The sequence below is a fragment of the Narcine bancroftii genome, chromosome 3 (assembly GCF_036971445.1).
Source record: "Narcine bancroftii isolate sNarBan1 chromosome 3, sNarBan1.hap1, whole genome shotgun sequence".
In the NCBI taxonomy this organism is placed as follows: domain Eukaryota; kingdom Metazoa; phylum Chordata; class Chondrichthyes; order Torpediniformes; family Narcinidae; genus Narcine; species Narcine bancroftii.
The window spans coordinates 166,627,910-166,699,998 of NC_091471.1; the positions used below are offsets into that span (position 1 = coordinate 166,627,910).

At 40.0% G+C, this 72,089-nt stretch overlaps 1 protein-coding gene across 5 annotated transcripts; it reads left to right on the top strand.

Annotated features, from left to right (window-relative positions):
- The first annotated feature begins 19,313 nt into the window (after window positions 1-19,313).
- Window positions 19,314-56,091, top strand: ppm1kb (protein phosphatase, Mg2+/Mn2+ dependent 1Kb). Of its 5 annotated transcripts, none has more exons than XM_069925734.1 (8): window positions 19,314-19,577; window positions 21,116-21,664; window positions 29,583-29,683; window positions 33,087-33,173; window positions 48,054-48,219; window positions 48,344-48,488; window positions 50,973-51,107; window positions 52,254-56,091. In XM_069925734.1, the coding sequence occupies exons 2-8, from the start codon at window positions 21,225-21,227 to the stop codon at window positions 52,383-52,385; spliced, it is 1,206 nt and encodes a 401-aa protein (XP_069781835.1). In that variant the 5' UTR covers window positions 19,314-19,577; window positions 21,116-21,224; the 3' UTR covers window positions 52,386-56,091. The 5 variants fall into 5 exon arrangements, with proteins under 5 accessions (XP_069781835.1, XP_069781837.1, XP_069781834.1 ...); XM_069925736.1 differs by lacking the exon at window positions 19,314-19,577 and adding an exon at window positions 20,197-20,254; XM_069925733.1 differs by lacking the exon at window positions 19,314-19,577 and adding an exon at window positions 20,238-20,323.
- The last annotated feature ends 15,998 nt before the right edge of the window (window positions 56,092-72,089 follow it).

Here is a 72,089-nt window from a genome sequence, read left to right on the forward strand (position 1 = left end):
AGTGTTTCAGGGGGAAATGGATAAGATTGTTAGGATGTATGAGTTACACGGTATATTTCCCTATCTGGATAATGTCACTATCTGTGGGAAAACACAGGCTGAGCATGACAACAATTTAAAGAAATTAAGTTCTGGGCTAGATTGTCCGCAAGCGCGAAATTCGCCCCGACCCGGAAAGAATGGCCCCCCTTAAGAAGTTACCGCCCCCAAACTCAGCAAAAGCCCTTAAAAGGTGAATGGGATTCTTTTCCTACTACTGCAAATGGGTTCGGGACTACGCCATGAAGGCACGCCTTCTATTTGACACTAAATCTTTTCCTCTCTCTCCAATGGCCTTGAAGGCTTTCGAGAGAATTAAAGCTGAGATTGCCAAAGCTGCACTTTCGTCCATTGACAAGGATGGCCCATTCCAAGTGGAAACTGATGCCTCAGATTGTGCCTTGGCAGGAATCCTTAATTAAAAGGGCAGACCTGTGGCATTCTTCTCCCGCACGTTGCGCGGATCTGAAATTAAACATCCTGCCATTGAAAAAGAAACCCAGGCTATTATTGAAGATGTTTGCTACTGGAGACACTTTCTAGCCGGCAGAAAATTTACTCGTCACTGATCAGAAATCTGTAGTCTACATGTTCAGTACTAAAAAAAAAAGTAAAATCAAGAACGATAAGATGACACGTTAGCAAATAGAACTCTCAACTTTTAATTATGAGATCCAGTATAGACCGGGCAGGTTAAATGATCCCTTTGACGCATTGTCACGATCTGCTGCTGGTCCTCAGCTGGAGGGGCTAAAAGACATTCATAGCAGATTGTGCCACCCAGGAGTCATGAGATTCTTCCACTACATAAGGGCTAACAACCTTCCTTACTCTCTGGAAGAAGTCAGGAAACTGACCAAAAACTGTCCTGTTTGCGCAGAATGCAACCTGCAATACTTCAAAGCTCCAGAGGCAACCCTTTTGAGAGGATTAGCTTAGATTTTAAAGGGCCATTACCTTTCAACAACAAAAATGTTCCAGGTTTCCCTTTACGATACCTTGCCCTAATGTCTCATCACCATCTGTCATTAAGTCACTTGACAAAATTTTCAGCATTTTTGGTTTTCCCAATTACATTCATACCGATAGAGGCTCAGCATTCATGAGCGCTGAACTGTGGCGAGCCCTGCTACGAAAAGGGATTGCCACCAGCTGTACCATGAGCTACAACCCGCAGGGCAATGGGAAGGTTGAAAGGCCTAATGCTACAGTCTGGAAGACTGTTAATCTTGCTTTAAAAACACATGGTTACCCTGTTACCCAGTGGCAGGAGGTGCTGCCTGAGGCACCACATTCTATTCGGTCTTTATTGTGTACTGCAACAAATCAAACACCTCATGAACGTATGTTTGCCTTTCCTAGGAAATCAGGAACTGTGATGGACTGGCCAGCCTGTTTATCTGAGCCTGGAACCGTGCTGCTGAAGAGCCATGCTTGGGCGCGTAAAACAGACCCCCTAGTCCAACCAGTTCAGCTACTGCAAACTAACCCCAACTACGCTCATGTTAAATTCCCAGACGGGAGTACTGACACTGTACCCCTAAGAGATCTGGCCTTGCCTGGTTCGCCCCTTCCTCGCACTCCTACTCAGAGTGAGTCTGAGAGGTTGGACTCACCCCCCACAGCCTGTGACCCCTAGTCAGCTTTCAGATGGCCATGCTGAGGCTCCACTGACTCACGCTGGCGATTCTGGAGCGGGTCCAGAAGTCAGTCCTTCCCACACTACTGACCCAGGACCTCTACCAGTTCCCCAGGTTGCAAAGGAGCCACCTGTTTTGAGACGAAGCACCAGAATTCGTAAACAACCTGATAGGCTGACATATTCATAAAACATCTCATTATATTTCAATTGTTTGCTAGATACTGGTGTATTTTGGCTGTTAGAGTATCTCAAGGCCAAACATTGTATCAGTCTTGCTTCAGTCTTTCCTAGCAGTTGTCCTTTTGATTTTAACCCTTCTTCTGCTGGGCGGAGACTGTGATGAATGTCTGCCAAGCTGCCTGTCTCTGCCCTCTGGCAAGCCTTGCTGTACTAACATTGTCTGTGCATTATCTCTACTGTTAAGGACACTCCCCTTGGATATAACTGTATATGCATCTATTGTCTTTCATTATTGTACTGAGTTAATGCTAATAAAAGCAATGATTATTGTTTGACCACATTGTCTTTGTCCACTTCATCAACTGGCACTTCAAGTATCAGCTGCATACTTGTATTACGAGCCCAAAGGACCCCAAAACCCAGCAGCAATAGATATTTACCAAGACAAATGGTTACTTAAACAAAAGTTGTTTTAATTATCTTTAAACACGAAAACAGATTCAAACTTTAACTTATCACTATTGACTTAACTACCCCCTTCTAATTCTAAGTGCACATGTATGTAATGTGTATGTAAATTTAAGAAAAGTTCTTTGGTTCACAGTTCAATCTCACTTCTCAATCTTCAAAGTTCACTGGTTGCAGGCAATTCTTATACTGTGTTCAGAATTTAGCATGTATAAAGTTCACCAGGCTTTGGTGCTCGAAAAGTAAATGTTTACCACTCAGGAAGGTTCTTGTAGGTTGCAGAGAGTAATGTGTTGTTCCAGGATTTCCACAACTGAGGTACCACCATTAGTCGCCTCAATGTCTTGCTGATGAAACTTGCCCCATCAGGGTTCTCCAGATGATAACCTCTTTCTTTCAGGCTACGACAGAGTTAATTTCTGTTCCACTTATTCCAAGAGAAACATCAGACAGATAGCACTTCCAGCTATCCGCCACTCTGGAGACTCTGTTTCAGTTCCAACCAGCTTCTCCTGGCTTGTTTCAGCTGTGTGTCTCTCTCTCCATCTGAGATTCCAACCTGCCAGCCACATGTCCTTCTCTCTCTCACTTGAAAACTCTCCCCCCCACCCCATCTTCTTCAGCAAACAATAGAAGTTAGTCTTCTTCTTTGGCTTGGCTTCGCGGACGAAGATTTATGGAGGGGGTAAATGTCCACGTCAGCTGCAGGCTCGTTTGTGGCTGACAAGTCCGATGCGGGACAGGCAGACACGGTTGCAGTGGTTGCAGGGGAAAATTGGTTAGTTGGGGTTGGGTGTTGGGTTTTTCCTCCTTTGCCTTTTGTCAGTGAGGTGGGCTCTGCGGTCTTCTTCAAAGGAGGTTGCTGCCCGCCGAACTGTGAGGCGCCAAGATACACGGTTTGAGGCGATATCAGCCCACTGGCGGTGGTCAATGTGGCAGGCACCAAGAGATTTCTTTACGCAGTCCTTGTACCTTTTCTTTGGTGCACCTCTGTCACGGTGGCCAGTGGAGAGCTCGCCATATAACACGATCTTGGGAAGGCGACGGACCTCCATTCTGGAGACGTGACCCACCCAGCGCAGCTGGATCTTCAGTCCATCTGTTTTCTTAGGTAAACAAACCTCTCAATGACCTCTGAGTAAGCACTTTGCAGAGAGGTCAAAAGCCTTGCAAAAAGGTCCAACACAGACAACCTGGCTCTTCCAAGAGCCAATGTGCATTCTCCATTATTTCTGTAAAAAAATCACTGAATATGAATTCTTCATTTCAAATAAGATCTGTGTATGCATGTAACCTCACAAAGATAAGCGTATACAGAGCCGTTGTCATACCCACACTCCTGTTCGGCTCCGAATCATGGGTCCTCTACCGGCATCACCTACGGCTCCTAGAACGCTTCCACCAGCGTTGTCTCCGCTCTATCCTCAACATTCATTGGAGCGTTTTCATCCCTAACATCGAAGTACTCGAGATGGCAGAGGTCGACAGCATCGAGTCCACACTGCTGAAGATCCAGCTGCGCTGGGTGGGTCACGTCTCCAGAATGGAGGACCATCGCCTTCCCAAGATCGTGTTATATGGCGAGCTCTCCACTGGCCACCGTGACAGAGGTGCACCAAAGAAAAGGTACAAGGACTGCCTAAAGAAATCTCTTGGTGCCTGCCACATTGACCACCGCCAGTGGGCTGATATCGCCTCAAACCGTGCATCTTGGCGCCTCACAGTTCGGCGGGCAGCAACCTCCTTTGAAGAAGACTGCAGAGCCAACCTCACTGACAAAAGGCAAAGGAGGAAAAACCCAACACCCAACCCCAACCCACCAATTTTCCCCTGCAACCGCTGCAACCGTGTCTGCCTGTCCCGCATCGGACTTGTCAGCCACAAACGAGCCTGCAGCTGACGTGGACATTTACCCCCTCCATAAATCTTCATCCGCGAAGCCAAGCCAAAGAAAGACTGTGAGAAACAGAAGTACCTTCACAGAAATTGCTCGAGACAAAAATTGAGAACAAAGAACATTTATTATACAACAATGCAAAGTTGGGTGCTTCCCCTTACCCTGGGAATACACACAGATACTGGGGCTGACCCAACTTTTATACATTTCATTTCAGTACAGAGATACCTTCCCCCCAACATTCTTCTGCCTCCTGGATTGGTTTAGCATTAGGTAATTCTGCCCACGTGGATTCTAACTTCTTATCAGTTTATGTGTCTTCCTGCAAACTTGTTAGCCAGAGAAGTATCATGTCTTTGTTCTTCACTCATTAATCAATCCCTAAGACTTGCTAAAGCTATCTACTTGTTATCCTGTTTTGAAGATCCTTAGTTTATTACACTTTTACAACCCTTCCTCTCATTCCAGTATCCCTTCACCCTGATTTAACCCATAATACTTCATCTCTAATGAGCACTTGCTTGACTCTTCACATTCCAGTATCCCTTCACCTTAAGTTAACCCATAATACTTTATTCTTAATTGGCACTTGCTTCCAGTATCTCTGGACTCCTAACATTCCAGTATCCCTCACACTACTCTATCTCCCAAAAACATATCCAAATATTCCATCACAACTAATCTAACATCCAGATCATTAATATATATGACAAACAACAATGAACCCAGTACCAATCCCTGAGGCACATCACTAGACAACAGCCTCCAAGTTGACAAACAGTTTTCCACCACTACTCTCTGGCATCTCCCATCCAACCATTGTTGTATCCATTTCACTACTTCAACATTAATACCTAATGACTGATCCTTCCTAACTAACCTTGTCAACAGCCTTACTAAAGTCCATGCAGACAGCATCATGTTATTGGCCTCACCAAGGCCCTATACAACTGCAGTAAGACTTCCTGCTTTTATATTCAAGACCTCTTGTCATAAAACCCAGCATGCTATTTGTTTTCTTCACTACTTCATTGACTAATAACTCATGACACTCAGATAATAAAATTGCCTATTATTTTCACCAAAGTGGATAACTTCACATTTGTCTACATAATGCTGCACCTGCCATGTATTTCCACACTTTCCTCATGTCTGCCACCCTGCAACCTCTTGGAATCTTCCTCACAGCTCACACTGCCGCCCAGCCCAGTGTCATCTCCAAGCTTAGTTATGACATTCAATTCCTTTGTCTAGAGCAGACATTCTCACTGGAGGCCATAAATACACCCTCCCTCCCCCCCCCCCCCACCCCCACCAACCACTTGAGTGCTACAGCACATTTAAGGGGCTCATGGAATGAAATTGTAAAATTTATTTTGTTTTTTATGTAGTCAGTAGGAAACAAGTACAGAATAAACCAACTAAACTTGACCGCTTCACAGGGAAGGGGGCCCATTATCTTTGAGCAGAGTCCTAAAGGGACCACAGTCAAAAAAGCATTGAGAATGGCTGGTCTAGATCATTAATATACATGGGAGATAGCTGGGGTCACATCACTAGATGGTACTGTGATAGTACAGATTCTATCACCAATGTGTATATGTACAGATTGTAGTGTAGGATGACTGTGATTGGCTGAGAGCGTAGCCACACCTTCTGGCAGGTCTTAAAGGATTGCTCTTAGCCAGACCAGGTCATTCTGGACTGGTCGACCTTCTTGTGATATGCTCTAGTCTTTTAGTTAATAAAAGTCTTGGTTTGGACCAACAAGTCTTTGGTTCTTTTGACGCGCTCTACAGGTATATCACTAGAAACCATTTACAATAGAATCTGTTATCGGAATTCAAGTAATCAGGATCGTCAAGCAAACAACAAAAAAAGTTGAGGAAATAAATTTTTTAATTTTAAATAAATAAGAACAAAATAATACATAAAAATACATAATTTTAAAAGTAAATGTTTTCTGAAATAACACATAAATCTTGGGTGAAGTTGGGAGCAAATATTCAGCCAGCAGAGTGCCTTTGCCATGATTTGCTCATAGCAACAATTTGAATAAAGTTTGAATAAAGTTGTGTTTGAATAAAATGGCATCTCCCAGGATGAAGAGCTGATTAATACCATTTGCTGTTGGGGTGACTCCTTATCGATGCTTCCCTGCTTAGTAAATATCTCCTTATCTCTGCTTGGAAAGAGTTGTCCAGATCAGAGGCTTTATCTGTAAACTTGGGTAAAGGTGGGAGGGGGGGGGGGAGTTTAATTATCTATAATGCTATTGTCCATCTTTCGAGCTGCTCCTTGTAGGGGAGGAACCTGGAGATGCAGCAACTGTTAAATGTTTTCAGAGAATGTGACTGAAAATAAGATAAAATTCTCTATCTTCTTCTATTGTTCAGTGTAAGTACAATATAGTTTTTTTTTGTCTTTTAAATTGTTTATTCTTAATGCAGGTGTATTAGTTGGCATTGTACAAGCAAGTCTCAAGCAATTGGAAAATTCACTTAACTGGCATCTACTAATCCCCATAGATGCCAGTTACCACTTTCTGCCTGCTATTCATGTCAATATATTAGATCCAATACTATGTTCTCCAATCTCTGCCACATCAAAAATCTTTTAAAAGTCCTTGTAATCCCTATCAACTGATTTACTATTGTCCACTCTAAGGGTTATATCCTCAAAAATACAAGATTTATCAACCATAATATACCTTTCATAAATCTATGATGATTTCAGATCAGATACTATATAGTGTCATGTAACAAAACAGAAATGTAACATTACATAAAATTGTTTGTCATCTGCCATGAGACAGACAAAGATTTTTTGCATTGCCCAGCACCCCTTACAGTCAGGGAAAGAGAACCAAAAGAGAGTCCCCCCAGAGACACTGAGTGTTGGTGGATTTTCCTCCAGTTCTCCCGCAGCCTCTGCAGCCCAGCCACACAAAATTCCAGTTCAGTTCAAACCATCGGCCAGCCATGCCCAGATCTAAATCTCTGACATGATGAGGGAGCCTTCACTGAAAGGTCCCTTCGGAGTCTTTCTTGCCCTCAGCATCCTCCGGAATCCCAATTCCAATGCCTAGTTATCATGAGCCAGTCTCCACCAGCCAGCATAATGGTGTGAGTTCCTTGACCTCAAGTCACCAGCAGCCCGTAGCCTCTGGGGGCTCCTCGCTGGCAAGTCACCAATAGCTCACTGCTGTGTGTGTCCTTCAGCCACAGAGCCCATCACTGAATGCCACCATGGTCACTGTCCTTGGGATCATCTCCTCTGCTTCTCCTTCTCAATGGGGGGGAGGGGGGTGTTCTCCACATAAATGGTGCCCTGTGCCAGTCTGCTGCTCCCTTGGAGTCTGCAACTGCTTTACTATACTAAGACTGGCTGGTCGAGCACAGTTCCAACTCCATCTGTAAATTTTCAGATGACACCCTCATCATAGGCAGGATCTCTAACAGTAATGCCCAGTAAATAACTCGAGATGCTGAGACTGAGTCACTGATTTACAGGCTTTTATTCACAATGGACAAGGTCCTCATCCTGTGCTGTGACCCAGGCTTTCTGGGGAAGGGACAAGGTATTAGAGGCTTTGTACAAGGTCAAAAGAAGGAGGGGCTACAGGTACAGTCACAAGACAGGGTGGAACCAGGTAATCAGGAATACAGCAGTTCACCACATATAGAATAGAGAAATGTCTTGGAAAAGCAGCCAACATAAGAAAAGACTTACCTTGGCCACACTCTCTTCAGGAAGTGAGATGAACAACTGTGAGATCATACATCACCTGATTCAAGGATGGTTTCTTTTCCACTGTTATCAGACTTCTGAATGAATTCCAAAATAGTTCATTTATGTTGCCTGTAGTCTGTATCATCTAATTCTCTCTGTGCAACTCTGTACCTTTGTACTGTGTCTTAGATGTTGTACCATGTTTGAAATATCTACTGGTCTACCTGCAAAACAACTGTGTTTAAAATATGTGACAATAAACAAATCTGAAAGGTTCTTTTTCTTTGGCATTCCCTTTCGACTGAAGGTGAGTAACTTCGACGCAGGTTTTGTGATCAATGGGAGCAATGTGGGAACTGCAGACTCTTCCATAGATGGGGCTGGATGGCTGACAGAACATGCCAGTGGGTAGTTTATGAAATGATGGGGCTAGTGTCCAGATTGTTGTTTTTGTTGTGTTTAAGCCTTTTTTACTTATACGTTTCAAGACTCCTTTATTGTAATGAAATAAATACGCAAAATTTCATAACTTTTTCTGGTTGCAAAGAGGCACCACCAGCCTAGCCCATCACCCCCCCCACCAAGAGAAGGAAGCACAAGAGAGTCCCTTCAGAGACATCGAGAGTCCATGAATTTGCCTCCTGCATTCTTGCAACTTCTGCAGTTGCACGGTTTCCATGTCCATCAGCAAACCTGAGCTCCCAATTCTGAACCTCCAATACCATCAAGAAGATATCAGTGCCCAACATTCCCACCAACCCCCCACCCCACACACTCCAGATTATAGAACATAGGCCCTTCAGTCCACGTCTGTATCAAACATGATGCCCAAATTAAATTAAAACTCAACTGCTTGCACAGTGCAATTCCCCGCATATTCATATGTCTATTTTGAAGCCTCGAAAATGCAACTATTGTATCTGCTTCCACCATGACTCCTAGCAGGTTCCAGGCACTCTTTATGCAAAAAGTATTGCCCCATACATCTTTTAAATTCCCCCCCATAAACAAACTCATCAGACACCTTAATTGCATGTCGTCTAGCATGTGATATTTTTGCTCTGGGAAAAAACATATTTTGATTGTCCACCCTATTAATGCCTCTTTTAATTTTATAAACTACATCAGGTCATCCTTCAGCTTTTGGTGCACAGAGAGAACATCCCAAGTTTGTCCAACTTCCTATAGCTCATACCCTCTAATATGGGCCAACTGCCTGGTAAATCTTTTCTACACCCTTTCCAAAGCTTCCACATCCTGTAATGGGGGACCAGAATACTTTGTGCTGCCTAGCTACTGTAATTTTTAAATAGCTGCTAGTGACTTCCTCACTCAATGCCCTGCCTAATGAAGGCAAGAATACCAGATACCTCCTTTACAACCCTACCTATTTTCATAGCCACTTTCAATAAGCTATGGTTCGGAACACCCAGATCCCTCTGCACATCAATGTTTTTGCCTGCCATTAATTGTAGACTTTCCCCTTACTTCACAAAGTGCAACACCTCACACTTGTCCAGATTAAAGCCCATTTGCCATTTCTCTGCCTATAACTGTAACTTATATCAATATCATTTGTATTATTTGATAACCCTCTACAATGTCTACACCTCCACAAAATCTTAATATCATCTGTAAATTTTCTAACTCACTCACTTTTTTTTCATCCAAGTAATTTATACAAATATGTCACAGGCCATAGGATTCCCAACATCAATATCTGCAGAACAACCCTGGTCACAGGCCTCCAGACAGAATAACACCATTACCCTTCAATGGGGCAACCATTTCAGAATCCAAATGATCAATTCACTGTGGATCACATCTATTTGTACTTGATGGATCACCCTACCATGAGGAACTTTTCAAATGTCTTACTAGAGTCCATGTAGATAATATTCACTAGAATCAGAATCAGAATCTATTGTCATGAACATGTCACAAAATTGGTTATTATGTGATAGCATCATAGTGCAAACATTTCTATGAACCACGTTTTAAAATAAATAAAAATAACACAAGAAAAATTAAAAGTCAAAGTGAGGCAATGTCTGTGGTTCATTGTTCATTCAGAAATCTTATAGCAGAGGGGAAGAAGCTACCATACCCTCAATGACCTACTTTGTTATTGTAATGCACGTCGTAAGAACCAAAGACTTGATGATCCAAACCAAGGCTTTTATTAATTAAAAGACTGGAGCATATCACAAATAGGTCGACCAGTCCAGAATGACCTGGTCTGGCTAGGAGCAATCCTTTAAGACCTGCCAGTAGGTGTGGCTACACTCTCAGCCAATCACAGTCATCCTACACTACCATCTGTACATATGTACAGACATTGTACACATTGGTGATAGAATCTGTACTATCACAGTTCCTTTGGCTTGGCTTCGCGTACGAAGATTAATGGAGGGGTAATGTCCACGTCAGCTGCAGGCTCGTTTGTGGCTGACAAGTCTGATGCGGGACAGGCAGACACGGTTGCAGCGGTTGCAAGGGAAAATTGGTTGGTTGGGGTTGGGTGCTGGGTTTTTCCTCCTTTTGTCTTTTGTCAGTGAGGTGGGCTCTGCGGTCTTCTTCAAAGGAGGTTGCTGCCCGCAGAACTGTGAGGCACCAAGATGCATGGTTTGAGGCGATATCAGCCCACTGGCGGTGGTCAATGTGGCAGGCACCAAGAGATTTCTTTAGGCAGTCCTTGTACCTCTTCTTTGGTGCACCTCTGTCTCGGTGGCCAGTGGAGAGCTCGCCATATAACACGATCTTGGGAAGGCGATGGTCCTTCATTCTGGAGACATGACCTACCCAGCGCAGTTGGGTCTTCAGCAGCGTGGATTCGATGCTGTCGGCCTCTGCCGTCTCGAGTACTTCGATGTTGGTGATGAAGTCGCTCCAATGAATGTTGAGGATGGAGCTGAGACAACGCTGGTGGAAGCGTTCTAGGAGCCGTAGGTGATGCCAGTAGAGGACCCATGATTCGGAGCCGAACAGGAGTGTGGGTATGACAACGGCTCTGTATACGCTAATCTTTGTCAGGTTTTTCAGTTGGTTGTTTGTTTTTCCAGACTCTTTTGTGTAGTCTTCCAAAGGCGCTATTTGCCTTGGCGAGTCTATCACAGTTACATCCTCAAAAAACTCACAAATCTATAATTTATGTAATAATTATCCTTTTTTGGTTAAAGTTTGGAGGCTGTATGGGTTTGAATTTGTAATCGTTTTTTTTTCCCACGGTTGTTGGGGTTGCAATAAACCATGGCAAATAGTTGATGGTTGTTATGTAAGTTCCTCTCCTCTTCAATTTTCTTTCTTTCTTTTGGGGTAGATTAGAGGGGGGGGGGGTTGGAAGGAGTGGGTGTTTTAGGGTTGGGGGTGGGGGATTATATGGGATAAATATTATGTATTTTCTTGTTTTTTTGATTGTATGATTTACTTTGATTAATAAATAAAATTGGAAAAAAAACTCACAAAGGTGTGCGACTCTATCACTCATCTATACACTTGGGGCAATTTACACTGGCCAATTACCCAGCAACCTGCTCATCTTTGGAATGTGGGGGAAACCCCACACCATCACAGGAAGAATGTGATAACTCCAGGCAGCAACAGAGATTAGGATTGAACCTGAATCGCTCGAGCTGAGGCAGCAGCTCCACTAATGTGCTGTCATCAGGTGACTTATTGCCTTGTTGCTGAGAGTTATAACATCTGGACAATGTGTAGAGCAGCCACCTGGGGCTGGTTCACTGAGGAGAGGGATGACAACACATTACTTGATTATTTGCATTGAAAAATCACATTTTTGCACTGAGTGATGGGGGCACTGGGCAATGGTTTAAAATTCACGCTAAATTCCAATCTGATAATCTATTCTTAATTCAAGTCAAATCTATTGTCATCTGATTATACTGTTACAGAGTCCAGAGGACCCCAAAAACCAGCAGCAATAGATATGCACCACAACACAACAAGGGTCACTTAAACAAAAGTTGTTTTTAATTATATTTGAACAAGAAAACAGAATTTAACTTATTACTTAACCTACCTAACTACTTAATTCCCCTCTAATACTAAGCACCGGTGTGTGTAATGTATATTTAAGATTAGAAAAGTTATTTGGATCACAATCCAATCTCACTGGTTGCAGGTAATTCTTGTACTATACACAGAAGTTAGCATTAACAAAATTCACCAGTCTTTTGTGCTCAACAGGCAAATGGTTACCACTCAGGAGGGTTCTTGCTGGTTTTCAGAGAAAGATTCCTTTTCTTTTTTTTTTTTTTTTTTAAAATTTTTTTATTTTTCACACCATAAATCACATTAGCCATGATATACACTATTTCTTTTCACACATATACAGTGACTTTTTCTCCCCCCCCCTTTCCTCCCAAACCACCCCCCCACCCCCCCCTCTCATCCATTTTAGGTATACAATCTAGGTTGCATTAATCCAGTCAGACAATGTTGTCATTCAACAAAATTACACCAGAAATTCTACTGAGTCCATTCTTTTCTTTCCTTCTCCTTCCATCAACTTAGGTAATGTTTGTCCCCGGTAGGTTTTCGCTATTGTATTTAATGTAAGGCTCCTATACTTGTTCGAATATTTCAATATTATTTCTTAACCAATATGTTATTTTTTTCTAATGGAATACATTTATTCATTTAAATTTGGTAGTTTCTTCCTTTTAATTTGGTTATGTATTCCATTAATATTTAAAGACATATAGTTCAGCGTAGCCCTTTTATATTTTGTTTATCTTCTCTTTCCGTTTTTCCATCATTACCTTTCCTCCTTTTCCATTTCTGTTTTCTTATTTTCAACTCTTTATAAGACAACATTCCTACAACATCTAACATTTTCCTTATTCTCCTATTTCTATCTTATTTATCCCCAATCTCCCCTTCACCTCCTGAGTTGTCCTTTATCCCTTGTCGGACAACCACATCTCCCCTCTCCATTTGGATTTGCGAATCCACTCGCAAGCGTCAACTGATTGTGCAGTGACCGCTATTTCCCCCCACCCCGCCTTCCCCAGAAAAGATTTCACTTTTCATATGTCACAAAGGTCCCTCTTTTAATTCCCTCCTTATTCTCTCTATTCCATTACCTTCCCTTATTAATTCTTGTCTATACTATCTATATTTTCCTCTAAGTACAGATACATTCATGTATGCTCATTGTCTCTATTCACTCTTATACCTCTTTACCTGCATACATATCAATCGTGATCATTTTTACTCTCATTACCCGTCTTCATCCCTCAGTCTATTTTTGTCTTTACCCACATACATATCAGTCGTGATCATTTTAACTCTCATTACCCGTCTTCCTCCCTCAGTCTATTTTTGTAATTGTTCTGCAAATTTTCGTGCTTCTTCTGGATCCGAGAATAGTCTGTTTTGCTGTCCTGGAATAAATATTTTCAATACCGCTGGATGCTTTAGTATAAATTTATACCCTTTCTTCCATAAAATCGCCTTTGCTGTATTGAACTCTTTTCTCTTCTTTAGGAGTTCAAAACTTATATCTGGATAAATGAAGATTTTTTGCCCTTTATACTCCAGTGGTTTGTTGCCCTCTCTTACTTTTTCCATTGTCTTCTCCAGTACCTTTTCTCTTGTAGTATATCTTAGGAATTTTACTACAATAGATCTTGGTTTTTGTTGTGGTTGTGGTTTAGAGGCCAATACTCTATGTGCCCTTTCTATTTCCATTTCATGCTGTAGTTCTGGACATCCTAGGGTCTTAGGGATCCACTCTTTTATAAACTCCCTCATATTCTTGCCTTCTTCATCTTCCTTAAGGCCCACTATCTTTATGTTATTTCTTCTGTTATGGTTTTCCATTGTATCTATTTTTTGAGCTAGTAGTTCTTGTGTCTCTTTAGTTTTTTTATTAGATTTCTCCAATTTCTTTTTTAAGTCTTCTACCTCCATTTCTGCTGCTACTGCCCGCTCTTCCATCTTGTCCATTTTTTTTCCCATTTCTGTTAAGGTCATCTCCATTTTAATTATTTTCTCCTCTGTGTTGTTTATTCTTTTTCTTAAATCCTTAAATTCCTGTGTTTGCCATTCTTTAAATGATTCCATGTATCCTCTAATAAGAGCAAGTATATCCTTTACCTTGCCTCTCTTTTCTTCTTCTATTTCACCATACTCTTCCTCTTCTTCTTCCTCTGGGTTGACCATCTGTTGTTTCTTTGTTGCCCTTTCCTCCTCTTCTATCTTGTTTCTATTGTCTTCTGTGGTCTCTTCTTGCTGCAGGTGTTCTGCAGCTGTCGTTGCCGGCTGTGGAGATCGACTCCCCAGCTGGTCCCCCCTCCCGTCGGTGTGTTTTTTTTCATTCGCATCGCGCATGCGCGAAACTTCGCGCACTTTTGTTCGGCTCTGCGAGCCATTTTTGTAGTCCATTATTTACCGACCTGAGGGAGCGGGTTTCTCTCTCCGCAGCGGGCCTCTTCGGACAGGTAAGGCCTTCACCTTTTTCCTCCTTTGTCTTCTCTTCCTCTCTTCTTACCGTTGCTTTCGACTTTTCTTTTTTTGTCGCCATCTTCTTTCCACCTTTATACTCACTTTTCTGTAACTTTTATTTCTGTGCCTTTGTGTTTTCTCTTGTTTTTCCCGACTTTTCTGGAGAGGGCTGGAGTTCACCGTCCGGCCACTACTCCATCACGTGACTCCTCCCAGAAAGATTCCTTTTCCAGGACATCCGCAACTGATTCCTTCTCGATCAGTCTTGTTGTCGAAACTTTCTCCCTTCAGGGTTCTCCAGATGATCCTCTTTCTTTCAGGTCACCTTTCACACCGCCAGTCTTCTCCTTTGACCAGGCAGCCTTCCAAAGTTTGCCAGCTTGTCCGTCTGGAACGGATTTCTATCTCTCTCCTCTCTGTTTCACACCCTCCCTCTCTGAGACCAAAACTCTTCTCCTCTACCTGCAAAGATCACATGCTCTCCCAGGAAAGCTGCTGTCGATACTTTGTTGCCTCCTGCAAAAAGCATTCTGCAAAAGTCCTGCAAATATTCTGTGTTTTAAATTGTGTGTGTGCAAGCCGCTCTAATAATTCCTCCCAAATCACCTCTGTCACAATACCAATACAACTCGATGAAATAGCATTCTCTGGTCCTCAGTGCAAAATGTGCAGACACACAACCAGAAATAACACGCATACAGACAAATGATATATATAACCATATAACAATTAGAGCATGGAAAAAGGCCATCTAGGCCCTTCTAGTCCGCACTGCACTAAGTACTCTCCTCTACTCCCACCTACCTTCACCTTGCTCATTATGCTCCATTCCCATCCCACCCACATACCTATCCAATTTTTCCTTAAATGACAAAATTGACCCCGCCACCACTAATTCTCCCAGCCATCCTTCTCTGAGTAAAGTTCCCCCTCATGTTACTTCTAAACTTTTGCCCCTTAACTCTTAACTCATGACCTCTTGCTTCAATCTCTCCTATTCTCAATGGAAAAAGCCTATCCACATCAACTGTATCTATCCCTCTCATAATCTTAAGTACCTCTATCAAATCCCCTCTCAACCTTCTACACTCCAAAGAATAAAGACCTAATTTGATCAATATTTCTTTGTAATCTAAATTCTGAAACCCAGGTAACATTTTCATAAATCTTCGCTGCACTCCCTCTCTACCTTTTTGATATCCTTCCTATAATTTGGTGACCAGAACTGCACACAGTATTCTAAACTTGGCCTCACCAATGTCTTGAACAGTCTCAATTTATAAAGACCAGCATACTAAAAGCCTTCTTCTCTACCCTATCCACAAGAGATTCTGCCTTCAGGGAACGATGCACCATTATTCCTAGATCTTTCTGCTCCACTGCGTTCCTCAGTCCTCTCTCATTTACTATGTATATTCTGTTTTGATGATTCCTACCAAAATGAAGCACCTCACACTTATCAGCATTAAACTCCATCTGCCATCTTTCAGCCCACTCTTCTAAGCAGTCCAAATCCCTCTGCAATCTTTGAAAACCTTCTTCATTATCCATAATTCCACCTATTTTAGTATCATCCGCAATATTTACTAATTCAATTTACCACCCCATCATCCAGATCATTGATGTAAATGATAAACAAGGGACCCAATACAGAACCCTGAGGCACATTGCTAGTCACCATCCTCCAACCTGACAGTTATCCACTACGACTCTCTGACATCTCCCTTCCAGCCACTGTTGAATCCATTTGACTATCTCAAAATTAATACCTCACGACTGAACCTTCCTAACTAACCTTCCACGCGGAACCTTATCGAAGGCCTTACTGATGTCCATATAGTCAACATCCACTGCTCTACCCTCATCAACATTCCTAGTCACCTCTTCAAAAAATTCAACAAGATTGGTCAAGCATGACCTTCCATGCACAAATCCGTTTTGAGTGTTCCTGATCAGACCTTGTCTCTCCAGATACTTATATATACTATCTTTAAGAACCCTTTCCATTAATTTACCTTCCACAGACGTCAAACCTACAGGCTGATAATTGCTAGGCTTCCTCCTCGAACCCTTTTTAAATAAAGGAACCACATTAGCAACATGCCAATCCTCTGCCACTATACCTATCACTGTCAGAGCCTCTGCTATTTCCTCACTAACTTCTCTCAAGGTCCTGGGGAAAATCCCGTCGGGTCCTGGAGACTTATCCACTTCCTCTTTCTTAATCACTATAGTTTCCATAATTACCTGTTTTGCTTCCTTTACCCTGCATAATTCAACATCCTTCTCCTTAGTGAATACCGAAGAAAAGCAATTGTTCAAGATCTCCCCCATCTCTTTTGGCTCCACACAGTTGTCCACTCTGATTTTCTAATGGACCAATTTTATCCCTCACTCTCCTTTTGCTATTAACATATTTGTAGAAACCTTTTGGATTTATTTTCATCCTCCTTGCTATAGCCACGTCGTACATTCTTTTAGCTTTTCTAATTTCTTTCTTAAGATTCTTTAACATTCAATGTATTCTCCGAACATATTTTTTCCTTGTTTCTTATATTTATTGTAGGTTTCCCTCTTTTTTCAAACCAAGTTTCCAATATCCCTTGAAAACCATGGCTCTCTCAAACTTTTGACTCTGAACCTAACAGGAACATAAAGATTTTGTACTCTCAAAATCTCACCTTTAAAAGACCTCCATTTCTTTACTACATCCTGCCCATAAAACAAATTGTCCTAATCCACTCCTCGTAAATACATTAGCATCTCCTCAAATCTAGCTTTTCCTCACTCAAAAACCTCCACCCTAGTCCCTGATCTATCCCTTTCCATAATTACATTGAAGCTAATGGCACTATGATCACTGGATCCAAAGTGCTCCCCAACACATACCTCCACCATCTGACCTATCTCATTCCCCAATAGTAGATCCAACACTGCCCCTTCTCTAGTTGGTACCTCCATGCATTGCTGTAAAAAGCTATCCTACACACATTTTACAAACTCCAATCCATTCACCCCTTTCACAAAATGGGTTTCCCAATCTAGATTTGGAAAATTAAAATCTCCCACAATCACAACCCTGTGCTTATTACAAATATCTGCTATCACCCTACACACATTTGCTCCTCTAGTTCTTGTTCCCTATTAGGTGGTCTACAATACACCTCTCATTACCCCTTTCCCATTCCTCAATTCCACCCAAATAGCTTCCCTTGATGAGCCTTCTAATCTATCCTGCCTAAGCACCACTGTAATATTTTCTCTGACAAGCAATGCAAAACCGCCCACTCTTGCCCCTCCGATTCTATCATACCTAAAGCAACAAAATCCAGGAATAGTTAGCTGCCAATCACATTCCTCCTGCAACCATGTTTCATTAATCGTTATCATGTCATACTGTCAAGTGTCAATCCATACCCTCAGCTCATCCACCTTCCTTACTATGCTCCTAGCATTAAAATATATGCATTTCAGAGATTTCTTACTCCTTACTCCCTGTTTGCCCCATCTTTACAAGCAACTCTATTATGCTCTTTTTCTATCATCTCCCCTCCATCTTCGTACAGAGTATCTCCCTTCTCTATCACCTGCCTTTCCACCCTCGCACACTATCTACAAGCTTTCTCTTTTTTGCAATCTAAGCTTCTCCTTGCTTCTCTTCCATTGGCTTCCCTCCCCCCCCAACCATTCTAGTTGAAAGTCTCCTGAGTAGCATTACCAAATGTCCCTGCCAGGATCCTGGTTCCCCCTGGGATTCAAGTGCAACCCGTCCTTTCAGTACAGGTCACATCCACCCCAAAAATGATCTGTGATCCAGAATCTTGAATCCCTGCCCCTTGCTCCACACCTTCAGCCACGTATTTATCCTCCACCTCATTCTATTCCTGTTCTCCCTGTCACATGGCACAGGCAGTAATCTCGAGATGACCCCCTTTGCGGTCCTTCTTTTCAACTCCCTACCTAACTCCCTGTACTCACTTTTCAGGACCTCTTCTCTCTTCCTCCCTACGTCATTGGTACCTACATGTACCACGACCTCTGGCTCGTCTCCCTCCCATTTTAGGATATCTTGGACATGAGCAGCAACATTCCTGGACCCTGGCACCAGGGAGGCAAACCACCATCGGGTTCTCCTTACTGCATCCACAGAATCCCCTATTTGTCTAAATTATTGACTCCCCTAAGACTACTGCCCTCGTCTTCCTTTCACTACCCTTCTAAGCCACAGGGCAAGTATTTAATCTGTACAAATAAATATTGCTTCCTGAAAGTTCCTTTGGTCGTTCAGTATTCTCACTGTCTCTCATCCTGGTAGTGCTATTCCTGTTTCATTTATATTTTGTAATTTATAATTAGTTTATATCAAAAATTTAAAATGTTATCAGCAATATTCATGACTAAATGTAGTCAATTATTATTTAAAGTGACCATTCACAACTACATGAGTAGTACATTTTTTTGCGTTAAATCACAGAAAGAGGCAGGACGTATTCAATATCTTCATCAGGTTCAACGGGTTTCTCTTGGAGTTAAAGGAGTAGAAATTAAGTCTGCATTTGGAGAAGGGTCGGGTCTCATGGATTTAATAAGGGCCACAGCAGATGGCAGTCATGGCATGATGCAGCAAATTAGATCATGGCGAATACTGTATTAAGAAATACCCGTCACGACTGTCAGGTGAGGCAAATTGAACGAAGCAATTACATTTGGTGCTTTTAGTTTCAATAGCCTCCAACAACGATTTCAATGCAGCACAATTCTTTGAAAGGTTTTAACGAAAGAGATATCAGAGGGGAATTTTAGTCTTATTGGGGGTAGGGGGAGGGGGGGGGGGAGGAAATGACCTATAAAGCTTGATTTGAAGGTTACTTTTCCTGTTCAAGTCAGTGTAAGGTATCACGATGCATCGTTTGCAAACATGGCCACGTTATTGGTTGCAAAATTGACGAATTGGATTGAGAGCGTCGTCCAACGCCCCGCTGAACGGGAGAAAGACAAGAGAGCAAGTGTCATGCAATCACAACATAGCTTTCGCCGTCGAGCTTGGGTCATGACGTTTCTCTCGATCGGCTGGTCCCAGTCCTTGCCATAAGAAATTAAACCACGTTGCGCAGGAAGCAAAGGTGGGCTCGCCAACAAAGTCCGCACAAGGTGAGTGCAAAATGGAGACGCTTTTTGAACCAAAAGACACACAAAGAGAGAGAGAGACCTGGGGATTATTGTTGGACTTGCAAGGTCCGGCTGCAGTGTATCCGACTGGTGCTGCATGCTAGAAATAGGGCTTCGTACGAAATGCAATGACTTGAACATTATTTTTCCGCCCGTCCCGTCTACTGCAGTGCGCCCCCTCCCCCCCCGTAAGTACAATTCACATTACTAAAGAGTCAGTGCATTCAGTAATTGTCAGCGATCAATAATTACAATCCACTGGAGCGCTCTGTGCGGTGCCCATTTTGCATCATCGTCTTGCTGTCACCACGGCCAACGGCCGGGCCTTCCATTGATCGGGCGAGACGCCCAGCGTCGAGCCGGTTGGCTAGTGTGACCGTCAATCACGTCGGGGATGGACGTCTTTATGAATATCTGGTTTATAAAAACGCGTTGAAAGCATTATTACTTGACCCCATTTTTTTCATTCTGAGGTCCTTAATTTTCACCCGGGTTTCCACTGGGAGGAGGGGGTTGGGGGAGAAAGTCACGCCTACTGCGGGGCCTTATTGGTTGCCGGGGTTTGTCTGACATGTGGATGTGGCCTCCTTATTGGCCAGCGTGGACGTCAGTTCATCGAGCGGCTTGGCTCTCTCTTTTCGGCGCTCTCAACCGAAGCGGTGGGCGGTGCCGCCATCGTGGATGTGAAGCGGCGGTTGGGTTGTGATGGGGAGGGGGACCGGCCGCGGGTGAGAGGGGATGTGAGGCTTGTCTTAACCCCACTCTCCTTAACCTTCTGAACCATTCGCCTCTCCCATGCCCATTTTGGCACCTCGACGTCTTTTCTGTACCCAGCACGGCCTCTCGACATCCTGTGTCGTGTCGTTTCCCCCCGCCCCCTTTCACACCAATTCCTCATCTGGTTCCGTTTTCTCCACGCTTGCCTCTGTCTCTCTGGACTGCTAAGAATTTTTTTTTAGCCGTCTCCATCGTTCCAATTGTTGGCCGCCTTATTTCAGTCCAGGTTCACTTTTGTGTAATGCCACTTCAGAGTCTTTGAATGAATGCAACACTCGTGCAAGCCCCTTGCCAGAAAGGAAGCTCACATCATGGGATAGAATCCCCAGGAGCTTGATGTGACTCAAAATGATATCCCAACTATTGTGGATTGGCTACAACGTTCAGTCAACTGTGTCCAAACAAAATTGAAATGAGAGCAAAATTTTAAAAAAAAGAGAAATTCGTGTCACATCAAGCTCTTGGGTTTGCAAGTTTGCTTCTCCTTTGATGCGTTTTTATTATGTACTCTTCCCATTTGTGAATTCTATTTTTGTGGTGCTTAAAGTGATATAATCTTTGGGAACCTGATGTTGACATTCAGGTACAATTCCTCATTTGGTTCTTGAGTGAGGTGATGACCCCTGTTGTGAATAGACCGTATTTATGCCATAATTGCATTTTCTGAATGAAATAAAGGAATGTAGATTTTGAGAATCGGTTTCCCAACTTCATTGTAATGTTTTGTTTGCTTCCTATTGCAGGAAACTTACTGGATTCTTCTGATATTTGAAATTGGTTATCCACATTGAAAGAGACCTTCATTTTTTTTCCATCTTGAGCTTTATTCTTGGGTGATCTCTGCATTGAGTTATGTCAACAGCTGCACTAATCACCTTGTGTAGATCTGGTGGCTTTCAATTGAGAAGACGAGGATTGTTGACCTTCAAGCTACTTCAGGACAAAAAGCACTTGGTGGTTCTTTACCATACGACAGTCAGTGATCAAAGGTCATCGCGGTTTGATGTCGATGGTGGTGACCGTCTCACACCCTGGGATTCTTTTGGTATCTGGGACAACCGCATCGATGAACCAATTCTGCTTCCACCCAGTATAAAATATGGAAAACCCATTCCAAATGTCAGCTTGGGAAAAGTTGGGTGTGTCACTCAAATAGGCCAACGCAAAGAAAATGAGGATCGTTTCAATATTGGAATGTTGACTGACAATGTGATGTATTTTGCAGTGTATGATGGACATGGTGGAACAGCAGCAGCTGATTTTTGTGACAAGTACATGGCAAAGTATATTGCGTACGTATCCCTTCACAATTTTTCATTTGTGAGTCACTAATTTGGGATTTTTGTGCATCAATTGAATGAAAATATATTCCTAATTTTAAACTAGCATAAAAGAGAACATATTTGCATTTTGTAGTTAAATGCTTATTAATTGAAAGTCAGATGAGGTGTCTTTTTTTTAAAAAAAGTTTGGTTAAGAAGATGATATCTGGTGCCATTTATCCATGTCATCCCAAATCTCCACATAGGGAGGCAAAAGTATCAGTGTGTGCCACTTGCATTGGATTTGGATGTGATGATCTAATTTGATGAGGGAAACTGAGCAGTCATTCTCAACCTTTCTTGGCTATGGCCCTCATAGGACTCAAATTTATGCTCATATTTATGGGCCCCTTTCCTGTGGATCAGTCAAGTTTAGTTGGTTTCTTCTTTCGTACTGACAACATTAACAAAAAACATGAAAAATGTCTGGAGTATGTTGTCAGGGATAGGGTTGGAGGCTCTTACAATTGAGACATTCATATGACTTTGATAGATATAGATGGTTATGGATGTGAAGTAAGGAAAAAGATATTGTTGATAAGGTTTCCGTAGGTCAGCACAATATTGTGTGCTGAAGGGCCTGCACTGTGCTCCAATGTTTAATATAAGAATTGGTGGGTCCAATTTTCAGATTGGATTTAGACCATTCAGAATCATTTAATGTGGGAATGGAACAAAAGCAGATAAATAGAATTGATATTGGATCAACAATGAAATGATATAGAATGGCTTCCACCAGTTCTTAATGGTTTGCTTTGGTCTCCAGTATCTTTGTTTCAAATATCTGATTCTTTTTGGCTTTTTTTTTTGTCTGTATTTTCCTTTGCATTCTGCATTCAGTCATACCATTTTTACTTCCTCACCCTACTAGCTATTTACAAATTATTTTTATTGATTCTCATTGCTTCAATTGTCTTTTTAATAAATGCTTCAGTATTTCTCTGGCAGGCCATTAGTGAAAATTGCTATTTATCTTTTTTAATTTTTAATTTTTCACACTATGAACTGCTATTTATCTTAAAGTAACACAACTTCCTTGTAAAATACAACATTGAGGCAATATTTGCCATTGTTTTATTTTACAGTTCCAATAGTTTTCACTACCACTGGAACTTTTGCTCTTCCTCTCAATAGTTAATTCACTTTTTTTCCCTTACAAATTTTGACCTTTGAGAAATTAATGCTCATCTTCTTCCATAGAGAGTTTTTTTACTCGGTTGATCACTGCCTTTCTCCTTGCATGCTTGACTGAAATGTGCAGATTTTAATTTCTTCTTCAAAGGACTTGATTACTCATGGACTTTTGAACAGCCCTGTTGTCTGTTTATTGTCATCGACTCGTGAGTAGATATATCAGATCTGAGCCTCAGAACACACACTATTGTTCTGAATCAAAAAGCAATGGATTCAATTCTTGTTGCATAACCTTGATTATAAAATCTAGGCTTTGCTTGTTGTTCGCGGTTAACGTGGATAAAACATATTGGACACTATTTTCTTGTTGCCTGCGATAACTGCTGTGGAAGTTGGCTGTTTCTTACATTGCAACGATAACTACTGAATTGCATTATTGACTTCAAATAAATATTTGGAATGTTTACAAGATAATGAAAGATCCTTTATAATTGTAAATCTTAATATTACTTTTTATTTGATTCCTAGCATTCTCAGTTCATGGTTACCTCCAACATGTCTTGGCAGTAGTAGACCTGCTAACTAAAACTATTATCACCAAAATCCATTAGATGATGCTTAATCTTGTATTTATTTAGTATGCATTTTTATGCATTCCTTCAGAGATGTAATAATGGGATGATTTGAGAATGGTGCGGTGGTTGCATTTCAATCAACAATATGCTGCACACAGTATGACTTCTGAGTTTGGGATTATACGTTTATCATCCAATTGTCTAGAGCAGGGGTGTCAAACTCAAATTCACAGAGGGCCAAAATTAAAAACTTGGACTAAGTCGTGGGCCAAACTAAATATTTATTGAAAATTTTCAACAACATCTGCATGTTTTCTCTTCTTTCAACATATGTAATGTTAAACTTTTTCTTATTAAAATAAATGTTTAATAATAGTTTTGGTTAAACTCTTTCCAGAAGAAGCATTAACAAATGAGAAATAAAATATTCAATAAATAATATTTCTCTATAGCCTTTAAGCTCCTTTTAAATGTATTTTTTTTCACAAGCCAACAAGTCAAAAAAAACCAACTTCAATGAAAATCCAATCTTTCAACTATGAACAATCCAAAGTTAACCAAAGAAAATATGAATCCAAGCTTAGCTTGCTACACTGTGATTTACCCTGATGCACCTGGGTCTAAACCAGATACTTGGCATCTCTTTTTAGATGCAAGTTCATCAAAATCTGGGGTCAGAGTTTTCCTCCCACCTGTCTTGAAAGGTCCTGTTTTCTGTCTTTCGTTTGGCCATTTTTCGTAAGGGGTTTATTACATGTGAGTTGGGCGACAGGTCGCAGATGCTAATGGAAGTAAAGAGAGGAGGTGGGGGCGATTAGTGGGCTGATGGGCCGGCGACAACGCATTTGCAAAGCATTCTGGGATTTGTAGTATTAGCTGTGCATGCGCTATACTGGCGCGGCGGCCAGCGGGCCAGCTCTAATACATATTTGATATGATCTTGCGGGCCAAATATAATTATATCACAGGCCAAATTTGGCCCGCGGGCCTGAGTTTGACATGTGTGGTCTAGAGTATGAAATGCATTGACACCATTGATCATAAATGGGCATTTAATATCTTTCCTGATTCCTTGAAAATGTAATGCATTTTTATTTGAAAATGGATATAATATAAAACCCTGCATTGATGTGTGTACTAATTGTTGCTTCAATGTATTCATAAAGTCCAGAAAGGATTTTGAATATAGTGACTTGTCTTCAATGACAACCCAGACATTGCCAGTAAAATATTTTTATATTGTTATTAATGAAATGTGGGATTACAAAATGGCTCCTTTGTATCCTGCAGACATTAGGACCTTGTATGTAAATATTTTTAATGAAATAGAAATGGCCATAATAGGGAAGGTTGGGTTGGTGTGGGGGATGATTGAAGAGAAGGAAAGTTTTTTATCCAATATTTGAATGAATAACAGGCTTCTTTGGAAAAACAAACTTGAAGATGCTGGAATCTGAAACAAAAGGTTTTGAAGGGTCTTTGGCCTGATGCATTAACTGATTTCTCTTTCTGGTTGGCATTTGGTGGTAAACAGGGTGTCTGTCACAGGGGTTGGTGCTGGGCCTGCAACTGTTCACAGTATACTTACACTGCACTCTGTTCCCTCTTACAGATTGTTTATCTAAGTTTTCTGATTAACTAAATTGAGTGGAAAAGCAAATTGTGCAGATTATGTGTAAGAGGCTACAGAGAGATACAGAAAGTTGTCTGGGCAAGGATCTGGCAGATGGAATACAATGTTGGCAAATGTGAGGTTATCTACTTTGGAAAGGAAGATTGAAACATCAGAATATTATTTAAATGGAAAGTGATTGCAGCATGCTGACGTGCACAGGGACTTGGGAGTGCTTGTACATGAATCAAAAGGTTGTATTGCAGGTACAGTAGGCTTTCAAGAATGCATTGGAATGTTGGCCTTCATTGCTAGAGGGGTTGAATTTAAAAGCGGGGAGGTTATGCTGCAACTGAACAGGTACTGGTGAGGCTGTATCTGGAGTACAGCATGCAGTTCTGGTCTCCTAACTTGAGAACAATGTTCTTGCTTTGGCGGTGGTACAAGTTTTGCCAGGGATGAAGCGGTTGGCTGATGAGGAGAGATTGAGTCATCTGGGTATTTGCTGGGATTTAGAAGAATGAGTGAGGATTTCATAGAAACATAAAATTAAGAAAGGTATAAATAGGATTGAGGTAGGTAAGTTGTTTCCATTGTTAAGTGAGACCAGAATTCGGGGGGTATAGCCTCCAGATTCAGTTTAGTAAATTTAGGACTAAGGAAAGGAAGAATTGCCCTAGAACACCTGTATAGCAAAGATGCTCTTTATTGACTACAGTTCGGCATTTAACATCATCATCGCTTTGTGACAGATTGTATTATATTTTGTATTGTATATAGATATGTTTTTGAAAGAGATAGACTGTAGGAGTAGTGTCTTCTTCTTTGGCTTGGCTTCGCGGACGAAGATTTATGGAGGGGGTAAAAAGTCCACGTCAGCTACAGGCTCGTTTGTGGCTGACAAGTCCGATGCGGGACAGGCAGACACGATTGCAGCGGTTGCAAGGGAAAATTGGTTGGTTGGGGTTGGGTGTTGGGTTTTTCCTCCTTTGCCTTTTGTCAGTGAGGTGGGCTCTGCGGTCTTCTTCAAAGGAGGTTGCTGCCCGCCAAACTGTGAGGTGCCAAGATGCACGGTTTGAGGCGTTATCAGCCCACTGGCGGTGGTCAATGTGGCAGGCACCAAGAGATTTCTTTAGGCAGTCCTTGTACCTTTACTTTGGTGCACCTCTGTCACGGTGGCCAGTGGAGAGCTCGCCATATAACACGATCTTGGGAAGGCGATGGTCCTCCATTCTGGAGACGTGACCCATCCAGCGCAGCTGGATCTTCAGCAGCGTGGACTCGATGCTGTCGACCTCTGCCATCTCGAGTACTTCGACGTTAGGGGTGTAAGCGCTCCAATGGATGTTGAGGATGGAGCGGAGACAACGCTGGTGGAAGCGTTCTAGGAGCTGTAGGTGGTGCCGGTAGAGGACCCATGATTCGGAGCCGAACAGGAGTGTGGGTATGACAACGGCTCTGTATACGCTTATCTTTGTGAGGTTTTTCAGTTGGTTGGTTTTCCAGACTCTTTTGTGTAGTCTTCCAAAGGCGCTATTTGCCTTGGCGAGTCTGTTGTCTATCTCATTGTCGATCCTTGCATCTGATGAAATGGTGCAGCCGAGATAGGTAAACTGGTTGACCGTTTTGAGTTTGGTGTGCCCGATGGAGATGTGGGGGGGCTGGTAGTCATGGTGGGGAGCTGGCTGATGGAGGACCTCAGTTTTCTTCAGGCTGACTTCCAGGCCAAACATTTTGGCAGTTTCCGCAAAGCAGGACGTCAAGCGCTGAAGAGCTGGCTCTGAATGGGCAACTAAAGCGGCATCATCTGCAAAGAGTAGTTCACGGACAAGTTTCTCTTGTGTCTTGGTGTGAGCTTGCAGGCGCCTCAGATTGAAGAGACTGCCATCCGTGCGGTACTGGATGTAAACAGCGTCTTCATTGTTGGGGTCTTTCATGGCTTGGTTCAGCATCATGCTGAAGAAGATTAAAAAGAGGGTTGGTGCGAGAACACAGCCTTGCTTCACGCCATTGTTAATGGAGAAGGGTTCAGAGAGCTCATTGCTGTATCTGACCCGACCTTGTTGGTTTCCAAGAAAAGTGCAGAGAACAAAACAAAGGACTCTACATCACCTTTGTTGACCTCACCAAAGCCTTCGACACCGTGAGCAGGAAAGGGCTTTGGCAAATACTAGAGCGCATCGGATGTCCCCCAAAGTTCCTCAACATGATTATCCAACTGCACGAAAACCAACAGGTGTAGTGTAGGTCACAAACAAATACACTTCACAAAACAGATCTCATTTAAAATGCTAGAGCTCTGCTCAAGCCAGAGTCCAGGCTCTGAGTGCCTTTGTAAAAAAAAAACTTGTGAAGTATCTATAGGTATTCTTCAAAGTAGGTGTTAATTGGACATGTAAAGGGTTATTTGTTTTGAAAGCAACAGATGAACTGACTCAGAAGATTGGGTCTGGAGCCACAATCTGTCTGAATGCAGTTTGCTGTTTTAAGATCATAAGGTTTTGCAATTAGAGAGAGAGAGGAGGAGACAATGTGTGTGTGGGAGGGAAACAACTCTGTGGTGACCTGCAGAAGAAGTTATCATTTGGAAAACCCTGGATGGGGAAAGTTTCTTCAGCAAGACACTGAAGTAACTGTTGGAAGTTAATCAGTTTGTGTGTGTCCAACGAGCAATGAATCTCTCTCTCTGAAATCTACTAGAACCTTCCTGAGTGGTAACCATTTCCACTGGAGCCTGGTGAAGATTCATAAATGTTAAATTCTGTGCACAGTATAAGAATTGCCTGATACCAGTGAACTTCGAGGAGCGAGAAGTGAGATTGGACTGTGAATCCAAGAACTTTTCTGAACTTATACACATTACATACACGTGCGCTTAGAATTAGAAGGGGGTTAAGTTAACTTGATAGTAATAAGATAAAGTTTGATTTTTTTTTCATGTTTAAAGAAAATTAAAAGCAACTTTTATTTAAGTAGCCATTTGTCTTGGTGAATTTCTATTGTTGCTAGGTTTTGATTTCCTCTGCACCCGTAACATCTTCAAAACTGATCAACAAACTCCAAGACCTATGAGTTAACACCCCACTGTGTAATTGGATCATGGATTTCTTCACCTTCAGATTACAATTAGTGATGATTGGTAAGAACTTCTCCTCCATAATCTTCATCAGTACCAGAGCACCACAGGGATGTGTTCTTAGCCCCCTGCTCTACCAACTTTACACCTACGACTCCGTAGCTTGGTTTGACAATAACACCATCTACAAATTTGCTGATAATATAAAGGATGGGGATGAGTCAGCACACAGGATGGAGATTAAAACTTGGCTGAATGGTGCACCAACAACCACCTTGCACTCATTGTCGCCAAATCTAATGAGCTGATTGTTAACTTCAAGAAAGTAAAGCCAAAAGGAAACAATCCAGTGATCATTTGGGGATCAGAGGTGAAAAAGGTGAGCAAATTTAAGTTCTTGGGAATCACTACCTAGGAGGATCTTTCCTGGACCCAATACTCTAATAGCATTGTGAAGAAAGGACGTCATTGCATCTACTTAGGAGTTTGTGGAGGTTTAGTATGACATCAGAAACCCTGGCATATTTTAACAGATGTGTGGTTGAAAGTGTGCTGACTGGCTGCATCACAACCTGGCTTGGGGACACCAAACCCAAGTGTAAAGCCCTCAAAAAGGCATTGGACACAGCCCAGGGCATCACTGGCAAATCCATCCCACCCATCAAGAAAATCTGCTGTAGGCGAGTAGCAGCAAACATCAAGAAACCACACCACCCAGTACACCTCTGTTCTCGCTGCTGCCATCAGAAAAGAGGTATAGGTGTCACAAGACTTGCACCATCAGACTCTCCAACCGCAAACTCAATCAGATTCATTTAAGTACTTGTGCACTTTATTGATTTTTTTTGTTCTCTCTATTGTACAGTCAGTTTGCATTCATTATCTGTTAACAGTTTTTTATTTGTTTATATGTTTACACTGTGTACAGTTTATTTTTGGCACTATTAATTACTGGAAAATCTGCTGCATCTGCAGGACAATGAAATCTCTGGGTTGTATGTAATGTCAAGTATGTACTGTACTGTACTCTGATAATTCTGAATAAATCTGCTTTTACCAGAAGGTGATGAATCTGGAATTCACTACCCATTGAAATATTGCAGGCAACCTTAGTAAACCTGGTTTTAAAACCAGGTTGGTGAGATTCCTACATCATAAGGGAATTGAGGGATATGGGAGAAAGGGCAGGGTGGTGGATTTGAGCTATCATCAGATCAGCCATGATCACATTGAATGGAGGAGCAGGCTTGATGGCATACTCCTGTTCCTATTTCATTTGTTTACAGAAATAATGATTGACTGGCTTTTCTGTGGTACCAGGCTTGGGTATTAACCCAAGTGTTGTGCTGTGACATTCTTGATGACATGGACAAGTCTGGCACTCGATCCTTCTGTCTTTGAAGCAAGTGTTTGCACTAAGCTAAGCTACCAATTGATGGATGGCATACCATCTCCAAAGATTTTCACAGAAATTCACTTTTTCTGATTTAGGAAATGCCTTTCGCAGGAGGAGGATCTGGAAATTGTGCTGACCCAAGCATTTTATGAGACAGACCAGGAATTTGCAAGACAAGTTCGTTTATCTAAAAATGGTAGGTATCTTTCTACTGAAAACTTTCCTCTTGCAAGAAAACTGATTGAAGTGAGTTATTGTGGCATAAGTTTTTAGCCATTGATGCATTAATAAAGCATGATTTATTTTTTAAAAAAAGTATTAAAAGTGAAAATTTTGATATCTGTGTTTCCCATGGCAAGAACTACTCTAGACTGCATGTGTATAATTAAATGACAATGTTACTTGAGAGTTTGGGATTAGTATTTGTTATTGATAGCTCATAAGTTCTAATCTTGCTAATGAAGATAAAATTATCATTTAAACTTTTTTTAATCCATTATAACTAACAAAATTAACTAGTTGTGCTGCTGGATTGAAATGTCATTGCCACAATTAAAATCTTGCTTTTGAGTGAATCCCATTTTATAATGATTTTTATGAAATAAATTTTAAAGCCAATTCTCTGGCTAATTATATTTTTTTGTCACATACATTTATTTTGGTTTCTAAATTTCTAATTGCCTAAGTAAGCTAGGATTAGAAATCCATAAATGTTCAAGCATTTAAAGAGGCCCTGTGTTTCATTTAATGTTGACGTGAAGTTTTGCCTTATGGATGGTATTTAAAATGTCTACAAAACTATTTTTTAGGTGTCACCACAGCATTTCCTTTTCTTGGAAAAACAATTTGGTGATCTTCTAATAGACTTGTTCAGAAATCTTTTTACGAAATGTACTAGTTTCTTAATGTTATTTAGAACTGTATAACATTACAGCCTAGAAACAGGTCCTTTGACACCCCCCCCCCCCCATCCCCCTCTGGTAGTCTGTGCTGAACTATTATTCTTCGTTAACCCAATGACCTGCACCCAGATCATAGGAGTCCACCCTGTGTATCCATATTCTTATCCAAATTTTTCTTAAATATCAAAATGGAGCCTGCATTCACCACTTCAGCTCGCAGCTCATTCCACACTACCACTCTGCATGAAAAAGTTCACCCTAATGTTCCTTTTAAATATTTTCCCCTTTCACTTTTAACCCATGTCTTCTGGTTCTTGTCTCCCCTAACCTCAGTGGAGGGGAGGTGGTGGTGGTGGGTGGGGGGGGGGTAAACTTGCTTGCATTTACTTTATGCCCTCATAATTTTATTCAGAATACATTAATATAGTGGCTTAGTTCCTTGTAATTGGGTGTAAATTTCAACACTATACCTGCTGAAATTCTAATTGTATTAATTCACATCTTTTGTACTTGAAGTTGACCCTCACTGCTTAACTTAGAATTTTTTGATGTGCCATGAAATCTGCAGAGAAGTGAAAAGTGGTTCCATGATCAGGAGAGAAGAATGAAAACAAGTTGTAAACTAGTCTGTTCTGCAGTGAGATAAGGTTAACTTCATCCTATCAAACTAATGAAATTGAGGAAAATAATATAATTGGCTGCATTTTCCGACAAATTCATGTCAGGCTGTTGATCCTGCCAAGTCAGTTTGAGCTCTCATAAAAAACTGATTATTGGTTCTAATTTTACTTTATAGCATTATAGTACAATCGATAATGACATATCAAGTTTGTATCTAGGTACAATTAAATTGCAGTAAGACTTTCAACCTTTTACCACCCTTGCATGCTGTTTTCCTGTACCATTAAACTTTGATAAATGTATTTTGCTTCCCTGTGCTCTTTCCCTACCACAATCCATCCATGAATCTGGTAATTTAATTTCTGCCACACTACTGAATTCTCAACTTCATTTTTCTTTTCATTTTGTACTTGTTTCATAATTCATCTTGACTAAATCACTGCTTGTTCCAATAAAAGCTCACCTTTCTTCATAAGTAAATAATTTTGTACTTGGTAATTTCTCATCCAGTATCATCCAAATCCTGTCTAATGATGCACAATATAGTGCTGTGACTAGAACTCTGTACATGAGGAATTGTGGCCTATATTTAATCCAATGCTTATTTAACTTCCATATTGTTGTCTACTAAATCATAATTATATACCTGTAGTGCTACCTTTGCATTTGTAAAAAGAATATCTCTAATTCTTTATACTCCACATTAAAAGATTTACTTGTCTTTATTGTCTGACCAACCTTACAGTAAATAAGAGACTGCAGATACTGGATTCTGGAGCAAAAATTAATCATCTGAAGAAACAGCGGGTCAAGTAGCATAATTGGGAGAAAAAGACTGGTGAATGTTTCAGGTCAAAAACCACTCAAGACTCTGCAAAAATCAGATGATCAACCAACACAGTGAGGTAGAATAAGTGGCAATATGGTATGAGTGAACCAGGGAGGGGTTTAAGATAATGGACAGATGAAAAGGTTGAGGTAGTTTATTAACAGGTGCCAGACAAAGGGGGAGAGAGTGGCAAAGTTTATATTTTTTTAAAAAAGAGGATGGGAGCAGGTGGCGAAGATGAATTATACTGGGTGTGGAGGCAGGGAGGTGATATGGAGACACTACTACAATCTAATGTTTTTTTTTAATGAGGAAAAGAGAAGGACAAATTTGACCTGATAATCTCCTCTCTCTTTCTTCCCTACACAATCTTGTCATCTCTAACTGATTTCATCCTCTTCCATCTATTTTGTCTACAGGATTCCCATTCTTCCAGCTCCCCTCCTCCCTCTTTAGTTCTTGCTTCCAGTTAGAAGATGGCATGTTAGAAGAATGGCTTGTTTGGCAAACTTTCATTTTGACTGCTATCATAATTGGTCACTCACAACATGAGTGCAACTAAAATCTGCCCTTTGTGTTGGCAGATTGCCCCTGCTATGTGGTAATCTAGCTTTGAGGAGTTTTTAAAATAGTGGCAGGAGGCCTTTAGCAGAAGCACCAAGAAGAGACTGGGTCTTTTACTCATTCTAGGATTCCAGCATGGGGAAGAAGTGAATACAAGAATAAGATGTGTTTACATAACCTTTTGCTCAAAATATCTGTCATCCAGCTACGTATTTTGTGTCAAACATGAAATGAAGGCACAATTTAGCCCTGTTTTCTTCAAATTCAATTTTTGAAGATTGACATGGACACCATGGTGACACTAGTAGTGCCACTTTTTGGGGTGTATAGGTATGAAGCTATTGCATACTCCAAAAAAAAACCAGCCAAGTAACCTTGCCCAATGTATCCATGTTGATGATCTGTGAAATAGGTTATCATTAGTGCACACAAGAGTGTGCTCATTCACTGGTTGGTACAGTGTGATGTGCAACTTGCCACATGGTCAGCTATATCTGGTAAATGTGTCCATTCTACATTCTCTTACCTATTTTACACTCGGTGAATGCATTACTTCAAAGCTTTGTTTTGGCCTGATGTGCAGACAGGGATCTAGGTTCTACTGAGCACATGTGCCAATCTTGGTCCAATTGCAATGGGCAACACTTGATGTAGAACTTGAAATTAACAGGATTTTTTTTTAGGAGGGAAAAGTGTCAACAATATAAGAAGTCAAGGATACACAAGAGACTGCAGATGCTGGAACAAAAAAAATCTCCTGGAGGAACTTGGTGGGTCCATCAGTGAGAGGAAAAGTAGTGTAATAAAACTTCGCAGAAAAGATGCATATGCAAAAGAGAAATGTTAACTGAGAAAGAAGTCCAAATAAATTGTACAATATGAATAAGTAATTTGGAAAGTAAGAGTCCTTGTATGAGTCTGAGTTTGTTGTTTAAGAGTCTGGTGGTAGAAGGTGGCAACTATTGCTGAACTTGGTGGTGTGAGAATCGTGGCACCTATAACTCTTTCCAGATGGCACAACAAGAGGATGTTCTGGGTGGTATGTATCCTTGATGATTGCTGCTGCTCTATGAATGCAATGTGCCATGTAGATTTTCTTAATGGTGGGAGGAGTTTTGCCTGTCCTGGGCTATGACCTCTATCTTTTGCAGGGCTTTCACTCAGAGGTATTGGTGTCCCCATATCTAGTTTATAAGCGGATCTTGTAATGGACATATTGTAACATTATGCTGGGGGGCAGTGGGCAGAACCAGCACTAACAGCTCCAATCTCATGATAGCTAGACACAACAGGCTCCTATCTACTGGCAACTAGCCACTACAGCCACAAGGCATAGTGACTCAGCAGCACCCGGAGAAGCCCTGGCCTACTCAACATGAATGTCATGAGATAGTACATACTCCAGGTGTCATGGTGACCACCTGTTGTTTATCTATATTAAGCCTGACAGCACGTCAATAATTTTTTTTGCTCTTCTCTGGTGCGGTCTCATTATTCATCCTATTTCAACATGATGGCATATGTCTATAACTTGCACATGCCACTATGTATATTGGATGTACATTGTGCCTTACTATGCTTTAACTCCAACTTGGGTAAAAGTTGCCTTTCAGCCTGTGCAATTCCAAGCCATATTAGACATGTATATAACATTTTAAAGCTAACAGAGATAATGCAAATGCCTTTTGTTTTAAACTATTCTATATGTTCTAGCTAAATTAATCAACTACACTTGGATTCCTTGGAAATGTATTCATGGTTGAACATTTTTCTTTTAACTATTTCACTTATAATTGCATATGGCTTGTTTGTACATAGCTCATTTGGAATGAATGGTAATATTAGTCTACAAGTGGAATGTAGCAGGGAGTTCATATTTTTGGTCAGCTATTTTTGTCATCAAGTTTTTTGCCTGTGAATATTTTTCCTCATTTGTAAAATGTGCAATGCATTGTGCAATAGTTGCTGTCTTGGCTTTCTGCCCACGTCAGAGCATTAAATTCCAATGTTGATCCTTTCTGTGTTTATCAAAAAAAAAAAAATTGATTCAAAAGTATATTAGAACAATCTTGGAGAGATTGAAAATAAAAGTAGTCACAGATGAAAGAGAAATGTGCAAAAACAAGGGGAAGGAAAATTTTTGTCACTTGTTTTGTTGATTACTGCCATTTTCTGAAGGAATTTCTGTGACATTTAACCATAATTTTTCATACATTTTCCACTATATTCCCTGAACTGAAGGACAGATAAAGGGTTAAACTATAGTGGTGGTTGCACCTAGTCTTGTCAGCACTGCAAATTCACTGATGATACCACGGTAGTGGGTTGTACAAAGAAAGGTGTTGAGTCAGTGTATAGGAGGGAGATTGGAAACTGCTAAATGGTGCACCAACAACAACCTTGGACTAAATGACACCTAAACTAAGGAGCTAACTTGACTTCATAAAGGGAAAACCAGAGGTATACAATCCAATGATCATTTGGGGACCGGACGGAGGGTGAGTAAATTTGTTATTGGGAGTCACTATCTCAGAGGATTTTTCCTGGACCAACACACTAATGGCACCATGAAGAAAACATGTTAGCATCTCTACTTCTTCAGGAATTTGTGGAGGTTTGTTATGGCAACAGAAACCATGGCAAATTTCTACAGATAAGTGGCGGAAAGTATGACTGGCTGCATCATGGTCTGGAATGGGGACACCAATAAACTGCCAGAAGAATATGGACACAGCTCAGTACATCACAAGCAAAACCCTCCCCACTATTGAAAAACATCTACAGGTTATGCTGCCGTCAGGGATCCATACCACCAAGCACATACTCTGTTTTGTATTAAATTTATATTTAGGCATACAGTATGGTAACTCAGTCCGTGCCTCCTATTTAATTCTCACTGCTGCCATCAGGAAAGAGATATAGGCACCACAAGACTTGCACCACCAGGTTCAGAAACAGCTGCTACCCCTCCACCATCAGACTTCTCAATGGCAAACTCAATCAGGGACTCATTTAAGGACTTTGATATTTTTATTCTTTTTGTATTACACAGACTGTTTATGGTTCTTTGTTTGCATGTATATGTTGTGTACAGTTTTTTGCACTATCAATAAGGTAATTCTGCCTCACCCGCAGAAAAAAAGAATCTTGGGGTTGTATGTGATGTCATGCATGTACTCTGACAATAAGTCTGAAATCTGGTAACAGGCTCTTTTGGTCCACAAGCCTGTGCCACCAATTACACCCAATTGACCTACAACCCTGGTACGATTTAAACTGTGGGAGGCACCTGGAGGAAACCCACACAGACCCTGGGAGAAAGTACAAACTCCTTACAGACAGCGTGGGATTTAAGCCCCAGTCCTGATCACTGCTGCTACAGTGTTGCACTAACTGCTATGCTAAATGTGCCACTCTATCTGGACAAAAATCCAGATTCAAGTGATGCTATACATTTATACTTTCAAATAAATGTTTAACTAGCTTGAGTTTAGCCACTTCCCTCAGTATTGAGTTGAATTTTGAGTTTTCCCCCTACCCCCCCAAAATAAATTTCAAAATTTGTCTTTCTGCCAGCTGCATACAATCTAATAATTGGAAACTCTTTTGGAAGAGTTAAATAAATCAGTTTTTAGTCAATAAACAAATATGTACTCCTATATCATCAATACTATCTAATATTTTCTGGAATACAGTGTAGAGTAGTGTATGATCATGTACATTGGTGGAAAGAATAATGGTGTAGACTACTTTTGAAATAATGAATTCAGAAATAAGAGGTGTAGGTCACAACTCTCACATCCACACTGGCCGTGTGCCGATCGGAACTTGTGACACTTAGTCCTGGCCACACACAGGCCAGAGCTCATGATGCCTTCCACAATGTTTCCAACCCGGTCCTTGCTGCCTACCGACCAGAACTTCCGACGCCTCCGATGACGCAGATACCGACCTTAGTTCACAACGATTCCCTCATCAGTTCCCACACTAATCTTTAACTCTGCCTGACATTTAGGTTTCTGAGTGGGGTGCTGAACAAAGTGGCGACTCTTTGTCTGCCTTTACAGTAGAATTTCATGTATGTTATTTAAATGTAATATTATGTGTCAATAATGGAATCTTTACCTTGGTACCTCTGCTGTATCATACAGGCTCATCACCCTCCACTTCCACCTCCCTCACCACCTTGCCCTTTCCTATATCCTCACACCTCTCCCTATTCAATCCTCACCTCCTTCATTGAACTTCCCATTTCTTTCACCCCCTAACTCTCAGGCCCTCTTATCTCCCCCTGACTCTCCAGTGACCCTCCCCAACCTACCACTACACCCTCTGATTTCCGCAACACTCAACCTTCCACCTTTGACTTCCCCAATCCTCCGCTCCCTAACTCCTTCCACCACAGAGTCCTACTCTGACTCCTGCTTGGTCTTTGCCATCCCTCTGACTTTCCCGTCTCAGAGATAGAACACTCTGCCCTCCGTCGTGTCCTTGCTTTCGCCCATACTTTAATGTATTCTGTGCGCGCCATGGTACTGAATTCTTCTTCCATAGTCTCCATGTCCACTTTTTCCACCATGATTTTCTACCCCCCCCACCCCACCACCACTGAAGACTCCTCCTGCCTTAAGCTTTCTTCCATCTTGTCCTGCTCTGGATCTTTATATTTTCAATTGCTGCTGAGATGTCTCAACTTCACTACTCCCCTGTCATTCTAATCTCATCCCCTCTGAATGCTCTGCCTTCCACTCCCTCCACACAAATCCCAACCTCACTGTCAAACCCCACTGTCATGTAATAAAACAAATGTAATAATACACAAAATTGTCTTTCGTCTGCCATAAGGCAGACAAAATTCACCATTAGCATTGCCTGGCACCACTTAAGCCAGAGAAAGAAAAGCAAAAGAAAATCCCATCTCCCCCCACCCCCCACCCAGTCACCAAATGTCCGTGGATTCACATCCAGTACTCCCGTAGCCTCAGCAGTGCTCAAAACTTAAGTTTAAAGCATTGGCAACCCAAGCCCAGATCCGAACCTCCTACATGGTAGGAAGCCTTCAACAACCAGGGTTCTTTGGGAACCCTCCTTGCCATAAGCATCCTTTCTAAACCAATTCCAATACCTGGGTCTTGTGATTCAGTCTCAAACAGCCTGGTGCAAGTCCTTTGGCCTCAAGTCATCTGCAGCCTGTGTGAACTCCTCACTTGCATGTCACTAACAGCTTGTTGCCTGTTTGTGTCTTTCAGATGAAGAGCCCCTCACTCGTCTGCCACTATAGTCACTATCCTTGGGGTAATCTCCTCTGCTTCTCCTTCTCAACAAGGGGTGTTCTCCCTATTACTCGTGCCCTGTGCCAGTCTGCTGCTCCCCTGGAGTCTGCAACCCCTCATGGCCATTGCTGAATACAGGTGCCACCCTCTTGGGCCCAGACCCTGCAGTCTCAGCATTTTAAAATAAAATTCTGTCAGCTCCTTTAGCACGCCATTAAAAGCCTGTACAAAGCCGTTGGCCGTGGGGGAGCGCTGTCTCTCTGCTCCTTGCTCTCCGTGGGTCTGCACCATTAAAATGTTGAATGATCTGGAGAGGATCTTTCCAGTAGTGGGAGAGTCTAGGACAAGAGGGCACAGCTTCAGAACAAAATAGCGTCCCCTTAGAACAGAAATTAGAATTATTTTCAGAATTAGTCGACACATATGGTTGCAATGGCCAAGTCATTGGGTATACTTAAAGTGGTGGTTGATAAGTTCATGATTACTAAGGATGTTGTGGGGAGAAAATAGAAAAATCATGTTTAGAGGAAAAATGTGAACCATGATTGAGTAGAGCAGACTAATGGCCTAATTCTACTCCCACACTTTTATGGTTAGGCTTATGACCATGAGTAGAGGCTTGTATCTATAGTTTTGATCTTTTGCTTTTGTATCCCTTTTATGTGCAGATGCAATGAATGGAAGATCAATTTTCTGTTTATAATGCAGATTATTTCCTTGACACCCAATGAATTTTGCAAAACAAGTACATCATCCACTGTTAGATGTGATTGATGTAATAAGGCATTGGCTAGAAAATCATTGCATAATCTCCAATTAGCTAGTTTTAAATGGGGAAATAACAATGAGTCTTGCCTGAAATAGCAGTTGAGGAAGGAATCCTTATTGAATTTATGCAGTTGGAAAGCAGGCTACACCTATTGATGGAAAATGGAATTAGGCTGACCAGTTTTCCAACTTACAAATATAAAGGGCCTTTTAGCCTTGTTCTTTGCAATACATTTTCTACAATTCTATGAACAATACAGAGATGTCAGGATCAGCCTTTAACTATTTCCTGTGATTAAATCTGTTGAGTCTTCGATCTTGCGTAAGAATGGTGTCTGTAATTGTGTATAAATTCACTTAGGCGATCTTTATTCTAGAAGCATGGTAGCCCATCATGATTTGAATAATAAATGGTGATTAGTTTAAAGTCAACTGTTTACTGATAGGATACAATAAAAAGAGCCCTTGTGCAAGGTATCCCTTTTAAACTTGTGCGTCCAATACTGCTTGACCTGCTAAGTTCTTCTATTGTTTTATTTGTTCCAGATTCCAACATGTGCAGTCTCTTTTTGTCTTCATGGAATATTTTTTGTTATTTATAAACTGCTGTCATAGGTAAAAGCTATAATGCAATTTGGGCAGTCATATTAGGAATACTTTTTGAAATAATTTGAGTTTATCCCCAAATTTCTAACTTTAAATCTTGCATCTTTAAATTTAAAGAAATCAGCAATGAAGGATGTAATATACAGATCTCCAATGAATAAAATTGCCCGTGTAATACAACATTCACATCAATACCAAATAATCTTGCAATGGGTAGTGTGCCAAATTAATTGCTCTATAGATTTTTTAAAAATATATTTTTGAAATAATGCGCATTAAGACAAACCTAACAACATTGAAACTAGTGAAATAATTACAAACATTATTTGATGACTAGTCACTTAGATTAGTGTTTTACTTCAAAATGTTAGTTATAATTGAAAAGAACATTTTAATCCTGCAGCATAGTTTGAAAACTTACGTATATGATCACAACATCCAAATTTGTGTAACTGGTATTAATGTATTGAATACAAAATATTGCATAAATGTAGGTCTTAATTACATCACCTTCATTCACTATTGTATGCAACATTTCTGTGTTTTTAATGCTTCTGAGATGTGTCATTGCCATGCTGAGAACAGGCTACTCCAGAACATGCAATGGGTGGAGGGATCATTTTACTTTCAGTTTTGCAACTGAGATTTCTTCACTGAAGCACTCCATGTGCAAGCCTAAAGTTAGGCTTTCCTTGGGCTATGTCCTCAAATTTGCAGATTTGTGCACCTCTGCAAATTTCCATGATTGTTCATTTTGCATTAGTTGTCCCACACAGGTCACTAATTGATGCTACTTTAATCTCACAAAGACTAAATGTAATGGAAGTATTCATTCATATCAATATGTAGATATCTTAAATTTTCAATATTTTTATCATGTAATAAAGCATCAAATGTAATATTGCACAATTTACTTTCCTCTTGCACTTCACCTTGTCCATGTTAACGATGATGACCATCTACACTAATTCCATTTGCCTGCAATAGGCCCTTGATCCTCCACCTTTCTAAATGCCTCCCTACCACTGATGTAAGGCTTGTCAGCCAGCAGTTTTCAGGCTTATCTCAAATGCATTTTTAAATAACTGGCTGATGAAAATGAGGTGAGGGAGGTGGGGTGGGGGGCAGGGGAAGGGAAGACTCCTCAGCCATCTTTTTCTTCCCTTGGCATTCTAGGATGGATCTGTCCACCTTAATATACTCCCAATTTTTCCAGTATTTCCTCCTTCCAGAAATAGATGTACTCCAGAATATCAGTGGTTGTAATGTACCCTTTCCTTAACTCTCCAGCATCAACATCCTCTTTTATTTGATAAATATTCATTTTGTTCCTACCCCCTGGTCCTGAGCACAGGTCAACCCTCTGGAACTTGTGGGATCAGTTCCTCCTTTGGCTAATCTTGAGTTTCAATATAATTGTAATAACAATTCTAATGTAATTGTAAAAGATTTTTTTTACAATACATCCCAAGGTAATTTCATTTCCCCTTTTTAACTTTGCATTTTCTTTTTAGAATTCACCTCATGACTTGTTTTAACATTTTTTTTATATCTGTCTATAATCTACCACTGTAGATGAGTGGTAAGTGAATCAGGGTGGAGTTGGTGATTACATACAAGAGAATAGTTTATGGGGAATTGGGAATAATAATGAGATGCCCTTGAGTATCCTGAATGCACCTTGAGGCAAGTTTTAATAAGAATAAATAAATTCCATTTGGGGTAATGATGCAAGTTGAGATGGAGCATGCATTACTGGTTCCCAGCTAAGCAATGAATTTTTACTTGCTTTGAGGATTTGTATTTGAAGATGAGAGAATTGGCTTTTTATTTAATCATGCACAAATGAATGAGTCTATGAAAATGAAGGAGCTACTGAGTGATAAACCTAATGTCCATGAATATTAGGTCAAATGCTGTTATGTGTTCAGGGTGATGAGCTTCCTTTTGATCTTTGATCTTGAAGTTGGAGGCTACATTCCCACAGCTGATATCAGATAAAGATGTCAAAAATTCTGTAAGAACACACCAATATTAATTACTGAATTTGGGGTCAAGAATCTGTGGAAATTTGTAAATTACAAGATATTTTGGTTGTTTTGAAAATTATCACTAGATTTGCAGATTAATTACCTAATGCTTCAGCAGCAGAGAATTCAGATCAGTAATTTAAAAGTCCAAAACATTTTAATGTTTAGTTAAATGAATCTGGTCTTTTCTCTTTGAAGTGATGGAAGAAAATAGGTGATCTGTTAGAGGTATATAAGGTGATGAGAGGCATTGATTGTGTGGATAGCTAGAGATTTTTTCACCAGGGCTGAAATGATCAACATGTTTTTCCATACAGTGGCACGTTTTCTAATGCGCTACCCACAATGATGGAGAAGGCACGTACAATAAGATCTTTTAAGAGACTATTAGGCGCATGGAACTGCGAAAAATGGAGGGTTATATAGTAGGGAAATTCTAGGTAGTGTTAGAGGAGATTATTAGGGCAGCCCAATTCTATAGGTTGAAGGGCCTGTACTTTGTTGTAGATTTATTGATTGAATTATGATAATTGGATAGGCATTGCCCATCACTGAGTCTGGCCTGGAATGGGAACAGCTTAATCTGTTCAATGTCATTCCTGGATGAAATAAAATCACAAGGTAACAGGACTCTTGAGAACATTGGAGTACAGAGGGGCCTCCAGATCCAAACCTTTGACATGATCAGAAGCCTTAGCACCCTTTTTGCCCTCTGCATCCTCTCAAATCCCAGCTCTGATACCTGGTTCCCATAAGCCAATATCTGCAGCTTGTGTGGGTCCCACAGCCGCTAAGCTCCTCACTGGTCCTCTGCAGTGGTTGGTGTCCTATTGGCTGGTCTCCCATGCTTCTCAATGGGGGAATTTGAGTGCCCTGCACAGGTCCACTGCTTCCCCAGAGCCTGCAACCCCTCGTGGCTGCTGCCAACATTTGGACCGGCCGGTTGAGGCCTTTAGCAGTGCTATGTCTCCGCTCTCCTGCTTCTGCACCAGTCGCAGCAACTACAGTAATGCTGCCATTTTTTTGGGCCCCACGAATAAGGATGAATATGTTGGCATTGGAGAATGATTCCAGGGATGAGAGGGATAATGTATGAGCATCATTTGATAGTTTATGGCCTGTCTTTTGCTGATTTAGAAGGATGAGGAGAATCTCACTGAAATATCTTTGGCTTGGCTTCGCGGACGAAGATTAATGGAGGGGTATGTCCACGTCAGCTGCAGGCTCGTTGGTGGCTGACAAGTCTGATGCGGGACAGGCAGACATGGTTGCAGCGGTTGCAAGGGAAAATTGGTTGGTTGGGGTTGGGTGTTGGGTTTTTCCTCCTTTTTCTTTTGTCAGTGAGGTGGGCTCTGCGGTTTTGAAAGGAATGGTTACAGTGGACAAGGTGAAGAAGTTTCCAGTAGTGAGGCATATAGGACTAGAGACTACTGCCTCGTAATTAAAGGATTCCCCCTTTAGAACAGAGATGAAGAACTAATTTGTTAGCCTGAGGCTGATGAAACTGTGGAATTTGTTGTAGATAAATGTGAGGTGCTTCATTTTGGGAAGAACCAAAATAGGATGTATGCAATGAAAGGGAGGGCATTGAGGAAGACAGAGGGATCTTGGAATAATGGTTCAGCGTTCCTTGAAGGTGGATTCCCATGTAGATAGGATGGTGAAGAAGGCTTTTGGTATGCTGGCCTTTATAAATCATAGCATAGAATATAGGAGCTGGGAAGTGATGTTGAGACTGTTTAAGGCATTGGTGGCCCAAATTTGGAATATTGTGTGCAGTTCTGGCCTCCAACTCGTAGGAAGGATATAAATAAGGTAGAGAGGGTGAAAAGGTTTACAAAAATGTTGCCTGCATTGCAGTATCTTGTATACGGAGAAAGATTGAATAGAATGGGACTTTATTCTTTGGAGCGTAGAAGGTTGAGAGGGGACTTGATAGAGGTATTTAAAATTATGAAGGGAATAGCTAGAGTAGATGTGAATAGGCTCTTTCCCCTGAGGGTAGGGGAGTTTGGAACAAGGGGTCATGAGTTAAGGGTTAGGGGGCAAAACTTTAGGAGTAATATAGAGGATGCCTCTTCACTCTGAGAGTGGTGGCTGAGTGGAATGATCTTCAGGAAGAGGGTCAATTCTGTCATTTAAGAGGAGGTTAGATGAGTACATGGATGTGAGTGGGTTGGAGGGTTATGGGCAAGGGAGTAGGTAGGTAGAACTAATGGAGTTTCACGTAAATCAGTGCAGTCTAGAAGGGCCAATATGGCCTGTTTCCGTACTGTAAATTGTTATATGATTAAATGGTTTCATGGCTGAGGCAGCCATTATTGGTTATATTTAAAGCGGGTGTGATAGGTTCTTGACTAGTAAGGATGTCAAAGGTTATGGGATGAAAGTCAGAATGGAATTGAAAGGAAAAATGCATCAGCCTTGATTTGAATGATGGAGTTGTTTTGATGGACCGAATGGTCTCATTCTGCTCCTATGTCTTGTGACTTCCTGTAGGGTAAGATAACATTCAAAACCATTCACACTCCTATAGGGAGAGTTACTGAGACATCAAACCAGCTCATTTTATGACAGTAAAACTCTATGAAAACATATTCATATTCTGGTCCACCTATTCTTCTGGTCTACTATTTTAAAAGGGATACCTGGTACCTTTACACGTTGAATAGCTATTTATTGCCCATTATGTTTCTCTGAACAACAGTGTGTTGAAGCATCTGAGTTTCTGTCAATGATCATGGAATATGTACAGATTTACTCTTTGCCTCAAATTGTGCATTCTCCCAATCTTCATATTGAAGAGTGAGGGTTGTCTGTATATAAACTTGATGGAGCATGGTTTTAGTCCAGTGGCAAGATGTTTTCAGTTGTGTGGAATCATGAATGTTAACACACATGGGTATATGTTGGCAAATGTTCTGTGTGAAACATGATAAGTTGAAGATGCTGTAATTGTAGTAAGAACACCGAACTGCTGGAGGAACTCAGCTGGTTTTTTTCAGCATCTTTCGGAGACAAAGACCTATTGCTGACGTTTCGGGCCTGAGCCCTCCTTCAAGGAAAAGACAGAAGTAGAGGATATCTGAAAGTCTTAGAATTGAAACAATGGGATAGGAATCAAGACCAACAAAAGGTGTTAATTGGATATGATTAGGGGCAAGGTAGAATTTATCATATCTTTGCAAAAGGAGAAAGGGAAAGGAGAGACCATGGGGTGGGGGGGTAGTAAATATTACTGTGACTGCGTTATCACAGAATTTACTATCTTCCTCCTTGATCCTTAATCTTCCCTAGCGTCTTTTTCCTTCTGTCTCCCTTTCCTACTCACATCCCCTCATATAACACTTTGATTCTTATCTTGCTCTCATGATTGTCCAAGTGGTATTAGCTTGATACCAGAAACCCCATTCCAAAGTCTCCCTGTTGCTCTCTAGCCCAGAGAATGTTTTCAGATTTACTATATGCACACTTCCCATACACTATTGTTGAGCAATCCCTCAGCAGACTCATTTTATACCTGTGATCTGAGAGGCCTGCATTCTCATGATCTTGAATTGTAAGGGTAATTAAAACTCTATTGATAACAGCCAGTTCACGACTATGTGCAATAAAGATTCATTCTCATTTGTTCAAATCTAATTTTGCTGGTGAATTTGGCAGTAACTTTCAGCACTTTTAAGATTTTTTTTTTTCATTTTATTTTTTGAAATCTGTTTTTCATCTCTGTATTCTGAAAAACTTTGAGGCTTATGCTCATTGAATTATCTTCAATTTTAGAAGATGTGTAATAATGAAGATTGCTTACTGATACACCTCTATTTTGAAATAATGCACAAGTACATTAAAATGTATTCTGTTTATGGGTTTAATTCTGTTCTGGAATAGCCTGTACAAACCTAATGATCAAAATCTGCACTAAACTACATTGCTAAAAATTATTCCGAGTATCTTGTGGAATTATCGACAATGTTAGACCATGCAATTTATAATGTTTCCAATTTTTTAAGGATATTATTCTGGTGTTTTGTATTGTAGCTTAAATCAAAAAATCTTCAGATACTGCAAAGACATTTTGGCATTTTTTTAAACATTTGCCTTTGGTTCTACCATAATTTGTTGTTGCTCTGTAACACTGGGTAATATCTTTAAGAGCTACAGATGAAATTTAGATGAAAAACTTTGCCTTGAGGTGCAAAAATTGGGACATAAAAATCAAAATTTAACATTTGAGTATTAGCACCATTTGTATTATCTTGCACAATGCTTTTCTACATGGCTAGCAAGTACATATCTGATATAAGAGTAATTTTCTTTGCATAATTTCACACTGCAAACAAACTTTCATCCAGCTCCAGTTGTTATATTTCCAGTGTTGCAGCTATTGTTTGGACATCGCTGCGTAAATTTCCTATTTGCCTCTGTGTACATGTTATCTATAGCAGTGTCTGTACCTGGTCTGTTGCGCAGCACCAGCGGCTCTAGAACTGGAGGCCCTGGACACTGTTGGGCTTCAGTGGAAGGAGAACTGCTCCCTTTTACTCCCAGGTGAAGGAGTCCAGCGGTTCCTAGCCTGGACTACTGGAAGGTCCCTTACATCCTCTTTGTCCCATTAGTAGAGATGACATGCAATAAAATCTGCTCCAGTGAGTGTTCAGTCCTGTTGAAGAAATTAGTAATGTAGTAATGTTATTGAGGAAAATTTGTTAATGAATGTTTTTTAATTTTTAGAATTTGTAACTTGTTTAGTTAGATGGATACACAATTGTTTTTAATCCTTGCAGTTAGTAAATTTAATTCTCTATCAAAGTCTGCAGGAATTATGAATTTAAAAGCAGGTAAAGGAGTTTTGCTAGTGTTCATGGAGTAAATTTTTGTATACTATATCAAGTGGGTATTTTTCCTCTTTAAATAAAAAAAGTAGCTTTTTGTGAAACTTTTTAAAGCAAGATATTAATGCACAAGCTACATGCACAAGAGCAGACCAGTGGTATCTGAGAGAAAACAGATAACAGTTCAGATGGAATCCTTCATCACATTGATTGTATTTAAAAATGCTTGTAAAGTATTGATGTAGCACAGCCTCTCAATTATACTTTTGATGTCTTTTGGTCTTTCCTTTCTCCCTCTTCCCTTTTCATTATTTGTGCTCACTTGGCATGTACTTTCTATTGGGGAACACCAGCACGCACCCATTCTCTCTGACTGCTTCTTCATGTAATATTAGTATAATCTGATAACCAGTTTAATTTTGATTTTTTTTGGATCTATTTCTCTTGAATATTTTGACTTTGTCAGGTCAGAATTTTAAATTCAATTTTCAATCATTCTGATTATTGAGAACTATGCCCAGTGTTCGCTGGGTTGAACCATGAGGTGTGGCGCAGTTATGAGCTTGTTATTGATCCTATGGTGATGTTTACTTGAGGCTTTTCCATTAAGAACTGGTTATTCTTTTTGAGAATTGAGTCACAAAGCCCATCCCAAATTGGCATTTCAGTCAGACAAGCGTCACAATTCTTGGATATCTTGAACTTTTCTGAAGATGATGATCATGTAAAATTTACAAACTAGAGCTAAATATTTGAAGGGAATTTTCTCCAAAGTTTGGCTAGCACTTTTGCATCGTTGAATAAATGTTGTGAGCTATTGAGAACACTTCTGTGCAAATTAATTCATTGACAAGAATATGCCAATTAACATTAATCAAAGTAATTCATTTCAGTTAAATGAATAATGGCACTAATTTGAACAGTTTAGGTTGATATCATTGAGGTACATCTTTCTGCTTTGGAATATTTTTTCATTTAATTTTAAGGGGGAAATAACATTAATTTCATTTAACACCATTTAGTTGAATTATAAAATGGAAGCCTGGTGGTATTGTAATGTGTAAACATTAACATCTGATGCACAGATGTGTAGAGGGAGAAAAAAATCTTTTATGGGGAAAGCAGTGATGTTTATCTGGGTTTCTCTATACTGTATTAATTAATAAAAGAATTAGAAAAGTGTATGGGGAAACAAATTTCTATAGAAATATTTATCATATTTGTTTTTATCCCATGCTTGTGTAACCTGAAAGGCCTTTGTTTGTGGAAGACTTTACTGGGCTCCTGTTGCTTGTAGTGTGAATTGTTGCCCTTTGATTAATTATGATCTATTAATAAGCAGAGGATTTGATATCAATCAAGTTTGTGACAGTTTTTTCTGGGCATTTTTCCCAAGTTTGACCTGATTGAGCCTGCATGGATTTGGTCTGTTTCCAGGTGGCACCTGATTCTGAGGAGATGGTGAAATAGTTTCTGCTGAAGGGGGATGTGGGCAGGATTGGGGTGGTGGGGGGGGGAAGGGATGGATTACCAATTTGAAGGGAAAAGTGCCTCAAATTGAGAAAGCTTAGTTTGATTCAAATCAAAGGATATAACAAAAATCTGCCCTCTGTTAATGAAGAAAGGTATTATTTCTTTTATTTTTTTAAATTTGAGGTATTTTGAAACAAGCTTTACAAGGATCCCCTTCTAAAATGTGCAGACATGCAAAAAAATACCTGCTATATATAGTATACAATTTTAATTGAGCACTTTCTTGATAATCTTACCTAGTATAGATTTATACTTTTTAGTAATTGTTTCCACATAATTGTTACAACAGGGCTTGATGCTAACTGGGAATTAATTTGACAGTTCATAAGCTAAAATGTAGTGCCTTATTCAGGTCTTTTGTTAATGAGCTTTGAAAAAATGCTATTTTCAGCCATCTTTGCATGATCTATTTTGAGCATTGAGCCCTGTTAACAAAATACAATACCCATTTTCTAGCTTAATTGCATTTAATTCCTGCATGCAACAACCTTTTATGTTGATTTATCTGCTTATTTAGCAATTTTGACCATACTTAAATTACTAATTTAGTGCTATCAAATTAGATGGCATACTGAAAGACTAATTTAAAATGTTTCTGATGATTTTAGCCTCCTTCCTTACCTCGGGGACAACTGCCACTGTGGCTCTGTTACGTGATAGCATTGAGCTTGTGGTGGCAAGTGTGGGTGATAGCCGGGCAATTCTTTGTCGTAAGGGAAAACATAAGCGACTGACTGAAGACCACACTCCAGAAAGAAAGGATGAAAGGGAAAGGTAATCCTCTGAAAATAATGTAGAATAAACTATGTTGTGAACCCATGTGGTTCAAAATACATACATTTAGATGTAGTTTATATTTAGTGTTGCATTTTTAACTTATTTTTCTTGTATTTTACAGGATTAAGAAATGTGGTGGATTTGTTTCATGGAATAGTCTGGGCCAACCCCATGTGAATGGGAGATTAGCAATGACACGCAGTATAGGAGATCTAGCTTTAAAATCTGCTGGAGTCATCGCTGAGCCAGAAACCAGGCGAATTAAGGTGGGCGTGATCTTTAGACCACTACTTTTACATATCACCTTTTAGAATATGTATAACTACTTTTCTTATAATTTTTGTTTGTAATGTATTTGGTTCTGAAGAAATTAAAGGCCTAAGGCGATTTGATTTTTGTTAATAATTGTGCCTATGTCTGCAAAAAAGAGGGTAAAAGTCACCTAGAGGTTTGAGAAGGGAGGGGGTGCTGGGTGGATGGTGTTTTGCTTGGGGTTGTCAGTTTGTCAGTGAATGGGGTGCATTTGCCACACAGGTCGTGAGTTTGGAGGGAGTTAATGTCAGGATTGCAAGTTGCCATTTGTAAGCATACTGGCCCAAAAGAAGAGTCAAGATTTATTACTTGAGAGAATCTACTTGAGTTGGATTTTATGTGCAGACCTTTTACAATTCTAATTTTCTCTTGTCAAGCCAAATTTTTGTTAAACAGAAATTCAGTTGCATTGTGCACAGTATTGTCCTTTTTTTTTCTAAAACAAAAAGCAATATTAAATCTAATTTCAGTATTTAATCAATTTTTCTGACAATTATTTTCCCAGTAAGGTGTATTTTACTAATGCTTCATCAGTTTTGCATATAGGTATATCATCAATATTATTGCCTTTTTGGATGTGTATGGTGAAATGTTTTTGATTTTTAGGTGTTTTGCTGGTTCAGTGATCAAGGCATGCCTTGGTGTTGTTCTAAGCCGCACAACCCAAAAGATCATAGTATCGATCTCAACTTATGGTTAGTTTATTAGTTTCATTCAGATTGCTACATTTGATGTTGGTATTCCAAGTGAAAAAGAGGTGATCAACCTGTCTGTGTGCTGGGTAAGTTCATCTATGGATGTTGAGTAATAACAGGATCAGGTTCTGTTATTTTCTCTACAATTGAAAATCCTTTTGCAGTCATGAGTTTAGAGAGGAAAGGGGAAAGAATAGCAAAGGTTGACGTCTCCATGTATATTTCTTTCCACAAGAGATTATTATGGGAAAAGAAAACTCCATTAACATTAAACAAACCCCTTGTACTTGATTCACAGATGACAAATAACTTGAAAATAGTGGAGAACAACAGGTTTTGAGTAATTGAAGAGATGAAAGAAGTTATTTGTAGTTTCTAAAAGATAGTAAAATTAATTGGATTTAAAGCCAATTAAATCCCAAGATCGGAAGAAGAAACTTCCTCAAATTCTGTGGATTCTAAAATGGTTTTTGCAGATTGGAAGATTGCAAATATAGCCATACTGTTTGATAAAGGGAAAATGAATAGTAAATGACAAGGCAGTTAGCCTTACATCAGTGCAAGGAAATGGTAGAGCATGTAGAAAATTAAATATATGAGCAGTGTTGGCATAGATTTATGAAATAGTGTTTAACAAATCTGTTGGTTTGTTGCAAGTGGCAATGGATGGGGGGTGGTGGATGTGGTGTATTTGAACTTTTGATAATAGCAGGTAATCAAATGCTATTTATTGTCTTGTGATAAAATAGAAATGTAATATTACACGAAATTGCCTTTATTTTGCCACAAGGCAGATATAGATTCACTATTAGCATTAGTATTGCTCAGCATCCCTTACAGTCAGAGAACGATAAGCAAAGCATTAAGCAATGAATGGTTTGGATGAGGGAGCCAAGTTTGCTGTTGATAGTAAATTGGATGGCCGAGTTTTTGAGGAGGATTCATGTAGGTGATATGAAGCAGGTGATATAAATGGTGAAAGTGTGACTGTGGATAAAAAGTGGGTCATCTACTTTCGGAGGGAAAAAGCAGAGGTATGGATTGTTTTCTGTTCAGTGAGTAATTAAAAGGTATTGAGAGACCTGGTATCTTGCACATGATAATTGCATAAGCAAAGCAAATAATACATTGAATTCGAGGATTTCAGCCCTTGAACAAAGATATCTGGCTATCAAATAGGATTCTACTGCACGTGCAAATGGAATACTGTGTACAGATCAGATTTTCCTACCCAAGGGCAATAATACTTGCAAAAGTTGACCAGATTGATTTCTGCTTTGAAGGGCTTTGTTCCAAAAGGATAGATTAAGCAGGCTGACCTTAGTTTCAGAGAGGTCACATGATTGAAATATACACAATTCTTAGGGACTGTGTTTTCTTGAATTAGGGTGTGTGGACCCAGGGGTTGTGTCTCAAAGATGAGGAGTGAGAAGAAATCTGGAGTAAATCTTTGGAATTTCTTAATCAAGAGTGCAATGGAAATTTGGTGGTTGAATATAATCTAGACAAATGGATAGTCTGTTAGATATTAAGGGGATTAGTAAGGAAGGGATAATGGAAGGATAGTTTAATTTTTGCAATAAATGGTGAAACAGGTGTGAAGAATAAAATGGTCTATTCCTGTGTTTTTTTACATGTATGTTTTTGTTTAAAATGTGAAGTTTGGGAGGGTATCTTTTTTTTGTATACTTGCAGAAGCAGTTATTTCTGTAATTACATCAATTGATCTTCATTCTATTTCAGCTGCAACATGGAGATGATGCTTTTTTAGTTTTAACAACAGATGGAATTAACTTTATCATGAATAGCCAAGAAATCTGTGACCATATCAGTCTATGCCATGATCCAATAGAAGCTGCTCAGGTTATTGTTGAACAGGTAAATTAAATTAATTTTTTAACATGATTCATCCACTTGTCAGTTTACATTTGTGTTCATGTGAGTTTTCCCCAATGTCCACCTGGCTTATCTTTTTTGGTTTTATTCAGATTTTAAATTTAGCCAAAGAGCCATAGGGCCTTCCAACCCACGTGCTTGTGCTGCCAAATGAACCTACAACACCCATATGTTAGAAGGGTGGGAGGAAACTGGAGCCCCCGAAAGGAAACCCGTGCGGACATGGGGAGAATGTACAAATTCCTTACCGACAGCACTGAATTCTAACTAGGATTGTTGGTGCTGTAATACATTCTGCTAACTGCTACCCTAACCATGTTGTCCAAATTTATACTTAAACTGATTCAAATGAATTCTTCAGGCAGCAATAAACAATATCTATGCCCCTATCAGGTTATATTTAAGATGCAAAACTAAGTATGCTCATCACTCTAGCAGAAATGTTGCCAAGAAATAATTTATCTTACTGCAGTAAAAATGTAGATTGTATAAATCCAGGTATTAAAGTGTTAGTTGGTGGAGATATTTTGAGAGTGCTTTGGATTGGGAAAGGAAGAGGAAATAAGATATTGGGGGCAAAAGGTGTCTATATCTTGTCGTTAGACATAAGCAGGCAATTTGATTTTGATCAGATAATTGCAATACACAAACCTACTAGAGAAAACTCAGCAGGTCACATAACATCCTCAGGAAGTAAAGGCTAATAACATTTTGAGCCTATGGCCCTTTGTCCAAAGGGCTTAGGCCTGAAATGTTGATTATCTTTTACTTCCTATGGATGCTGCATGACCTGCTGAGTTTCTCCAGCATGTTTGTGTATTTTTCTCTGCTCCAGCATCTTTTGACTTTCTTGTTTAGAAAGATAATTCAGTTAGTCATTTTGCTGCTATTTTCATCTTCTAATGTGAATGAATGTCTCTCCATCTGCTAGTGAATAGGGTTGTTTTGGCTGCACATTTTCTCAACTGGCTGAGATGTTCCTCCAGCTGGCAAGTTTGTTCTGAGACCAGTTACTTTTAATATCTTTATCAAACCACTGCTGCATAACATTTTGATTTTAAAATCGCATAGTTCACCCAGAGAAGCATCTTGCTTTGAAATGTTACTAATTTTTTTCTTGTGTTTCAGGCTCTGCAGTATGGTGCGGAAGATAATAGTACTGTAGTGGTGGTTCCATTCGGCGCATGGGGGAAGCACAAGAACTCTGGGATCAGCTTTTCATTCAGCCGAAGCTTTGTCTCCAGTGGAAGATGGGCCTGATGATGCAACAATGGAAGGACTATGCTGCAGATGATTCCATTTTTAAAATATTATCCATTTCTAAGACCACTTACAAAGACAGTATAATTGTTTTTATTTGGGGAATGCCAGTCATGTTAAGACTTGTAATGTGAATAAAGGCAGCTAGCTCAATGTATAATTTAAAGCTTTGCGGTGTCATTTGAAATAAACCATAACTGGACATAATTATTGATCATTGGAGAAAAATAGACAGCAATTTGAAATTTGAAAATAGTGATCTCTGAGATTTTAGGATTGTAAGTTAAAGTAGTTATGTTCAACATTTCAATGTTTACGAGTTTTTATTTTTGACACTGAAATCGGTTTGATTGCTGTCCAATATTAAATGTTGAATCTGCTGTTGGGAATGGGAGGTTAAATTGGTAGTTTATTCTGGATCCAATTTCCTCCAAATTGTACCGTTTATCTAACATACTTGCAAGACTCCCATGTTTTTAGATGTTTAAAAAAAAATACTTGTCCCCATTAAACCTTAGCTTATTGTTCTGGTAGTTTTTGGCTAAATAATTTTGTCTACTTGAAACATAGCTCAATACAGTGAGCATAGGTTAAGAGTTTTTATTCTCACATTGCCTCTTATGAACTAAATTTGGTTGATGTTTGCAGCTTTGAGGTTAGTTCCTAATGTTAAGCATGCAGGGCAATTCTGCTGCTACCTGGAGATTTGATTCCTTCCATTTCAGTTCTACCGCATATATTGGTGCCTTTCCAAGTCTCTGCCAGAATGGCAGTGAGGGATATGACCACAAGAAATGTATGGGTGTGCCTTTCTACCTTTACTACTTTTACAACATTGACCTTTAGGAGATTTAAAAAGCTTGAAAGGTGGCCTTGCTTGGATCTGAGAGCGTTTCAGTACAGAGGAGGGTATGTTGCCTTGATCAGAAAGAAATTGACAGAATTAATCAATGATGCTCATGTATCAGAATCTGCTCTTTGAAACATCCTAAGTTCTGTTTGAATGTATTACACTTTGCAGGTCATTGTAACGACATGGAGTAAGGTAGGCAGAATGTCCTTGTAAGATTTATGTCCTTCTGAATTTGGCCAAATTCCAAAGAGCATAAATATCACTTTGGAAGGGCGGGGAGATGGTATGAGGGAGCAGGAGCAAATGCTGTTTTTTACTTGGTAATCTTTTCAAATTAGAAGTAATTAAGCACAAATAGATTTATTTTACACCAAGTGAAATTTTGTCTAAATTCATTTATGCACTAGATGCATTGACTGAGGCAAGAAGATGTGAGAGTGCTTTGAGAAAAGAAAGAAAATGAATTGAGAAAATTTCTGGCACAAATAAATTGCAGAAGCACTTTTTGAGAATATTTTATGTCTGATAGAAGAAACAGTAGGACACTGGGATTAATAGTTTGTCAAACCATGATTGATTTTTGTCATATTTCTCTTATCCCTGCTCTCAATACCAACCAGAACATGAAAGATTTAATTAAGATATTTGGTTGTGCTGTTTTATTGCCTGGAGACAGTTTGCTTACATTTGAAGGAAACTACTTTAATAGTAGGTTTAGAGTGTGAGCATTTTGGGGGTCCATTTAGATTAATTTCTTTAATGACAGGTATTTTCTTTAAATCTTGAACTGCTTTGAGTTGTTTTACTTTAAATGATCAGTGTTTGGAAGTGTTATTTGGTTACATTAATTTGGTAAAATCCATCCTATGTAGCTGATTTTTAAATGTATTGTCTTAATAATTTCTGAAATATTCACGTCTTCAACACTGGTTCTGTAGAGATGAGCTTGCCTGTTCTGCAGTCTGCAAGCACACCCAAATTGAAGGATTGCTGAAAACCTTGTTCATTACCTCACTTGTATAAGAAGTAGCACAAAACATATTGGTCAATAAATTAAATGTGATTTTTTTAATTAGTGGGCTACCCAATCTCTGGTAATACTGTCTAATGCAAATCTGACTTTACAAGTATATAATTAGAAACTAGATCCTTTGAATGGTGGAAGATGGGGGGTCACTACAATGAAATATAGCACTGGTGTATGTGGCTATAATTTAATTCATCATGAATTGTTAATCCTTGTCTTTTTGTCATTTATAACCCCCGTCTGTGCATGCAGTTGCTTCTGCTAATTGTATTATAATGTGCATAATATGTATATACTTGTGTATAATATTAATCAATAAATATACTGTGGATATATACTTACCTTGGTAGTAAATATGATTGAACTGGGTTTGTTTGTACAGATTCTGCATTTTTATTTGAACCATGTCTTTTTATAAACTGTAGAACTCCAGCAATCTCTTGATTAGAGGCAATATCTGAAGGCAGACATTGTATACATCTGAAGAACTGAAGATGTATGGCTACTAAAAAAGAAAGTTTAACTATTGATTAAATTCATTGTCTATTTGCAATGAAGTCGATATTGTTTTAAACTATTCGCTTTTGTAATTAAGTCTATATTCATTTTAAACTATCTGGCTTTGGGTGTAGCCTCTGGATGATTTTCAATTTGTGTCCTGTATTGGGAACAGATTGCTATTGTGTTTTGCATGCACAGACCCATGACATAAGCTTGTGTTTCGCCCTCAATGCACTGAAGTCCACTATTTATTTGTATTATGTGAAAAAAGATGGATAATGAAACCCAAAGTTGTGAACAAACTAACAATATTCAGAATAATATATGCACAGTGCATTGCTGTAAATTAGCGCGCTTGTTTGAATTGGTACCAAAATATGATGCTCTGTCACTTGAATAAGTGACTACAAGTGAGACAAATGGGAGTTGATGCTAAATTTAATGAAAACAGTAATTTGAATGGCATTTGGCAGCATTGTGTGCTGATGAGATTTCCCCTTATCCATTTCATGCCATTCTAATTATCTTGGTAATAGTGGAATAGAGATGCATGTTAATTGTGTGTAATTATTATCATGAAGTTTAGTTTCAAAGTGCCCCACACTTGTGATTGTCATCTGATTGGGCACGGTGGTGCAGTGAGCATTATTGGACTTGTAAATATCAACAGGCTTTTAAATCACTGCACCCAAATTTGAATTTGTCTTGAAGTTGCAGAAACAACTGCTTTTCTATCAGAGTGGGAGACCAGTCACACTGACCTGGACATCACTTGTCACCAAAATACAATTCACTCTTTAACTATTTTACTTGCCCCACTTTTGATGAAATCAATCCAAGAAAGAAGTAATTTTGATTGGGCAGATGCCTTTGGCTATCTGTTCAGTTCATTGTTCCATGTGCAACCACCAGTATGTTGGAATGGAATGTGAACACAAGTGTACAAGCTGTTCTTATTCTCAAAAAATAAGAATTGTCATTTAATAATTAAAATTAATCAACATTGCTTGTGTTTTTTTTTAAGGTACGTTTCCTCCCAATTTAATTTGGTACAGGCAATCATTGAGGTTTGCTGATGTAAGTTTTAAAGTCAATAGGACATTGTTTTATCAGAATCCAATTTTTTTTAAGGTGTCATAATTTGATTCTGTATGAAAGATGTTAGTATGGTGCTGGATATGATGCATTTTAAAATCAACTGGACACTTGGATGTTTTGGGTAATGCATGATGAAACCAGCATGTAAAGCCATGGTACAATGAAAAACTATGTAATCTCTCAATGATAAATAAAACAATTTACATAATCTTGCATCTTCAACTGGGACGATTCTGTTCATTTTCCATCTCCATTCATTCAGTAAACCTTTCATACACATAAACAATCCAACCTGACCTCCAATGTTCCTGAAATGACCAGAGCAATAAAAAAAAATGTACAAAGTAATTGGTTAAATAAATGACTGAACTGTTGTCATATTCCTCCTAAACAATCTTAAACTTGTGTTATTCCTCATTTACATTTAGCCTCACTCTGACAATGAATGAGGCAAAAGGCAGACATACCATCATAGGAATGATTGCCTCCAGGAAGTTCTAGCTTGGATCCATAAACCGTGCAGCAGTCACTTCACTTGAAGAACAACACATCATATTCCTTTGGAACAGCCTTAAACCCAATGGCATGGACATTGATTTTTTTTTTTAGCTTTGTGTAACCACTTTACCCCCAACTCGTTCCAATGTTTTCATCTCTACCTACTCCTGATATTTATTTTTGCAACTTTTCTTTCTCCTTCCCCCCCCAACCCCCTGTCTCTCCATCTTCTGTCCGATAATTTCTTGTCTGACCCAGAGCTTTTTTCCTCCTTTATTAGTAGACTATAACCCCTTATTGCTAGTCTTTATAAAGGGTCCAGTCCCAAATCGTTGACTACTACTACCCATGGTGCTGTCTGATCAGAATTCCTCTATAATTCTTTGTTGGGTCAAGATTCTAGCACCTGTAATTCTTGCATTTCATTTTTTTAAATTAAATTGGTCTTGCATTGCCTATCACTGCCACTGTTACAAATCATGCACCATATTTTAGATTGCTGATTCTGCAATATTTCAGCACTCAGATAATAGTTTTCCCATTTTGCAAGAAAAACAAAGCAATTTCATATTTTCCCACATCGTATTCCACTTGCTAAATTTCTGCCCACTAACAACCTATCAATATTCCTCAATGGCCTTTTTCCTTTTCAGTGTTTTTTTTTACCTTGCTTTGTCATTAGAAAATTTAAAAATGATGTCTGGTGCTTTGATGCAAGTTATTTCTAAAATTGTAATACATTGAGGCGCCAACAGCAATCCAAATGTCACATCACTTGTTAGATGTTGCTCATCAAAAAAAGATTAATTATACTTGATCTCTGTTTCCTATTTGCCAGCCAATCTTAACCCATATCATTTTGATGGAAGCTTTGCATATGTATAACAACTTGAACAGGATCCCTACAAAAAAGAGATTACTGTCTTAACTTTTTTATTTTCCTATGAATAATCTTGAAACTTTAATAATCCTTTTTGTAATGTTTCAGTATGGAGTTAATTTGTTAAAGAAAATAATAATGGCTTTGTTACTAAATTGCTCTGTCTAATGGTAGTAATACACTAGAAGATCAGTAAGCCGGCAATTCAAATCCATAGTGCATTCCCATAACATGTTAATGCCTCTCCAAGCAATTTGTGTCAGTGTTAGGTAACATCTATTTGTACCCAGCATTACAAAAATTCTTAATGTTACTCCTAAGTTGTAACAAACTTTCCATTTTTATTATAAGTGAAAACAACACAACTTTTTTTTAAAAAGTCAGCCTTGAATAATTCTCTTTTCCTAATTCAACTCTATATTTAACACTTTTAATTGTGAATAAACATAAAACATTCTGGAAAAATCCAGCAGATCACTGGGTGAGGTCAGGATCAATTAGATTGTTGTGAAGTAGGTTTCCATATATTTGTACATTGTGGAAAGAGAAACTGATGTGACTGTCAGAAAAAATAGTGTTGGGTTAGTTTTCAGTAAGGGTAAAGATTGGGGGAGAATATGTAGAATGAAGGGAGTCTTTGACAGGATGTGAAAATAGCTTAATGGCACCAGGACATTAAGCTTGATTTGTGTGATGAGTTGTGTTAGGAAATAGTAAAAGGTTTGGTGGGTTCACAGTGAGACGAGTCTGGACACAAATGTCAGTATAAAGGTTACTTTATTATACACCTGGGAATCAAACAAGTATGTCAAATGATACTTAATCACTCTGATAACTTAATAAATATATAGGCATTCACACCAAATCCAGGTTGGACTCTGATACTGGTGGCTGCCTATCTTCAACACAGTATGAGACAAAAACTAACTGTGTAAGCAGGCACATCGGCTCCAGGGTCCTCAATACTGGTGGCTGCCTATCTTCTACACAGTATGAGACAAAAACTATAACTGTGTAAGCAGGCACATCGGCTCCAGGGTCCTCAATACTGGTGGCTAGTTATCCTACCACAATCTCCCACATGGTACTGTTAAGAGCCCAAAGGACCCCAAAACCCAGTAGCAATCAATAGACATTCACCAAGACAAGTGGCTTTCAAAAGATATTTTTAATGAACTTCAAACATGAAAATAGAATCAAACTTTAACTTAATTCTATTCTTATACTATATTCTAACCCAAATTACCCCCTTCTAATTCTAAGTACACATGTATGTAATGTGTGTGTAAATTCAAGAAAAGTTCTTTGGTTCACAGTTCAATCTCACTTCTCCTTCTTCCAAGTTCTCTGGTTGCAGACAATCACCATACGGTGCACAGAATTTAACATGCATAAAGTTCACCAGGCTTGGTGCTTGAAAGGTAAATGTTTACCGCTCAGGAAGGTTCTTGTAGGGTTTGCAGAGATATTTGTTGCTCCAGGATTTCCATAACTGAGGTACCACCACTAGACACCTCAGGGATTCACTGATGAAACTTGCCCCATCAGGGTCTTCTAGATGGTAACCTCTTTCTTTAAGCTACCACAGAGTTCCATTCCTTTATTTCAAGAGAAACATCAGACAGAGAGCACTTCCATCCATCTACTGCTCTGGAACTTGCTTTCATCAGTTTCAAACAGTTTTCCCTAGATTGCACTTTTCAAATACTTGTCAGTCCCACGCACTGACTGGCTTGACTGAACTGTTAACTTTCTCTTTTCCATCTGAAACTCCAAAGAGAGCATGTGATTCATGTCTTGCAAAACTCCCACCTTCCTGAACAAAACAACAAGAGTTCTTCTATCTGTTGTTAGATAAACAAAATCCAGGAATGACCTTTCTATGAGCACTTTGGAAAAAGGGTACTGATAGACAGCATGATTCCAACATGACAATGGTCAAGCATTTTATGATGTCAGTTCAATTAACGCCTACTTGTGAAAGGTGCTTACATTCTCCAGAGATCTTGCAATGTGCTCCCTGCAAGCACTGATCTATTGCAGTACTATGTGTACTGACAATAACCACACCAGCAGTGCGAGTATAAGACAGCTTTAATAAACTAATATGTACACTAAGAGGTCTTGTCTCTTTGCAAGACGAATCTGGAGGGGTGGACTGTAGCTCTGGACTGCTTTATAGACAAGGACATTGGGATGACCCCTGGTGACCTAGTGGTGTACTATGGCTCAACTAAGGGGTAGTGCACACCTTACCTATGACTTCTCCATCAATATCCACAGTACCAACTTGGCGTGGAATGATGTTCATGGTGTGGACCAAGAGGAAGAGAGAGAGAGAACTGTCTTATTTGTTGGAATTTATATGGTTCTGAACCGGGCATCTGACGAATGATGATGCAACATTCAAATAAGTCAACAGTAAGGTGCGCACTAATGAGTGGCTGAGTCCAACCTTGATTGACAGGTGATGTGACCTCTGACTAGGTTCCAGACAGGGAGGTCACTTGATCCTCTGCAATCCACATAACACTAGTAAAGTGGTAGGGTTTGCTGGACATGTTTAACATGCCTAAAGGATGAAAAAAAACAGAACCAACGTGAAGTAAAAACAGAAATGGAAAATACTAAATTAAAGTAGTTCTCTTGACACCGATCAGGAATGATCTGTGCATTTGCAAGACTGGTCGAATTCTTCCAGCATTACTAAGTTTTGACGACTAATCAGGAATATCCTGAGACCATGTTTGTTTGTCTGATTTTGAACAAGTGTCACTTTGTATCAGTGGTAGCAATCTTCAAAACTTCTGAGAATGAAGAACATCATGTCACCTGACACTTTTGTGCAGTTTTGACTTTAGATTTGAATGATATCTTAAACTGGTCTTGTCTACCTTTCATGAACGTCACAACCTCTTGGAATTATTTCAAGATCACTCGATTTTTCTGCAGTGCATAAAAAAATTGCCTCCCAATGACATGTCTTTACTTCTCTAATGTTGTTTCTAAGGGTGGCATAAGAGCAGAAATAGGCTATTTAGCCCATTGAATCATGAGCTAGTTCTTTTTCCCACAGCCTTCTTCCCATAATCTTTAATGCCCTGGCTAAACAAGAACCTATCAATCTCTGCCTTAAATACACCCAATGACCTGCCTTCCACCAGCAGCTGTGGCAACAAATTCCATAGATTTACCACCTTCTGTCTGAAGAAATTCCTATGCATCTCTGTTCTAAGCAGATGCCCTTTAATCCTGAAGTTGTGCCCTCCTGTCCTAGACTCTCCTATCATGGGAAACAACCTTTCTACATCTACTCTGTCCATGGCTTTCAATATTTGAAGTGTTTCAATGAGATCCTACCGAAAGTCCAATGCTTACAGGCTAAGAGCTGCCAAACACTCCTTGTATGATAACTTTCAATCCTGGAATCATACTAGCGAATCTCCTTTGAATCTTCTCCAACTTCATCACATTCTTTTTTAAATTTGGATCCCAAAACTGTTCACAATACTCCAAGTGAGGTCTCATTAGTGCCTTATAAAGTCTCAGCATCACATCCCTGCTCTTATATTCTATTCCTCTTGAAATGAATGGCAGTATTGTATTCACCAACATCTCAACCTGCAAGTTTACATTCAGGTTATCCTGCACAAGGCTGCCAGGTCTCTTTGCATCTGGGTATTTTCAGTTTTCTCCCCATTTAAAAAAAAGTCTGATTGTTTACTTTTTCTACCAAAATTCATGACCATACACTTTCTGACATACTTTATTTGCAATACATCCTTCATCACATTAGTAAATTATTTTGGAATCTTCTGAAAAAGTGAAAAGTGCCATGAAAATGCACATTAATTAGTTAATTACCAGGTGTATCATTCCAAACCTGAATCTATAGGGAGGAAGCAGCGCATTGGAGGGGATGTGAAAATAATTTATAAATTATATAACCGGCATGGACTTGAAGGGCCGACATGGCCTGTTTCCACGCCGTAAACAGTTATATGGTTATTTGTAGAACCAGAGGAAGAGAAGCATTGGCTAAGCAATGCAGAATGGGTTCCTCATATTTCAAGAACACAAGAATGGAATAAGACCAGGTGATTCAATGCTCTAAATGCCATAGACTATCTATAATCTGCTGTGTGGCAATTCTGCCTTAGTAGATGAAAGGTTTTAGAAAATTTCTCAATTTATTTCAATTTTTTTCCCCCTTATATTTTCTTCTTAACTGCTTGCTCCATTTTGCTGGAAGTAAAACACAAAAGTCTGCAGATATTGTGGTTGAAGTAAAAACACAATGCTGGAGAAACTCAGCAGATCAGTGTACTTTGTATTGCAAAGATAAAGATACATAACCAAAATTTCAGCCCTTCAACGAGGCTCCATTTGGTGATTGGTCCAGCAATTTCACTGCTTTTATTGCTAAATTTTATAACATTTAATTAATTCCCAAATTATCTGGTATTTTTAAAAGTTTGCATTTATCTATTGTTTAATGTCTTCAGGATTCCACTCAGAATTTACTGTCATGAACATGTCGCAAAATCCATTGTTTTGCGGCAGTATCACAGTAAAAACATTTATTTTTTTTAAAAAACCTTACAATATAAATAAAAAATAGTGCAAGAAAAAGACAAAGTAAGGTGGTGTCTGTAGTTCATTGTTCATTCAGGAATCTGATGGCAAAGTGGAAGAAGGTGTCCTTGTGGCCTGGAGTGCTCGTTTTCAGGGTCCTGTATCTTTTTCCCAATGGTAGCAGAGTGAAGAGGGCATGGTCTGAGTGGTGGGGCGTCTTTAAAGATAGAGGCTGCTTTCTTAAGACACTGCTTCTTGTAGGTGTCCTCAATGGAGTGAAGACTGGTGCCCATGATGTTTTTTCTTGTTCTGACCTCTGTACCAGACAGTGATGCAATCAGACTGAATCCTCAGTGACAGACTGAATCTCCTCAAACTCTTTACAAAGTATAGCTGCCGGCAAGCCTTCTTCATGATTGCATTGACATGGGGGCTCCAGGACAGATCCTTGGAGATATTGACACCGGGAATCTCAGGTTCTTGACTTGCTGTACTGCTGAGCCCTTGATGAGGACATGTTCGTGTTCTACGGACTTCAAGTGGAAGTTCACAATCATCTTGGTTTTGCTAACATTGAGTGCGTTTGTTGATGTAACACCACTCAGCTAGGTGATCTACCTCCCTCCTGTATACTTCCTCATTGCCGTTTGTGATTTTGCTGACAGCATATATTTAGATAGCATTGGAATTGTGCCTAGGCACGCAGTCATGGGTTCAATGGGCTAAGCACGCATTCTTGAGGTGTGCCTGTGTTGATTGTCAGTGAGGAGATGATTAGATTTAGACAAATACAGCCCAGTAACCGCCCATTTCAGCCCACGAGTCCGTGCCACCCAATTAACCTACACCCCTGGTACATTTTGAACAGTAGCAGGAAATCACAGCCCCCGGGGAAAACCTACACAGACATGGGGAGAACGTCCAAACTCCTTACATACAGCAAGGGATTCAAACTCCAGTCCCAATCACTGGTGCTGTAAAGCTACATCAACCGTGCTGCCTTAAAGTTGCTTCCAATTCATGCTGATTGTGGTCTTCTAATGAGGAAGTTAAGAATCCAGTTTCAGAGATCCAGGGTTTGGAGTTTGTTGATCAGCATTGAGGGAATAATAGTGTTGAAGGCTGAGTTGTAGTTGATGAAGAGTTGCTGTTTTCTAGGTGATCCAGAGTTGAGTGGAGAGCCAGTGATATTATAGAACAATTTTGATAATGGGCGGACTGCAGTAGGTCCAATGCTTTGCTTAGGTACGTGTTAATTCTGGCCATGACCAGCCTCTCAAAACATTTAATCACAGTAGATATTAGTGCTACTGGGCGATAACACGAACATTACAATTCTCAGTGCAGATTATTTGTCCAGTTTCATTGTTATATGTGAAACATGTTAACCAGCGAGTATACAGTTATTATCTTCTGTAGTCTATGGACATTTTACTTTACTTTGGTCAACTTTGAAATGTATAATCCTACCAATAGTGTAAGATGAAAACAAACATCTACTTATCTAGCACTGTTCATCACCTCATGATTTCCCAAAATACTAAGTTCAGTCACAGCTGTATATTGGTGGCTATGTTTAACACACCATGGTGCTAGGAATAACAATGTGATAATAACCAGGTTATCTGTTCTAAGTGATGTTAATAAAAGGATAAATCTATATTGTATGGGACTCTGGGAGACAATGAAGCACTAGCATGGGATCTTGTACATACACCTGGGAGGAATACAGGAGAATGGTGAATTATTTCAGTAAGTGAAAAGATTATCTGATTTAGTGATGTTTACAAACAGTAAACGCCACCACATTAAAACAATTACACAAACATTATGATGAGTTTAATAATCTCTGAACACCAAACAAGGCCTTCACTCCATAGATGTAGTGTCGTGGGAAATCATGGAAGAAAAAAATACTAACTCTGAACATTGTATCATAAATATATACTGTATTTCAAAGTTATCACAAGTAATATAAAAATCATACAAGCTGTACGTAATAACTGCATCCATTGCATTAGTATCAGACCTGGACTAAATCCAGGTGGCAGTTTTTTTTTTCCCCATATCTCCAGCAGATTTAACTAGCCAGTGAGTAATTCAGAGTCCCACATTTCATAGTTTCCCTCTATGGTGTCCTGTTACCATTTAAAAAATCTGTAGATCTGGTAAACATCCATTCCCAATCTGCGTTTTGAGAAACTGTTAACAGGTGCTTAGTATTCTCAAACTTCCATCAAGGGACTGCAATGATGCAAAAGAAAAAAATCATGCAGTTTGGGGCTTTTTGATTGTGTCTAAATCACTATATTTTTAAAGAAATCTCTTCCAAGGTTGATGCAAGTCTGCAAACCACACATGTAACCTTTAGACTGACTTCGTTGCAATGCAAAATCATTACATTTAAAATCTCAGAGGCTGATGAAGAAGATAATCTACAGTATGTTACTTTCTAAATGAAACCCCTGGATCTCTGATGGCAGAGGCCGACAGCATCGAGTCCACGCTGCTGAAGATCCAGCTGCGCTGGGTGGGCCACGTCTCCAGAATGGAGGACCATCGCCTTCCCAAGATCGTGTTATATGGCGAGCTCTCCACTGGCCACCGTGACAGAGGTGCACCAAAGAAGAGGTACAAGGACTGCCTAAAGAAATCTCTTGGTGCCTGCCACATTGACCATCGCCAGTGGGCTGATATCGCCTCAAACCGTGCATATTGGCGCCTCACAATTCGGCGGGCAGCAACCTCCTTTGAAGAAGACCGCAGAGCCCACCTCACTGACAAAAGACAAAGGAGGAAAAACCCAACACCCAACCCCAACCAACCAATTTTCCCCTGCAACCGCTGCAACCGTGTCTGCCTGTCCCGCATCGGACTTGTCAGCCACAATCGAGCCTGCAGATGACGTGGACTTTACCCCCTCAATAAATCTTCGTCCGTGAAGCCAAGCCAAAGAAGAAAAGAAAGAAATAAATGTAAAACCTTATACCAATAGCCAAGTGAAAAGCATATTAAGAAAGAACCTAAGGTGACACAAGGAAGAATTAATGTGACCAATAAGATCTAGAATACAATGCCTGAAATCAAACAGAGTGCCCAGAATTTCAGTGCCTAGGAAAGCAGAAGGCAATAAACATGGGCAGCTCCATCACAGGCTCCGACTTCCCTTCCATCGAAGACATCAATGTGATGCACTGCCTCAAGAAGGCAGCCAACAAGATGAAGAACCTCCAAGACACTGTTACAACCTGTTCTCACTGCTGCCTTTGGGAAGAAGATACAGAAACCTGAAGACCAGCACCTCTAGATTCAAAAACATTTTCTTCCAACAGTTATCAGGGAATCTGGTGGTTATGTTCTGGGGCCAGTACTCCAGAGGTAAGTGTTAAATGTCGGGAAACAGAGACACGGTGAGAAACAGCATGGTAAAAAGGCCCTGCAGTCTACCATCAAGCATTCATTTACACCACTTCTACACAAACGTACAATTCTCCCCACATTCCCCTCAACACCACTCTCTCAGATTCTACATACAGGAATCAATAAACCTGCCAATCTGTACATTTTTGTGAATCGAGAATAAACCTGTGCATTCACAAGGAGAACATGTAGACTCCACATAGGGAGCACTTGAGGTTAGGATTGAACCCAAGTCACTGGACCTGCAAGACAGCAGCTCTATGGGCTGTGTTGCTGTAAAGCAAGTAGACATAAGTACAAATTGCAGCCTGTGAAGTTGAAATCAGTTGGTTAAATACATTTGGATTTAAAAGGCGTGTCAGGATTGGATCATGAAGGTGCTAGATAGTTGTTACCTCACAAGATTAATTTTCCATCCTTCCCTAGTTTGATAAGATCCTCCAGCATCATAACTGACTCTTAAATGCCCTCTGAATTGATCCTGTACGTCACTGTTATATATAAAATCTTTCTTTTTTTCTTTCTTTCTCTTTTCTTTCTTTGGCTTGGCTTCGCGGACGAAGATTTATGGAGGGGGTAAAAAGTCCACGTCAGCTGCAGGCTCGTTTGTGGCTGACCAGTCCGATGCGGGACAGGCAGACACGATTGCAGCGGTTGCAAGGGAAAATTGGTTGGTTGGGGTTGGGTGTTGGGTTTTTCCTCCTTTGCCTTTTGTCAGTGAGGTGGGCTCTGCGGTCTTCTTCAAAGGAGGCTGCTGCCCGCCAAACTGTGAGGCGCCAAGATGCACGGTTTGAGGCGTTATCAGCCCACTGGCGGTGGTCAATGTGGCAGGCACCAAGAGATTTCTTTAGGCAGTCCTTGTACCTTTTCTTTGGTGCACCTCTGTCACGGTGGCCAGTGGAGAGCTCGCCATATAATACGATCTTGGGAAGGCGATGGTCCTCCATTCTGGAGACGTGACCCATCCAGCGCAGCTGGATCTTCAGCAGCGTGGACTCGATGCTGTCGACCTCTGCCATCTCGAGTACCTCGACGTTAGGGGTGTGAGCGCTCCAATGGATGTTGAGGATGGAGCGGAGACAACGCTGGTGGAAGCGTTCTAGGAGCCGTAGGTGGTGCCGGTAGAGGACCCATGATTCGGAGCCGAACAGGAGTGTGGGTATGACAACGGCTCTGTATACGCTTATCTTTGTGAGGTTTTTCAGTTGGTTGTTTTTCCAGACTCTTTTGTGTAGTCTTCCAAAGGCGCTATTTGCCTTGGCGAGTCTGTTGTCTATCTCATTGTCGATCCTTGCATCTGATGAAATGGTGCAGCCGAGATAGGTAAACTGGTTGACCGTTTTGAGTTTTGTGTGCCCGATGGAGATGTGGGGGGGCTGGTAGTCATGGTGGGGAGCTGGCTGATGGAGGACCTCAGTTTTCTTCAGGCTGACTTCCAGGCCAAACATTTTGGCAGTTTCCGCAAAGCAGGACGTCAAGCGCTGAAGAGCTGGCTCTGAATGGGCAACTAAAGCGGCATCATCTGCAAAGAGTAGTTCACGGACAAGTTTCTCTTGTGTCTTGGTGTGAGCTTGCAGGCGCCTCAGATTGAAGAGACTGCCATCCGTGCGGTACCGGATGTAAACAGCGTCTTCATTGTTGGGGTCTTTCATGGCTTGGTTCAGCATCATGCTGAAGAAGATTGAAAAGAGGGTTGGTGCGAGAACACAGCCTTGCTTCACGCCATTGTTAATGGAGAAGGGTTCAGAGAGCTCATTGCTGTATCTGACCCGACCTTGTTGGTTTTCGTGCAGTTGGATAATCATGTTGAGGAACAATAAATGGGTATGTTTCAAAGACAGCTGGTTCTGGAACTAAACACTAGTCTTGCCAATGATGCTCAGGCTCCCTTAATGAGACTTTTAAGTGCGTTTAAAGTTTCTCTATCCCTCATAGTGTAAGGATAAGAGGTTAGTGCACCACTATTACAGCACCTTTAACCCCAGTTCAAATTCAGTGCTGTCAGTAAGGAGTTTGTATGTTCTCCCCATGACCTGCATGAGTTTCCTCCTGCCGCTCCACTTTCCATCTGCCCTCCAAAAATGTTTGGGATTTGTAGGTTACGGAGACACTTTTGCCAGAAAGCTAGTTAGTGCTGCAGCCTGGCCACCCTGCATCAAGATGATCATGGTCCTTCCCATCGGCTGAGGCAAAAAATTCCCAATCTGTCTTGCAGGGAAGAGAAAGAGAGATCTCTTCAGTGTGGCAGTCAGTGCTCAACCCTCAACCACTATCAATAAAAGATTATTTTTTTAAAATCTCACACCTATCTGCAGGGCCTTGCTGTACATAAATTGTTAGCTCTATTTGGCACTTGATCAACAATAACTATACTTCAACACTTGAAGCATCCTGAGGTTGTGAAAGGCGCGATATAAATGCAAGTCCTTTGTGTAGATAGTAGCCCTTTTTCCAGTGGCATCTCAGTTAATTGGCTGTGCAGTGTCCCGGTTAAAGAAACCAATTTTGCTGTTTCCACTGGGCCACTTTGAACCAAGACATAAACTGCTTTCCTACTGACCACATTATCCCCGGGTATAGGAGAGTCTACCTTCAACAATACAGGTGCCTCACCGTGATTTATCCGTGATTCCAAACACCAACAACCATCAAAAACCAGCACTTTTTAAATTGGTAGATGACATTACATATAAGTTACATTCATTTTCCATAATAAATTCTCCGTTTTCAGAGAGACCCACTCCCCCCCCACCCCGTCCCCATCCTCATGGATGCCCTCTCTTACCTGTCATGGTAAGGTGACCCTCAGCCCCCAGCAGCCTATGGGAAGAGAAGCAGGCGATGGCTGTTTTCCTTACCCATAATCCCCCATGCAGCTGGAACCATTCTGGCACTGGCCACATTGAGCCGTCACTGCAATTTGTAAACTCCGGGCACGGCAGCAGCACTGCACCTGTGCTGCTACATTGGGAGTTAAGGGTTGTGGGGGCGGGCGGAAGAAGAGGGAAGACAATGAATGGTAATAGATAGTGCTGTGCTGCCAGGGATGTGCCTGAGGGCTGGCCCAATGAGCTGGTAAAGCCACCTGCCATCAGCTCCACCGCCCCGACGGCCCGCTCCACTTGCAGCTCTGCACCTTGTCACCAGGCTTCTGCTCTGCTTGGCCACCAGCTCCAAGCAGCCGATGTTGGCTGCCATTGTAGCCGAGCTCCTGGGCCACCCTGTCGCTTCTGACCCCCACCTGACTGACGCGCTAGTTGAGAGTCTCCTGTACAGCGCATGTCAAACCAACACTTAGCTCAGTTAGCAACTACCCACCCACCCCCTCCCCTCTCCTCCTCCCCCACGCTCAACCTGGCCTACAGCGGAAATCTGTCTGGTCCTGGTCCTGGGGCTGGGGATAGGCGACGGACAGCGGGGGCTAGGACTGAGGTATTTGCTTAAAGGGACCGAAATCAAAATGATCCCGAAATCAGGAAGATTCCGAACAATGTCAGATAAAAGGTCAGGCACCTGTAGTTCGGGGATGCAATTTGTCCTTTTTCCACTGGTTTAATCGGCACACTGGCGTCAGTTGACGCCGGGGATTTGAGTAGGGGTTGAGGCCATCTCCGGCATGAAATGAAATCATTTGATGTCGGTGTGCCGATTGAATTGCTTTTTCACTGGACCCTTAACCAGTAAATTGGCTGTCAATTCCTGTGAAAAGGTGCCAGTGGAAAAGGGGTTAAGTGAGGAACAGGGAGGGAGGTTATTCCCTTGTGGGTGTGTTGCTGAATGAGACTGTAGTTGATCTTTGACCCAATCTCATGTATTTGCCCTTATCATTAATTCCTCTATTAAAAAAATCTGCCAATCAAATAAATGATCCAGAATTGATTATCTTGCGTCTGGAGTGTACTAAGTTCCTGCACTTGTAGAAGTTTTTTTTGACTTGGCAGTGTCACTTACAAACTTGTTGATCCAATTTACCACATTATCATCCAAATCATTGATATAGATAACAAACAACAATTGTCCCATCACCAATCCTTGAAACACACCACTAGCCATAGGCATAATCATCCACCACTACTCTCTGGCTTCTCCCATCCAGCCATTGTCGAACCCAGTTCACTACTTCACCATGAATACCTAGCGTCTAAACCTTCCTGACTAACTTCTCATGTGGAACCTTGCCAAAGGCCTTACTTTTTTAAAAATAATTTTTAAATTTTTCACACTGTGAACCATATCAACCAAAATATATACAAATGTTTCTCATCAAGTATACACAGTGGCATTTTCTCCCTTTTTTTCCCCCTTACCTTCCCTCCCCCCTGCAAAACCAATAAATATTCAACATATACAATACAATTAAACAATGTCATCACACAATGAAATAAACAAGAAAAATGTGTCCAGTGTGTTTTATACACTGGATCAAGTAGTTTTGTCTTCTTATCATTTTAGGGGGTGGAGGTCAAAGGCAAGCTCTCTCTGTTATGTTCCATGTATGGTTCCCAAATTTGTTCAAATAATGTGACTTTATTTTTTAAATTATATGTTATTTTTTCCAATGGAATACATTTATTCATTTCCATGTACCATTGCTGTATTCTCAGACTCTCTTCCATTTTCCAAGTTGACATTATACATTTTTTTGCTACTGCTAAGGCTATCATAATAAATCTTTTTTGCACTTTATCCAATTTGAGGCCTAATTCCTTACTTCTTATATTACTTAGAAGAAAGATCTCTGGATTATTTGGTATGTCATTTTTTGTGATTTTATTTAATATCTGATTTAGATCTTTCCAAAACATTTTCACTTTCTCACATGCCCAAACTGCATGTACTGTTGTTCCCATTTCCTTCTTACAGCAAAAACATCTATCTGGTAATGTTGGATCCCATTTTTTTAAACTTTTGGGGCGTGATACCTGTGTAACCTGTGTAACCAATTATACTGTATCATGCGTAATCTCAGTCTGTTTCCCAATTTATCCTTTAAATAAGCCTTCAATTGATGATATGCAAACATTGTACCATGAGTTATTCCATATTTGTACTTTAACTTTTCAAATGTTAATAAATTATTTCCCAAAAAAACAATCTTCTATTCTTTTGATTCCTTTTCTCTCCCATTCTCTAAAGGAAAGGTTATCTATTGTAAAAGGGATTAGCGGATTTTGCATCAATAGTCATTTTGGTATTTGGTAATTCATTTTTTACCTTTCTAAGTGGATCTTCTTCCATATATTTAGTAAATGATGCAGTACTGGTGAGCTTTGATATTGCACCAGATTTTCATCCCACTTATAAAGTATATGTTCTGGTACCTTCTCCCCTATTTTATCTAGTTCTATCTTAGTCCAGTCTGGTTTTTCCCTTGTTTGGTAAAAATCTGATAAATCCCTTAATTGTGTTGCTCTATAATAATTTTTAAAGTTTGGTAACTGCAAACCACCTTGATTGTACCTCTCTATTATTTTATCTAACGCTACCCTCGGTTTCCCTCTTTCCACAAGTATTTCCTTATTATTCTCTTTAGTTCATCAAAGAATTTCTCTATTAAGGGAATTGGTAACGATTGAAATAAGTATTGTATCCTTGGGAAGACATTTATTTTAATGCAATTTACCCTCCCTATCAACGTTAGCGGTAATTCTTTCCAATGTTCTAAGTCTTCCTGCAATTTCTTTATTAGTGGCTGATAATTTAGTTTGTACAGGTGGCTTAAGTTATTATCTAACCTAATACCTAGATATTGGATTACATGTGTTTGCCATTTAAAAGGTGATTCTTTTTTAAATTCTGTATAATCCACGTCACTCATAGGCATCACTTCACTTTTATTTGCATTGATCTTGTACCCCAATATTTCTCCATACTCTTTCAAATTTTTATATAATTTTTATCCCTTTTATTTTATTTTCTGTTCTTATCAGTTCTGCCAATGGTTCTATTGCTAAAGTGAACAGTGAGGGGGATAATGGACATCCCTGTCTAGTTGACCTACTTAATTTAAATTGGTTTGATACATGTCCATTTACTGTTACCTTCGCCAACAGTTCATTATATCATGCTTTAATCCAATTAATATATTTTTCTGGTAGATTGAACCTCTGTAATACTTTAAATAAATAATTCCATTCTATTCTGTCAAAGACTTTTTCTGCATCTAAAGCTTCAGTCACTGTTGGCTTCTTATTTCCTTGAACTGCATGAATTAGATTAATAAGTTTACAGACATTATCCGCTGTTCGTCTTTTCTTAATAAATCCAGTTTGATCTTGTTTTACTATTTTTGGTACACAGTCAGCCAATCTGTTTGCTAATAAATTTTGTTATTATCTTATAATCTGAGTTAATAGGGATATTGGTCTATATGATGCTGGTGTTAGTGGATCCTTCCCCATCTTTGGTATTACTGTAATTATTGCTGTCTTACATGATCTGGCAAGTTTTGTGTTTCTTCTATTTGGTTTATTACTTCCAGGAGAGGAGGAATTAATAACTCTTTAAATGTTTTATAGAATTCTATTGGGAATCCATCCTCTCCAGGCGTTTTATTGTTTGGCAGCTTTTTTAATATATCCTGTACTTCCTCTATTTCAAATGGCTTTATCAGTTTGTTTTGTTCCTCTTCTTGCAATTTCGGCAGTTTGATTTTAGCTAAAAACTCTTCTATTTTATCATCTTTCCCCTCGTTCTCAGTTTGGTATAATTGTTCATAAAATTCCTTAAAGTTCTCATTAATCTCTATTGGGTTATATGTAATTTGTCCTTTTTCCTTCATGCCAATACAGTTCTTATAGCTTGTTCTGTTTTAAGTTGCCTGGGTAATATTTTATGTGTTTTTTCTCCTAG

Bases quoted from the DNA above. Each gene is read 5' to 3' on its own strand.
- ppm1kb (XM_069925734.1), top strand. From the start codon at position 21,225: ATGTCAACAGCTGCACTAATCACCTTGTGTAGATCTGGTGGCTTTCAA. The intron at 29,684-33,086 runs GTAGGTATCTTT...ATTTTTTTTTAG, and splicing joins AGTTCGTTTATCTAAAAATG to GAGGGAAAAGTGTCAACAAT. The intron at 48,220-48,343 runs GTAATCCTCTGA...TGTATTTTACAG, and splicing joins AGAAAGGATGAAAGGGAAAG to GATTAAGAAATGTGGTGGAT.